The following is a 72,089-nucleotide window of genomic DNA, read 5'->3' on the forward strand; positions in this document are numbered from 1 at the left end:
CATACAACATCTCATAAGGTGCAACTCCAATGGTAGACTGATAACTGTTGTTGTAGGAAAACTCTATCAATGGTAGATACTTACTCCAAGATCCACCAAAGTCCAGCACACATGCTTGCAGCATGTCTTCCAATATCTGGATCGTCCTTTCAGATTGCCCATCTGTCTGAGGATGATAAACAGTACTGAACTTCAATTGTGTTCCCATGGCCTTCTGTAAAATCCCCCAGAACTTGGAAGTAAAAGTAGGGTCTCGATCTATCACGATCGACCTCAGTGCTCCATGAAGGCGCACGATCTCTCTCACATAGAGCATACTGGTCAACCGTATATGTGGTCCTCACTGGAAAGAAGTGAGCTGACTTGGTGTAGCGATCCAATATAATCCAAATAGAATCATGCTGACCAACAATCCTAGGTAATCCCACCACGAAATCTATTGTGATGTCCTCCCATTTCAACTCTGGGATATCCAGAGGCTGCAATAACCCTGCCGGCCTCTGATGCTCAACCTTGACCTTTTGACATGTCAAGCACTTAGCCATATACTCTACTACATCCCTCTTCATCCCCGGCCACCAATACAATGACCTCGCATCCTGATACATCTTCGTGGTGCCTGGATGCAAAGAGTAGGGTGTAGTATGAGATTCATCCAGAATCTCTCGCCTCAAAGCAGTGTCTAATGGAACATATATCCGCCCCTTGTATCTCAACAAGCCCATCTCAGACACTGAATAATCTCTGGATGCTCCAGCCAAAACATCCTCTCTGATCTTGATCAGTTGTAGATCACCCAACTGACCCTCCTTGATTCTCTCCAACAATGTAGACTGTAGCGTAATATTGGCCAACTGGCCCACCAGCAACTCTATACCAGCTCTGGTCATATCATCTGCTAACTCTCTAGCTATCAGCCTTGCACCATAAATCTGCCCCGGACCCTTCCGACTTAAAGCATCAGCTACCACGTTGGCTTTTCCTGGATACTACAAAATCTCACAATCATAATCTTTTACTAACTCCAGCTAACGTCTTTGTCTCATATTCAAATATTTTTGTGTGAAGAAGTATTTCAAGCTCTTGTGGTCTATATAGATCTCACAATTCTCCTCATAAAGATAATGCCTCCATACATTTAAAGCAAAGACCACAGCCGCCAACTCCAAATCATGAGTGGGATATCTCTTTTCATACTCCTTCAGCTGACCTGAGGCATAAGCAATTACTTTTCCTGACTGCATCAAAACACAGCCCAAACCTTGATGAGAAGCATCACAATAAATCACAAACTTCTCCTGATCTGTTGGAAGACTCAGAACTGGAGCTGTAATCAATCTCTGCTTCAGTTCCTGGAAGCTGTTCTCACACTTATCTGACCACACAAATTTCTGATTCTTGCGTGTCAGCTCAGTCAATGAAGTAGCAATCTTTGAGAACCCTTCCACGAAACACCTATAATAACCTACCAACCCAAGGAAACTTCTAACCTCAGAAGCATTCTTTGGCCTTGCCCAATCTCTGACTGCCTCGATCTTTGCTGGATCTACCTTAATCCCCTCCTTACTAACAATGTGCCCAAGAAAGGATACCTGAGATAACCAAAACTCACATTTCTTGAACTTTGCAAATATTTTGTGTTCCCTTAGTCTCTGTAGAACCAATCTCAGATGTTGTTCATGCTCTGACTCTAACTGAGAATAAACCAGAATATTATCGATGAAGACAATCACAAACCGGTCCAGATAATCCTTGAACACTCTTTTCATCAGATCAATAAAAGAAGCTGAGGCATTAGTCAATCCAAAAGACATGACTAAGAACTCATAATGCCCATACCTGGTGCAAAAAGCAGTCTTCGGTATGTCTCCCTCCTTGACCCTCAACTGATGATAACCAGAACGAAGGTCGATCTTTGAGAATACCTTCTTATTTTGCAACTGATTAAACAGATCATCTATTCTTGGCAAAGGATACTTGTTCTTGATTGTTAGCTTATTCAGTTCTCTGTAATCAATACACATCCTCAGAGAACCATCCTTCTTCTTCAAAAACAGAACCGGCGCTCCCCAAGGTGAGAAACTAGGCTTGATAAAACCCAAATCCAACAGCTCTTACAACTGTACCTTTAATTCTTTCAACTCAGCTGGGGCCATTCTGTAAGGTGCTCTAGACACTGGCTCCGTCCCTAGTGCCAGTTCTATCACAAACTCAATTTCTCTGTGCGGTGGCAACCCTGGTAAATCTTCTAGAAAGACATCCAAGAATTCACAGACTAATCTGGTCTCACTAGCACGACCTGAGTGGTGTCAACCACACTGGCTAAGAATCCAACGCAATCTTCTTGCAATAAATCTCTAGCCCTCAAAACAAAAATCATAGGTATGCGAGGTCCATGTACAGTACCAACAAACACAAAAGGATCCTCACCTTCAGGCTCAAAGGTGACCATCTTCCTTCTACAATCAATGGTTTCCCCATACTTTACTAACCAATCCATACCCAGTATCATGTCGAAGTCAGTCATAACCAACTCTATCAAATCCACTGACAACTCTCTACCCTCCACTGTCACTGGCAAAGATCTGACCCATCTCTTGGATACCACTAATTCCCCAGTGGGTAATAAAGTTCCAAACCCCACAACATAAAAATCACAGGGTCTACACAATCTATCAATAATTCTACTAGCAATAAAAGAATGTGTTGCACCAGAATCAATCAAAACATTATAAGGGGTTCCAGCACTAAGAAGCTGACCTGTAACTACTGAGTGAGAAGCCTCGGCTTCTGCTTGTGTCAATGCGAACACTCGAGCTGGGGCCGAGCTGGGGTCGAGCTGTCCGCTTTCTTAGATTCTTCTTTTCTTGCCTTAGGGCAATCCTTCCTGAGATGACCCACTGCTCCACATGAAAAGCATGCCCTTGCCCTACACTCTCCCAAATGGCGCCTCTTGCATCTGGGGCATTCAGGATAAGACTTCCAGGCCTCACTACCATCTTGATGACCCATTGAAATACCACGAGGTCGCCTATCAGAACCTGGAACTGGGAAGGTGTCAGGAGCCTTCCTCTTCTGATCACTGGGGCCTCCACCCCTACCAAAACCCATAAATGGAGGACCTGTCCTCCTGAACTCCTTTCTGGCTGCATTATCTCGCCAGATGTTGTTCTCTGCACTCTCAGATGTAAGTGCCTTCTCAACCACCTGTGCATAGGTAGTAACACTACTACAAAATACCCTTTACAAGACACTTTTTTAGGACACGCACCTAAATGCAAGTCCTTAAAGATGTTTATGGAGTTTTTAGGACACACATTGAGAGTCCTGAAAAAACACAATTTAGGACTCGCAATAAGTGTCCTAAAAAAATATGCGAGTCCTAAAAAAATCTTGGCTGAAAAATTAGGAATTGTGACTTTTTAAGACTCTCTTTGCAAGTCCTAAAAGAGTATTAAGGACTCCCAAAGAAATTCCTTAAAATTGTTAGTAAAAGGAACACATAAAACTTCATTTTTTCGAAAATTGGGGGTCAAAATTTTTCAGCACAAAATAACACAAAGAGAAGAAAACTCAGTCACATTTGGGGATTTAGGTTTGGTCACATTTAGGGATTTCGGTAGGGCTTGCTGGATGGAGGAGCGTGGGTGAACGGTGGCTACTGGGTGGTGAACGATGACGAAGGAGGCGAGCAGTAAGCGTCGACTCTCGGGACCTAGGGAAATCTTCTCCGGCGTCGCGGGTTCTCGGTTCCAGCATCTCAGTTTGCAGCGGCGGCGCTGGTTCTCGACGACGCTGGTTCTCGGCGGCGCTGGTTCTCGGCGGAGGGTTCCCGTTCATGTATGGTTCACACCCAGCAGGTTTTCTTTTTATTTTTTTTAAAATATTACATTATAAATATTTATATATATATATAATAAATATATATTTATATATAGCAGCAGGTTTTTTCTTTGGTTTTCTCTGTATATCTAAGCACAATAAGCACATGAAAAATCAAGAGGTTTTGAAGGAAATTGATTCCGTGAAGATTTCACTGATCGATCAACAATATATGCAATGTACAAGAGAGCAATCAAGGCTACAAATCAGCCATGATATATACAATAAAATCAGCCATTTGCTAAAACTAAGGTAACTGAATATATATACTTACTAAATAAAGATATATACAATAAAAATGGAATATATGCAAGATATATTCTAGCACACCCCCTCAGTCGAAGCGGGAGGTTCCCGTATGCTTAGACTGTCCCTGAAATCATTAAATAAAACGCGCGGAAGCCCTTTTGTAAAAATATCTGCAATTTGATAACGGGATGGTACATGAAGCACACGCACTTCGCCACGAGCTACTTTCTCACGGACAAAGTGAATATCCATCTCAATGTGTTTAGTGCATTGATGCTGAACAGGATTGTCGGATAAGTATATAGCACTCACATTGTCACAATAAACTAGAGTATCCTTTTGAATAGGACAATGCAACTCTAGAAGCAAATTTCTGAGCCATATATTCCATTTTTATTGTATATATCTTTATTTATTAAGTATATATATTCAGTTACGTTAGTTTTAGCAAATGGCTGATTTTATTGTATATATCATGGCTGATTTGTAGCCTGATTGCTCTCTTGTACATTGTATATATTGTTGATCGAATCAATTTCCTTCAATAAAAATGGAATATATGCAAGATATATTCTAGCAGGTTTGACTACATATCTTTGCTACTGAGATAATTTTGCTTTGGAAAAGAAAATTCAAAATTCTAGAACTTGTAATATTTGTCCATCATCATTATTCTTGACTGCATTCAATTTTTTGCTGTAAACGAGTAGGATCTTGATAACACTCTCAGAAAATGTAAAGAAGAATTTAAGCAGTTTGAAAGGGAGGACATTAAATATCGAGAAGATTTAAAGCACATGAAGCAAAATATCAAGAAACTAACTGATAAGCTTGAAAAAGGTAGGTAATATGCATTATAATATTATGTGAACATGTACATACGTCTAAAATCTATCTTCCAACTCATGATTCATCAAAGATCGAAGACTTTCAAAAAGAGAGTGAGAACTCAGCAAATTTGATTCCAAAACTTGAGGAAAATATTCCAAAACTGCAAAAGCTCTTAGTGGAAGAGGAAAAAGTACTAGAGGAGATTAAGGAGAATTCAAAAGGTGGAGCTTGATTCTTCTCAACCTTTAGGAGTTTAGTTTATGCTATTGTTTTGTATATGATTTTGCGTTTATACCTCAGCTATTAGTGTAAAAGAGCATATATTCACTCTATGCAGCAGTCTTAGAGCTGATGTGGTTGGGCAACTCATTGTCTAACATATTTTTTAATTTGATTGATTGACAAGCAGTTGAAACAGAGAGACACCGCTCTGAGCTTGCAAAAGTTCGTGCTGAATTGGAACCTTGGGAAAAATAACTTATTGAGCACAAGGGAAAACTTGAAGTTGCATCTACCGAGAATAAGCTTTTAAGTGAAAAGGTGGGTTAATAATTTATATTAGGACTTTCAACATCAGTATATTGACACTCTAATAGATAAACATTTGTCTTATAATTTATACTAGCATGAAGCTGCTCGTGCAGCTTTTGAAGATGCGCAAAAGCAGATGGAAGACATATCGGGAGCTATTGAAACAAAAACTGAGAGTATCACAAAAATTCAAAGTGATCTTGAAAGGAGCAAATTCGAAGCATTGGAAGCTCATAAAGTGGAACAAGTTCGTGTTTTATTGATGTACATTTAAGCTTAAATTTCTTCATTGCTATTACAGGATATGGCGATGACAATTGGTATGTTGTAGGAATGCATCAAAGAGCAAGAAGAACTTATTCCTCTTGAACAAGCAGCAAGACAGAAGGTTACAGAACTCAAGGCTGTTATGGATTCTTAAAAGAGTCAAGGATCAGTTTTGAAAGCCATTTTGCAGGCTAAGGATTCTAACCGGATACAGGGAATATATGGTCGAATGGGTGACTTGGGAGCTATTGACGGTTAGTTGCCTTGCCTTGCATTCAGTGAAGTAAATGTATATACGTATATACATCCAAGTTTATCTGGAGTTGCATTATTGCATGATCAATTATCCAGACTAGTATATATATATATATATATAATAAATATTACATTATAGATTACATTAATGTGCTAATTATTTTAATACTCCAATAATATGTCAAATTCTAAACTTAATCTTAGACATTCAATAATTTATGAAAGTATTCTAATTAAAAATTAGACAAAATATTCTCTAGAGAGAATTTTGTATTTATTTATTCCATATCCCATTACACTAACTTGCATGTATGTCATTTTTCTTTATTGACTTTTTTTTTCTTATAGAATTATTAAAATTTGACCTTTTTTTAAATAAATACTTTATCTTATATTAATATATATGTATGATATTTATATAATTTGTAATTGGTAATATTATAATTTCATATTTTAATTTATAGATAATATAGGGTAATAATATAATTTCTAGTTTTAATATACAAATAATATATACTTTTGATTTAAAAACTTAAAATATGATTAAAAAAACAAATACCAATACCATGTGAAATTTTCTAACTAGAATTGAAATAAATGAGTGTTTCCTAATATTTCTTCATTTAAAATTTATAGATTATCTTTTTTAAAAAAAAAAAAACTATAGGTTTGGAGTTTTAGATTTTTGTCAAACAATTTTTTTAATTCGTTTGCTTTTTGACAAAATTAGAATGACACATTTTAGACAAATAATAAAGGTCATTACAAATAAAAAATAAATAATAATTGTTTGGAATTGATTTTCATTTTTCAATTCTAGGTAATATGACTTGCAAAGAATTTTCTCATTTTGATGGACAATTAATATTGTTGAATGGTTACTATTGGAGGACAAAAAAATGAACATATGAAAACCCCACATAAAACGTAAGATAAAGAATCATGTATATATAGGATCAACTTCATGACTTCATGAATTTTTATAATATGAAAATAAATAATTAATTAACATTAGGATGTTGATTAAAAAGAAAAAGTTATGAGATTAGGGTAATTTTGGCATTGCAATACTTATGTGAACTTTTTAAAATTAAATGTCAACATTTGACCCTTTTTTTTTTATAATGTTGATTAAAATGAATAGGTTAATATTTTGATTGGTCATAAAGCATTGGATTGGTAGCTAATTGCAAGAGGTCTGTTGTATTTGATTTAGTTTTAAAAAAATTTAATATTTTACAATTTTGAATGATAACTGTATTACTTTAATGGAGTTTGAATATCTTAGATATTCATCCGTAGTGAAGTAGGTTCTGGGAATTCTGTGTGTCGCGGTGATAACAGAAGATTGAGAACTTGCATGTCTTAGTGAAGTAGGTTCTGAGAATTTTGTGTGCTGCGGTGATATATGAATGAAAACATGTGTATTGTTTGATTTGTTTGGCATATTGGTGTTGATTGTGACAGATGGCTAGACAAGTAAATTAGGGGATATGCTGTCCGATTTTTTATAATTTTTTTTTGTACTTAGTTTTGTGTGGAAATATGAAAAAGTTGACTGCCGGAATGAAAAAAATTATGTTTAGTTGAAACCCACTATACATCCAAGATAGGATTCAAATTAGCGATGTTTCTTTCTTAATTAATCAAGTAATTAAGTAGTACTAATGTCTTATTAAGTGATAACTCTACAAAATAGAGTTATTTTACCATTTTTTATGTGCTAATTGTTGCTTAATTCTTGAGTTTTTAATTGATTTATTAAGTTTCAAAGTAATTTTGAATTTATTGGGTTTATTTTGATTTTTTATGTTTTTGTATGTTTTTATAGTTATTTTGTTGTAAAATGATGTAGTTAATTATTTGAATTATTGTAGTTGAATTTGAGGTAAAAAAATGTTGTATTATTGAATTTAAATGTTAAATATAAATTAAGTTATAATTAATGTTTTCAAAGAATTAAATTGATTTATTTTATAGTTGAAAATATTTTATTATGATTTAGTTTATATTTATTTTGTAGGGAAGTTGTTGCAATTTCGGGCTTTGAAAAGTAAGGAAAAAAAGGAAGAAATGTGGCATTTTTGAGAAAAAAGAAATGAAAAGTTAGTATTTTTGAAGACCATTCAGCCAAGGCCGAAGTAGCAAGCCCAAGGCCCATTGCCAATCATTCCTTCAGCATCCAGCCACTTTCCTCCCAGCGTGACTCCCCCTGCCCTTCCCACACGCCTGATGCAGCCAACTCCAAGTAGCCTCCAGGCCGTACACCACATGATGCACCCACCGAAGCTCTTCACGCCTCTAGCAGCCAGCCACACTCAGCCACCAAAGCCCATAATGCCTCCAATTGTCTTAGCCCAACAATATCACTTTGTCCCTATGTCCAAAAATGCCACATTTTAACCCCACTTTCTACACATTTTACCCCAAAATATCATTATTACACCCTATAATTTATCCATATTTGCCATATTATAATTAATTAATTTAATTTAATCAATTTAAATTGATTATTTTAATACCACTTTTTTGGCTATAAATAAGGGAATTTGGGGTCCATGTTTAGGAGAGGTTAATATACCATAATTTCTACACATTCAAAACCTCTCAATTCTCTTCATCTTCTTCTTCTTTTTGGTTACTTTCTATGTATTTTTAGAAGAAAAATTTGGGGGTTTCTCCTCCAAATTTTCCTATTTATGTTTGTAATTTTTAGTGTGTATTTGCTATTCTAGTTATGAGTTTCTAATCTTTTAAGATTATTAAGGTGATGATGAAACAATATGTAACTAGATAGTATTTATTTTGTATGTTGATTTCCTATTTTGTACAACAAAGTTTATGGAATTTTCTTCTTCAAATATCTTCTTTCATCTTAAATATCATGTATTTTAGATTGTTAGCATATATTTACACTTTGTTCTTCATTAGTGCAAAAACATAATATTCTTTGTGTAAGATGTGTCATTAAATTGTACACATCCATGCTTAGAACAAAAATATTATGTTTTGCTTTATAAATAATGTTCATTGATTTATTTGTTATTTCATTAGATTGATTTACATTAAATGCTTTGAAATTATAATTTTGAAAAGTGAAGAAAAATCCTATCTTTTTAGAAGTAATTTGTGCTTAAAATTATAAATCTATTTAGAAAATGGTAGTTTGAATTATTTTAACTATCACTAAAACTTGGAAATCAATATACTTATAAATATTATTGAACTTATATTTTGTGGATTCTAATCCTTGATAATCTTATTTTACTATCTTGATTTCTATTATTAATTTATATTTATATATTGTCTTTAATATCTTTATTATTATCTTTTAATTTATTTTCTTGTCAAAAATTCTCATCAATCTTTGGAACTAGGTTAAAATTTATTAATTTTGGTTTAAAATAGTTTTCTTTTCGATTTTAGACAACTCCTTTGTGTTCGACATCCTTGCTTACACGATCACTATTCTATATGAACGATTCGTGCGCTTGCGATTTATAAATATTTAAAACATACCTGTTTTAGGTCCATCATTAAGCTCCTTCCCACTTGAACCATAACATCATCATAAATAATAAGCCGACATTAAAGTTTTAACGAACTTAGAGATTAAGAGGTGGATTATGATTAAAAGGGTCTCTTAAAAGATGCTAATTAGATGCTTAATTTAGTCAAAACTATCTGATTTGAATGCAATTTGCATAGCTTAATTATGCATTTTCACTTTGATTTGATTGTTAAAAGCCAAATGATGATGATGATGATGTGTGCATTGTTTTTTTTTTACTTATTATTTTATTTTATTTTTATTTTCGGCTAGGTGTATTATTGACATCCATAAAGTTGGATCTATAGAATGTAAAAATTGTATCATCATATTGTCAAAAGAGAAAAAGATAGATGAGATTTGTGGCTTTAAGTCAAATATATGAGAAAAAAGAGAAATACATTATAATACAACTCTATCATATCTTAATAATAATAATAATAATAATAATAATAATAATAAAATCAATGTTATCATGAAGTTTTGGCAAATTAACAAATTATTTTTCAATTCTTGTTTCAGAAGATATACATACTAATTAATAATAAAGTTTTTCTTAAGGGACTAATTGCATTTAAAAAAAATGGGACTTCTTTTAAACAATTTTTCATAAAATTTTATGTTAATATCTATTTTGTTTACAAATTTAAAATACAAAGAAAAAATTAGGGGAAGCTAAGCCCCCAAACTTAATAAGTGCTGAATTATATTACAAAGTTATAACAAAATTAAATAGTAAAATTATTAAAATTTTGATAAAAATTTAACAATACAACTATTATTAGACGAGGAAAAGAGAGGATCGTTGTTGTTTATGAATCCGAATAAGGTTTCTACTTCCGTGACTCGTGCAGATAGTCGTGCTCAAGCTTTATGTGATAGGGTGTTATATTACATGTCCGAAAAGCATGATTGGATAGTTATGCCTTATAACCATGGGTAAGTTTAGTTAATATGCTTTTCATTGATACAAAAAAATAGAATCTAAAGTTAAAAACTTTGTAATACTTGTTCTTTCAACAGGGAACATTGGATGTTATTTTTATTATATCCTAATTGGCATTATTGTTGTTTTCTCGATCCTCTCAATGCACCATTAGATAACAGGACAACCATCAAGGAGACCATTCATGATGCATTTGAGATGTATTTCACGAAAAGAATGAAAGCACGTCAAAAGATCAACAAACGTCCATCGAGAGTAATATATTTCCAACATGGTATGTTTCTATTTGTATATGAGTTTATGTATATGTAAAGATGTTTAAGATATTTAATACTAAGAATTGTACATGTATTACCAATCTTTATATAGTGTCGTAAACAACCAAACAATATCAACTGCGGATATTACGTTATGAGGATGATGAAGAATGTACTTATTAATGCCCATCATATCAAACCTTTCTTGTCGAAACAGGTAACAAACAACATACAACTACATAATATTAATCTGGTATAATTTTTGTATATGCTTTGAATTTATTACCACTAATATAATTCTAATTAAAGTTTTGTTTCTTTGTTTTTTCAGTTCACCTCTGACAAACCATATACTACTCAAAAAATTGACGAAGTTCGAGAAGAATGGGCGATGTTATTTTTACAATTGGTTAGAGAAAAAGGAATGATGTTATAGCTAGCTTATTACAATACATGTTGAGAAATTTAAATTTCTTTCGCAAATTTTTTTTTTCCATTTTTTTAGTATTTTCTTTTCAAATTTCTTTCAATACATTTTTTACACTCAAAGGGATATATTTTTTTTAAATCAAAATGAAAATTGTAGCTGCATTTTTTTTTTAAAAAAAATTTACTTTTAAGGGCATGCAAAGTGAGTCCTAAAATCTTAATTTAAAGACACTCAACGAGATCTTTTAGGACATGCATTGCGATTCCTAAAAACTTACTTAAAGGCACTCAACCCGATTTTTTAGGATTCGCGTTGCAAGTCCTAAAAACATTGCGAGTCCTAAAAACTTACTTAAAGGCACTCAATGAGATTTGTTAGGACTCACGCAAAACCTCAGTTTTTAAGGCTCTCAAATAGAGGACTCGCAATTCTAGACCTAAAAAGCCTTTTTTATAGTAGTGTAACCCCTGCCACAGTGGTAATGCGAACATCTCGGGCTAATCTAGGTTGTAGCCCCTGGATAAATCTCTCCCTCCTGGTCCCATCAGTGGGTACCAGCTCCATGAAAAACTTTGCCAATCGATCAAACTTCAGGGCATACTCAGTCACTGATAAACTCCCCTGAAGTAACCTAATAAACTCCTCAGCTTTTGCCGCCCTAATGGCATCGTTGTAATACTTCTCGTTGAACAGAGTTTGAAACTTTTCCAAACTCAGGGCATTGATGTTTCTGGTCTGGGATATAACCTCCCACCAAATTTGGGCATCCTCCTGAAACATATATGTGGCACAAGCCACCCTCTCATTATCAGTCACCCTCATGAAGTCCAGGATGGTGGTAATCATGCTCATCCATTGCTCAGCTTTAGCAGGATCTGCACTGCCTTCAAAAACTGGAGGTTACTGCTTTCTGAACCTTTCATAGAGAGGCTACCATTTGTTGCCAACCTCAGGCAGCTGCTCAGCCACTGGAACCGATACAGGAGGTGCCTCAGATACACTGATTACTATAGGAACCTGCTGTTGTCTCAGGAGGCGGAGTTCTTCTCCCTGCCTTAACATTGTAGCCTGCAGATCATTAAATAACTAGTGCCAGTTCTCAGGAGCTCGCTGTGGAATCTGACTTTGGTCATTCTCCTAACTCTGATTATTATTCTGGCCTTGATCACCCTGGCTAGCTAATGTATATGTCTGTCCTAGAATCATTCTTATCAACTTATATTGTGCAGCAATAGTCAATACGGCCAGTCAGGCAGTGATAACTAAACCTCTTGTCGCCTCACGGTCTAAGAACAAGCAGATAACTCTCATATTACATAGTCATACAAACATACAGATAGGATTATAGCATTTAACATGTATCAAATAATAGTTCACAATAAATAATACTATTAAGCATGCTTTGGCAATATCAGTACTAGTAAGTACGTTCTTGCTAATAGTGCAGTATTCAAGGCATAGTCTTAACATGGTGTCTCATGTAAACAGGTAAAGAATTTATATTATATTTAAGCAGTTATATATATAACTACATACATAGTTACCAAACCATGAGTCGAGCTTGCCTTCAGTGGTGAGTGTACATGCCCAGCCAGTCTACAAGAACCCTAAACCTTGGCATGCTCTGATACCAAGTTGTAATGCTCTGGTTACCCCAAGACAGTTACGATGAACTTTGAACCGTGCTTAACTCGCTAACCGAGTTGTTTGGTTAAAAACGTGTTTTTAGGGTTTATTAATAGGTTAAGATGGAAAACCAATCAAAAGGAAAGGATATATTTTATTTAAAACATAAAACTGTTCATGGGCCCATAAAAAGTATACAAGTTATTTACAATTCAAAATGGTTATTACAAAGTAAAATTTACAACCCACCAATCTAAGCAGCAAAAATAGGGTAAACCCCCTAGTTCCCCTAAGAACTCCTTAGCTGTGGTGGTCAAGCGGTCGCATTTGTACACATCACCACCTAAGCTCTCCACTTAAGGCTGGGTGAGCTTTTCTTTCCATTTACCTGCACCACATAGCACCCATGAGCCAAAGCCCAACAAGAAAACTCAATACTGCAAGAATATAATATCAAACGATGATCATAATAACCATCCAGGACTTTTAGTCCAAAATAGAGGAGTGAAAGTTGTAAAAGTCACTAAGGTGGGTTCCATTCCCTTTACAAATAAGTGATCATTTCACTAGCTTAAACGAGATAGGTATCTGATGAGATAGTCACCAACATAAACCTACCGAGTGACCATAGAGTCACTAACGTGGGATTCTGTTCCCTTAGCCATGTGACAAAACAGTCACCTAGGCCTTTGGCCCTAGCTCTGAGTAACTAGTCATAGACTAGACAAGCGCTTATAATTTTCATCGAACTTAAGGTCGGTCCAGCATTAATGCTCCATATAAGTCATTCAATGTAGATGCCGATTAGATCTAATCTTTTATCGGCTCTGCATTCATGACGCTTATGCCGTTTCTGACTCTTGGTCAGTAACACGCGACTAGTGCCAATTCTGACTAGTCAGTGCCATACACAAGTAAGCAAGATTTGCTAAGCATTTAATATGCAATCAATGTCCACATTCAAACAATTAACATGCCTCTATAATAACCACGCATGTCATATACATAGGGTGCAGTTTTCTTACCTCTAGTTCGAGCAAGAATTAATAAAAGAACGACCCTTTAGAATGATCAACTTTTTAGTTCCTTAACAGTCACTTGGTCATAAACAAATGTGGAATTCCATCAATAAAATTAATAAAAAAGGTTCCCGAACCAAAACCTAGCCTCCAAGACATCGAATCCTACTAAACCGGGTAGTAGGATTGATCCCGAGGCCTAAGGCTTGAATCCCCAAGCCAAAAACCTACTTTTGGCCAAAATGCCACTAAGGACCGCGGCCCTCCCTCACCATGTCGCAGCCCGCCCCTCAACCAGAAGCGGCCCCCTTTCAGTTCCCCAACACGAGCCGCGGCCCTCCATCTCCATGCCGCAGCCCAACGACCCTGTAGCTTCTCCATTCCTCTTCCTCAAGCTTGGGTCGCGACGCTCTAGAACATAGTCGCAGCCCCACCTGAAACTCAACTAAAAACCCTTGTTTTTCCCCTTCGAACTCATTTCAAAACCTCACAAAATCTCTCCCAATACCACCAAGCAACACCACCAACTATTACCACAACTTGTCCACCATACAAGCATCAAAACCTCAGCCTTACACCAATCAAAACATCATCAAATTCCCCATTCAATGATCAAAACTCCAAACCTTAAACCATCACAAAAACAGGGCAAGGCACTATAAAATGGAACTAGAACCTTACCTTAAGCTTGATTCGAATCCTCTTCAATGGCTGAACACTAGTCTAAGACCTCAAGCTTCAAACTTCAAGTTTGAATCCCCAAACTTGCTTCAAAATTCAAAGGAGAAAGGAAGAGAAAAGATGAACGGGCGGAAAGAAACCAAATGCTCTGTTTTAGGTTCTTTTTCTACAGCCTTTACCTTATATAGCCTAGGTCAAAAGACCATAATACCCTCCAAGCTTAATTCTTCTCTTAACACGCCCCAAGGGCAAAACCGTCCTTTTACACCTATCTTGTTAATCATAATTAACACTCTCTAATTCCCGCTTTTCTCAAATACCAATAAAATTATGTCCCATTACCCTTTTATTCCTGGTAATGCTCTAATCATCAAACCACCCCAAGACTCACCCCGAGCCCCGAGCTTAAACCTGTTATGACCAAACCGATAATTTGAGCTCAAAGATTGTCTCATGCCGAATAGCTTGAAAAAATCCACATTTAAATGTGGTCTCAACAATAATTCACCGACATGCATACAAATATACAATTATGCCCTTAACGGGCCAAATTACCAAAATACCCCTGAGATAAAATGTGGACCCACATGCATGCATTTAACATCATATTATAATATAATTCACATAAACATGCACGTAATAGTTTAATGGCATAATAAAACAATTATGGCCCTCCCAGCCTACTAATCCATCCATTAAACTACATTAGAGATTTCGGGGATTACACCAAGATTCCCTAAGTAACAACCTAGCTAAACTTGTTAGAGCAAATAACATAAAATAGTTAGGGAAAAATAACTAACTTAAAATCTAATATAATTTTAGAGTTACAAATAAGTGGGACAAATGTATGTGTCCAAATTTGTAACATAATTTTGGAAGTTACACATCTTACTAAATCAGTAACTATTTTTAACCTCCAAAAATCACATATTAATGAGGAAAAATAAAGAGTTACACATTTTCAAATTGAATTTCATGAGTTGTTATGTTGAATAGTTATTGGAGAAGTGATTTTGACTATCATTATGTGTATGGAAGTTACAAAATCGAAAGGGCAAGAGTTTAGACGTTTTTAGGGGAAAAGTGCGAAAATTGGGAGGTTACAAGCTCTAGGTCGCGGCCTAGGTGTAGAATCCTATAATATTTACTTAACTAGCTAGATAGTAGTAGTAGTAGTAGTAGTAGTAGTAGTAGTTATAGTATGATAGTTACCGTGGATTTTGGTTCAAGCCGGGACTTAGTTGAACACTCGTAGGAACACTTATAGATTTTATAAGTTTAACCTATAGTTTAAGAATATTAATTATAACATAAGGTTTGATTAATATAGCTGATTATATAGATGTTATTTATTATACTATAAGGTTTAGATAGAATTATTAAGATCATGACACTTGTCGTGTGCATGTTTATTTAAGGATTTAATTATAGTTTAAATAAAAGAAAGTTCAAGAAAGCTCTAGAATCTTCCAAGACCATTAGGAGCATGACATTTGTCACAATCTTGTTTATTTGTGGATTAGATTGTTATTTAGATAATTAAATAGATTTTCTGTAACTTTAAGGTACTGTAACTTCTGACCTATTTTTGACCCAGTTATGTTATGAATTTCGAAAAATAGTATTTCTAGAAAGTTGTAGATAATTGAATTATCTTTCTAACAGTATAAAGATGATCTAAATCAGAGTTCTACAGATCCAGTTATATTGATTTTACTACAAGTGAGTTTACAATTACGGGATTTAAGAAGTTAGAAATTAGGATTCTATTTTATTTAAATTTAAATTTGGATTATAGTTCGAATGAAATTAAGTATTTTTTTTAATAAAAGAAAGATCTAGAAACTCTAGAACCTTCCAAAACCACTAAGAGCATGACACTTGTCATAATCATGTTTATTTGAGGATTTAAGTATTTTTTTAATAGGATAATTTCACTTCTCAAACTCTATAAATAGGACCTAGTACCCAGCCATTTCACTTACTCTTCAGCTGTGATCATACTCCAAGGTGCTAGTGAGAACATAAGAGTGATACACTTGGATTGGGAAAGAAAAAGCTTTGCCATTCTTAAGCTTTATAAAATACTTGGGAAGTGAGGTTTAGTGTATTTCGGTATTGGAGTTAGACCAATCCATAAGGTCAACTAAGGTACTCTTATTCTTTAAGTTCAATCCTTTAAATTCTTTAGTTTTTTTTAGTCCTTTTATTCAGATCCTAACTTTTGATATTGGTTTTCATTAGGCTCTTGAAACTTAAAGATCTTTCTTGGTAAGTTTCATCTTGAAGGTTTAATTTCCATATTTATTATTTACTCTTTAGAAATACTCACTATTCTATTGCTGGTTTTAGGAGTGTTCTACGTCCCGCATTTGTTCTCATATCCCGGTTTTGGTAAGGAAAATATGATAGAATTTTGTATGCTTATATGATATGTTATGCTTATGTTATATGTTATGTTATCTTATGTTGTGTTATGATATGTTAACATTATGTATAGTATGATATTAGACCTTGGGCATATGACTTGTTTAGCTAGCAAGCCCCAATAATTTATGGGCATATGACTTGTTTGGCTAGCAAGCCCCACAAATTTATTGGGCATATGACTTGCTTAGTTAAACAAGCCCCAAGTAGTATGATGGTCATTGTAGTAGTATATGACATATGTTTATGGTATGCTTATAGTATATGTTTATGATATATTTTTTTCATATGTTATGATATGATTTTATGTGTATGTTATGGTGTTAGTAGTTTTTCCTTGCTGGGCATTAGGCTCATTCCTTTATTTTTAGTGTGATACAGGAAAATGAATATGGAAGGCGGAAGGATTCTTGGTAGCTTGGCTTGTGTGTTGAGGATGGATAGAATGTGTGGACTGCGTGTCGATCGAGGATGAAGTTATTTATTTTTAGTCTTTTAGATCATGTTTTTCCGCATTTAGTTTTTTTAAACAATTGAATTAAAGTTTATGTTTTCTTTTAAACAATGGGTACCCATGCCATATTTTCTATTATTATGTATTTGATACAATATTTTGAGATTTAATAAAGTTATATTATTTCTTATGTATCTTTCCCAAAATAGTAGCTATGTTTAGTAGTTCTAATGGTCCAAGGTCTTAGAAATAGTTGGGTCATTACACTAGGAGTCAGAGACTCACTGCCGTGACCGCAGGCCAAACTCTATTTTTTGCATTTTCATCACTTTTAACGTTTGGAACACTTCAAGTAACTCCCAAATCTTCACTTTAATTCTATAAACACTCAATTGAACATTGGCAATAGCCAAAGAGGTTAGTGGGATTTGAAATTCAAAGGGTGTGAAAACTCTATAAATAGAGACAATTTGGTCACTTGTGAATAGGATTTTTTCATTCATTTTAGCACTTCGTTGAAAAATAAAAGGCTTGATAATTCTAGAGAGTTATTTCTAAACTTGAGAAGCCCTTAGTGCTAAGAAAGTATGGGGAAATAAGCTTTTGGACAAAGGTTTTGAACCTTGTTCAAGTTTAGTGATCCTCACTACTCTTCACTTGAGGTGATGTAAGTGTTAGAGTGTTCATCATATTTTTCCATTGTTCTTATTTCATTCCCTTGTCATTCTTTGTTCTTATTTTATTTGTATTGTTATTATCTTGATTTTGTAATCTCCTTCTCTTCTACTTATTTATTTATCTATTTTACTTGTATTTTGTGCATTAGAGTTGTAACTTTATTCTAATCAAACTTATTGTCCATTTGTATTTCTTGGTTAGAGTTTAATTTTGGTTTCTATATATTCCATTGAAATAATTAATCTCTAGAAGGAGAAACCATAGAGAACTTGTGAGGATCTAACTTTAAAGGAAAGTGCTTCAAGCCACTCATGAGTAAGAATAGTGGTTTATATAATAGTGATGAGATCTTATTAGCATGTTTTTCATATGTTGATATATGAATAATTGTGTGTAGATTTTAAACATGTTAACACAATATGAGATACATGATATATGTGAGAAATTAATACATATATTGATATGAAAATTATGTTTTGAGAATTTATAAGCATGATAATTAGGTAGTATTAAATTTTACATGCCTATATATTGATTTTGTGAATCAATAGAATATATCAATATGTGAATTATTGTATGAGAATGACTTTTGTGATATATACTTACAATAAATTATGTGATTCAAAATGTATGTTAATATTTAAAAGTATATTGATAGGTGAATATACATGTGAATTATCAAGATTATTATGATGTGTCATATAATGTGATAATTAATGTGAAAATAATAGAAATAGATTTTATCCTATATTATTTTGGTATGTGATGAGTTACCATTTATTTGTTAAATAGAAAGAAATTATTTGAGAATGTAAATTTTCGCATTTAAGTATTGAGCATCTCAATTATGAGATAAGAAAAGTTGAACCTACGGGGTTGCATATCTTGATAATTGTATTTTTCTATTGCAAGAAAAATGGATGAAGGTAGATCCAAAAATATGGGATGACATATTGATCTATGAGGCTTAGAGTCTAAAGTAGTGACAATAATTCTTAAATATTCAATGTCTCACTGATGAGACATTACAAAATTGGAGAAATAATTTTGAATCTTTACACCAATGGTGAATAGCTTGAAGAGAATTTTATTCATTTTGATTAAAGATGATGATATGTTTAAATTAATCCCAATGAGGACATAATTTCAAACTAAAGCATGAGAAATCAAAGTGTTTAGATAAATCAATGAGGTTTTATTTTCTTTGATTTAAAGTGTTTAAAAATTGACATCTTCAAATTGATTTTGATAAGAAAATCAATAGATGTCAAAGTGTTATTTTCAAAAGAATCTCAGAGAGACTATTAAAATATGCACAAAAGTTGTTTTAAGTGATTTTGAGATTATTTAGACAACTAAAAGTGAAAATTAGTGATTATTGGCTTGAGAAATTTTCACATGGTATTTGTGTTTACTTGTTTCATCTTGTGAAATATATAAAATAAAGCAACCCAAGTGAATGTTACTTTCAAATGGATGTGTCTTCTTTTTGCAAGTAAATGAGTCAAAATAAACTAACATTGAGGTTTTGTTTATTTTGATCTGTTGTGAGTTTATCACGTGGTTTGAGGACTCATGATGAATTTTGAAAATTACAAGTCTAAGTATTATCATGGAGGATAATGTAAAGGACTTAATAAGAGTAAAGATATTTCTATTTTAAAGTGATATTTTATTATCATTTTACGTGAGAAGTGTGGGGGTGATGAACCAAAGTTAATCAATTTATTTTGTTGAAAATGAATGATTAATTTGACAATCTTATTAAAATATATACATACAAGTCATGTGATTTGGAAATCCACATTCTAAACTATTTTAGCTATATGTGTATAAAATGAATAATCTAGACATGTTTGTTGTCTAAAGTTCTTGTTTGTGAGATATTTGGTTCAAGAAGAAATCAATTTAAAACATTAAAGGAGTTATAGAAACAAAGAGGTTTCTAGAATTAATATTCAAGAAAATGTGTTTATCTTGAGTATTAAAGTGTGAAAATAGTGGGGGAGTTGGCTATGGTCAAACTCACTATTTTGATAAAGGTATAACTATTTTATTCAAACTATAACTAGCACAAAGTTTGAATAAAATAGTGAGAGATGCATGCATAATAAAAGAAAATATGATTCAAAATGGAATTATTTCAACATCTCAAGGGATGGAACTTAAACTCCCTAAAGAGATTTACGGTTGATGGTGTTGATCAGCGTTTTGGTCAACGACACTGAATCAAATTGAATGATAGTAAATAATTTAAAGAGCTAAATTAAGTAAAACGACACAAGAGATTTATAGTGGTTCGAGCCCAAGAGTTGGTAATGACCTACATCCACTTGCATTTTTATTAATCAAGAAGGTCTCAGACTCAAGATAAAGAAATATAAGGTTAAACTGAGTTTCTTAAGTCTGAGAGATAATACAAATCGATAGAGATTTTGGATGTAAAGTGTGCATATATCCCTAATGACTATGAGAGATCTCTATTTATAGAGTCTCTTAATGGGCTAGAGGTCGTACAAGCGTGATCTAGGTCCTACACGTGTAGTGTGAGATTGTTACAACTGATTACATATTTAAAAATAATACAAAAGGTAAACAAAAGATACATTCAACTATCAGTTACATAAATATCTCGTGAAATCCTGATCATTCTGGTTGAATGGTTTATACTTCGGTCAGGTCTCCTTTGAGTAACTTTATGTTGTTGTGCCTTCGAGCAAGCGACTATGTTCGACCAACATTCTTTGGTAGTTTCAATCTTTGTAAGGCAAATAGCTTTCTTCATGCTAATGGAGCACACTCGAGCAGCCGATTCATCTCGACCAACACTTTGGAGTTTAGATTTATTTTACTGCCACATGTCATCTTCATATGTCACGTCATCATGTCCAATTTTGGATTAAACAGATGGTAACCTATCTTAAAACTAGTTACTCAAACTAGTGTTGGTTCAATAAGTAATAACAAGTCAACTAAGTGAATGTGTATAATACTTAAAATTGTCACATCTGAAATATAAGTACTAAGTGTTACTTATTGGAGGGTTAAAACCAAAGGTTTTTTAATAGAACTTAGTTTTGATATGACAAGTATCTTAAGAATAACAAGATATTATAAAAGTTCCACCTATGTTGACTTATGGGTGGTGTCGCCTCTCATGAAAATTGGGAGTTCATTCTCAAGAAAGTTCATGAATGGAATGTGCACATGGTCATTAACAATGCAAAGCGAGACAAGTGGTTCTCAAGTGAGCATAGCAAAGATGTGTGTATTATCACCGGTTTGTTATCAATGAATAGTGGTTCAATGCTTCGGCAACCAAAATTTCAATATTTTTTGTGATAATTACACTAAGGTAAAATTCAAGTCAAAAGACATTTTACTTTATGCACTAATGCAATGGTTTTTAAAGAAAGTAATTATTTAATCAAGTGGGAGAATATTATATTCTTAATATAATGTTTGAATGATTAAATAAGTGTTACAAAAGAAGAATTATTTAATCTAGTGGGGAATGTTATATTATTTATTAACAGTATAATGTTAGATTAAATAAGTGAGAAAAATGTGTGTCTCCAAATTCGTAACATACTTTTGGAAGTTACAAATCTTACAAAATCAGTAACCATTTGTAACCTCTGAAAAATTACCTATTAATGTGTAAAATAAAGAGTAGCACATTTTCAAATTGAATTTCACGAGCTATTATGTTGAATAACTATTGGAGAAGTGATTTTGACTCCCATTAGTTGTATGGAAGTTACAAAATCAAAAGGAGAAAAGTTTGGACGTTATTGTGGAAAAGTACAAAAATTAGAAGGTTACAAGCTCTAGGCCGCGGGCTGGGAGTGAGAGACTCACCGACGCGGCCTAGAAAGGCTTAGGCTGTGACCTAGGGCGCTAATAGCGAAATTTCATTTTTGCATTTTCATCAATTTGAATGCTTGGAACACTTTAAGTAACTCCCAAATTTTCATAAACACCCAATTTAACATTGGTAATAGCCAAGGGAGTTGGTGAAATTTGAAATTCAAAGAGTGTCTCAAAACTCTATAAATAGAGATCATTTGGTAACTTGTGAATAAGAGTTTTTCATTCATTTTAGCACTTCGCTGAAAAGTAAAAAGCTTGATAATTCCAGAGATCTATTTCTAAACTTGAAAGTCCTTTAGTGCTAAGAGAATAGGGGGAAATAAGATTTTAAACAAATGTTTTGAACATTGTTCAAGTTTAGTGATCCTTACTACTCTTCACTTGAGGTGGTGTGAGTGTTAGAGTGTTCATCATATTTTTTCATTGTTCTTATTTCATTTTCTTGTCCTTCTTTGTTCTTATTTTATTTGTATTGTTATTGCCTTGAGTTTGTAATATCTTTCTCTTATATTTCTTCATATATCTATTTTACTTGTATTTTGTGCATTAGCGTTGTAACTTTATTATAATCAAACCTATTGTCCAATTGTATTTCTTGCTTAGAGTTATACTTTGGTTTCTATATCTTCAATTGAAATATATATTCTCTAACAAAAATATCATTCTTATAAGAGATTTTTTCATAAATATGGTTTTTCTTAGGTTGATTTACAACAATATAGGCATTTAACTTTTTTATGGCTTTTTCTATTTGGAAGTTAATAATTATGGGATTTTATTTCCCATAAATTTTGAAAAAATATATGAATATGTCATATTTCTAATTATAATTATGTTTTCTTTGATTTTGAGGGTACTTTTATTTTTTTCTTCAATTTTTTTTTATATTTTCCTTCATTTTTTAATTATTTTCCCAGCTTTTTTTTCTACCATTTTTTTTTCTTTTCATTTTTTCTTTCCTTTTCATTTATTTTTCCTTCATCATTTTTGTTTCATTCATCATTTGTTTTTTTTTATTTATTTAGTTTTTTTTCCTCCTTTCTTTTCATTCATCTTTTTTTTAATATATATTTTTTCAGTTTTCTTTCCTTCTTTTTTCTTCTTACTCTTTTATCCTTCCATTTTTTTCTTCTTTTTTCACATATATTTTAATATTACATAATTATTTTATTATTTATTATCATTTACTATTGTACTTTTTTTTATTATTTTTTCTACTATATGTAAAAAAAACTTAAAACAATAATTCTAGCATTTTCTTTTTAAAGTAACTCTGATATGAACATCCAAATTTAGAAAGAAAAAAAATTAGATATAAAAATGGCAATGGTTAACCAGTTACTTTGATGAGAACATTCAAATCTAGAAAAAAATAATAGTATGAAAACGTAAATAGGTAACCGGTTATTGTAGTGGGAAAATCCAAATCTAGAATAAAATAGATACGAAAACTTGAATGAGTAAGCAATAACACTGATAGGAGCATCTAAATTTGGAAAGGAAAAAAATAGATATGATAATGTGAATGAGTAATTAGTTACCTTGATGTGAACATTCAATTCTGAAAAAAAAAAAAATAACAGATATGAAAACGTGAATTGGTAACTAGTTACCTCGATGGGAACATCCAAATATGAAGAAAAAAAAACACATATGTAAATGTGAAAGCAATGAGTTACTTAACCAGACAAAGAAAAAAATAGTCACAATCTATAAAAAAAAACATAGAAGAAATAGCTAGAACAAAAAATTGATTCAATTTTTTTTAAATGTAGTAAAAAAATTACGTACAATAATAAAAAAAATGATAATAAATAATGAAATAATTTGAGTTGAAGGAGAGGCGACTAAATAGGAGACTCTTTCAAAAAATGTTCGACGAAAGAGGGAGGAGAAAGAAGACGCCACAGAGAAAAGAAGTTGAAGAGATGAAAACTGAAAATGGTAAAGTGAAATTCTATTTGTGATTTTGAATTGTAACATTAAATTACAAAAAATAAATATTAAACAATATAAAAATAATAAAATAGATTAAATTCCCTTTTTAAAATACTAAAATAATATTGTACGATAAAATTAATATAAAAATGATTAAATAAAAAAAAGTATTATATTTTTACCCAAAATTTGATTTAGACAACCCTTTTTATTAAAAATTAATATAATATATATATATTCAGATCACATTCTTCTAATTTTTTTCTTTTTGGTATTCTTAAAAATACATATAAATAATATATATTTTAAATATTTTAATAAAAAAATTAAAACAAAAAATATATTAAAACTTATTAAAATAAGATTTTAATTTCTAAAAAATTATACATTATTTAAAAAAAATTATGAAAACAAGTTTAATAAAATTATTGAAATTAACAAAATTAAGAAATTAAAGAATGTCAAAAAAATATATTAAAAACCATGTTAAAAATATTTTAAAAATTAATTTTATTTAATTAATGGGGTGCCTATATATATGTTTGGGGTGCAAATAAAATTACCCAATAAAAAATATTGAAATGACTAAAATAACTTCATAAATTAAATAAACTTAATCAATAGTAAAACTATGGCATAAACCAATTTTATACAAAAATATGGGAACCTAAATCCATAATATTGAAAACTCTTAAAAATAAAGACATAAAATACGTTTTTTGTTTTTAAAAAAAACCCACATTTTTGTAAATTTGTTAAAAAAATAAAGCCATAAAATATGTAATTTCCTCTTGTTATCATAAAGCTATCTGTATAGGGTTTATTAATATAAGTCATTAGTTTGCAAAAAATATCTATAAAGTATTTGATATTAAAAGAAAAATGAATATTGGCGGCGATAATATCCAAAAAAAATTCAAAATTTATACTTTAATACACATTTTTTGTGTGGTAATAATACCTAAATCTACAATTTTTGTGCAATCATTAATACTCACTGTTAACTACCTGTTAAGTATCCACGTAACAAATTTTTATTAGTCTAATTAGTGGTAATAATACCCATTTTTTTTAGGTAATACATAAATCTATAATTTTGGTGCAACCGTTAGTACTCACCGTTAACTGACCGTTAAGTATTCACGTGGCACATATAGATTTTGGAATGATTTTAGACTAAATTATTTAAATATTATAAAAATCATTTTAAATTTTAAAATATCTAAAATATTATTTAAAACTAATAAATAATATGAATTTTGGGATGATTTTGAGTTTCAATTTTAATTTGGGTTGTTTCGAATTTGCAAATTTTAGTTTTATTAATTAGTTTTTAATAATATTTTAGATTTTTTAAAATTTAAAAATATTTTTATAGTATTTACAAAATTTAGGGATAATCGCGGCGATAATATCAAATCGCTTCAAAATTTACACTCCAATACTTAAATTAACGAGTATAAAAATGTGTCACGTGGATACTTAACGTACCTTTAACGGTGAGTACTAACGGTTGCACAAAAAATATAGATTTAAGTATTATTACCTAAAAAAAAAGATTTGGGTATTAAAGTGTAACTTTTGAAAAAAAATTCAATATTATCGCCGCTAATATCAAAAAGAAAAAATTCTCAAATATATATTTTTTGTGTAATGAAAGCTATATTACTAAAAGTTACTTTCACAACGGTTAAAAACTACCGTAAAAAATAAAAATATTTTTTAGAAAAAAAAATCAGTTTGACTCATGTGTTTTATCTGAATACTCGATTGGTCTCTAGTTTTTTTAAATAACAATTCATACCATTTGCTTTGCAAAAAAATCAAAATAGTAACCTCGATCTATTTTTGGTCAAATAATTTTTCAATATAATTAAAATACCTTCAATTTTATTAAATATTGAATTTTAATTTTTTAAATATAAAAATAATTAAAAAGAAAAATTCATTTAAAAATTATAAAAATAAGATTAATCAAAACAAAAGTCTAATATAATCAGATTAAAACTATCATAAAACAAACAAAAATTAAAAAACAAAACTAAAACAATCATAAACCAAAAATTGGTCTGTTTGGCATTGCTTTTTGTTTTTTGTTTTCAAAATTGTGTTCTCAGAAATGAGAACAAAAAACTGTTTTGGTAGTTTTCAAAAAACAAGAAATGTTTGGTTAATGTTTTCTAAAAACTATTTTTTAGTTTTATTTATTTTTAAATCTTAAATAAAAAATTAACAAATATATTTACAAAGAGAAAAATATTTTAAAAGTTTGTAATAAATAATGAGATAAAATAATTTGAAAGAAAAAATGATGAAAAATAAGAAGTGAGAAAGTAAGGAAAGAAAATTTGAGAACAACGGAAAACAACTTTTTGTTGTTCTCAAATTTTTTTGTTTTTTGTAACTTTGTTTTTAAAAATTGTTTTTTGAAAACAATACCAAACACCTCCACTTGTTTTCAAAAAACAATTTTTAGCTTTTAAAAACAAAAAACAGTTTTTTAGTTAAGTTGCGAAACAATTCTTTCTTTCTTTTCTTTCCCTCCACGTTTTCCTCCCTATCTTCTTATTTTTCATATCAGTCATCAATCCCCTTTTTCAAAGATGTGCAAAGCTTTTTTCCATAACCGCACATGTTTTTCTCACAACAATTTTGCAAACCTTTCTTTCATCATTTCAAGCTTTGTTTATTTTATTTTTTTTTATGAAAGAAGAAATATATTGAACCACAAAACAAGCTCAAAAGAGCCCCTCCAGCCGAGGATTACAAGAGATTGATTCTCTCAAGAAAAATTACATCCTTACTAGTTAGCTTAGATCTAGGCAGATTTTTAATTCTAGCAAATAAGCTCTTTTGCAACAAAGAAACAACCGAGTTCACAGATAGAGAACAAAGATTATACAAGCAATGATTCCTATTCCACCAGATCAAATAAACCGCAGCTGCTAAACCAGCAGCTAGAATCTTTTGCTGAATTCCTTTCGGTTTCCCCTTCATCCACTCAATCCATCCCTGGTACTGGACAGGCCAAACATCACAGTTCAGCCAAGCAGCAACTCTATGTCTCACCATTTGGGAGAATTGACATTGAAAGAAAAGATGCTCATGGCATTCTTGCTGCAATTCACACGTAGGGCACAAGTCAGAAGGCAGCTGTAAGTGACACTTTAGCAAGTTGTCTCTAGTTAGTAAATGCCTCAAAGTACCTTGCCAAAGGATAAACCTATGCTTGGGCAAAGTCAAATTACACCAAACAACATGATCATAATGAACTCTGTCCTTGTGAACCAACAGACCATACAATTTACTGGTATTCAATTTGTTCCTCACTGTTGCCTTGATCAATATCTCAGACTTGATGACAGTTGTTAGCTTAATGAGTTTACGCCAATACCAGCTCACATCCGCTTGAAGCTTATAATCCCAAATAGACTGTCCTTTAAGATAAATGGCATCAATCCACTTAACCCAAAGAACATCCTGTTTAGAAGAAACAGCCCATATATATTTAGCAAGTAAAACCATATTCCATTTGACACCTTCCTTAAAGCCAACACCCCCCAATTGTTTAGGAAGACACACTTGATCCCAAGCTGTGAGATGCAACTTACTCCTGTGATCATTCCTCCTATTAGTACCCCACAGAAACTTCCTACAGAGATGATCAATTTTAGCAATAACTTTCTTAGGGAGAAGGAAGATACTCATCCAAAAGGCTCTAATCCCCAAAAGCACAAAATGTATCAACTGAGCTTTTCCAGCAAAGGATAAAGTGTCTGTTAGACCAGTGATAAAGCTTCAATTTTATCTTCTTTATTATGTTATCATAGTCCCCAGCTTTCCACTTTGTAGGTCTTAAAGGAATACCAAGATACTTGAGAGGGAACTCACCTTCAGCATACTGAAGCTCCTTCAAAATATCTCTAGTTTCTTTCTCAGATAGACCACCAAAATAAACTCTCGATTTCTCCAAATTTGCTGTTAAACCAGAAACAGCACTAAAAGACTTAAAACAAGCTTGAATAACCTGAACTGAAGTGTTGTTACCCTTGCAAAACAGCACTAAATCGTCCGCAAAGCATAAGCTCACCAAACTCAGCTTTTTGCATCTCGGATGAAACTTAAAATCTTTATTCTGAGTAGCTTGGATGAGAAATCTAGTAAAGTATTCCATGATACACAAACAACAAAGGGGAAATCGGGTCCCTTTGTCTAAGCCCCTTCCTCCCAGTAAAACAACCCTGAACTCTGCCATTCAACAATATAGAATAAGATGAATCTTTTAAGCAAGTCATAATCCACTTAATAAATAGGCCCGGGAAACAAAAAGCAGTAAGAATGTCCTCTAAACAGTGCCAATCAATTGAGTCATAAGCTTTGCTTAGATCAACTTTCATCACACATCTAGGAGAGATATGTTTCCTCCTATAACCTTTAAGAATATCCTGAAAAATAAGGATATTATGAGCTAAAAGTCTATCTCTAAAAAAAGCTCCCTGATTTTGGTTTATTAACACTGGAAGGATCAAATTCAGTCTACCACAAATCATCTTCGAAATGCATTTATATAACGCATTGCAGCAAGCTATAGGTCTATACTCCACTGCCTTAGTGGGATTCGGAACTTTAGGAATCAATGTCAACAAAGCATTATTTAGACCTTTAGGAAGTGAACCTTGCTGGAAGAAACCTAAAATAGCATCTGAAATGTCATCACCAATCTCATTCCACATTGCTTTAAAGAAACCCGAACCATACCCATCCGGTCCCGGACTCTTGATAGAACCAATGCTAAACATAGCACTTTTAACATCCTTCCTAGAAAATGGTTTTATTAAGGCCAACTGATGCTCAAGAGAAAGAATATTACCATGTATAAAACAATCATTTTGGATAGACCCCAAAGTTTTACTGTGACTGCCCAAAGCATTCCGAAAATGCAGTATAAAATGATCCACCACCTCTTCATAATTCTCAACTAATTGCCCGGTTTCAGTGACAAAGGAGGTTATACGATTTATTTCCTTCCATTGCTTCAAACAAGCGTGAAAATAAGTCGTATTATCATCTCCAAATCTAAGCCAATTCACTTTACTTCTTTGTCTAAGGTAACTGTCATAGACTCTATACTGTTGAACCAGCATATTAAATGTTGTCTGTTCTTCAATTTGAAACACATCAATATGAGGAGCTTGCTGACATTGAGTTTGAGCCCGATTATACCTCTCCTTAGCAGCCTGAAAATTACATTCAACATCTCCTATTTCATGCTTATTAAACTGTCTCAGTACCCGGGACAACCTCTTAAGTTGTACCATCACTTTATCAAGCCCAAGAGCATTAACAAGTTTGTTCCAACAATCCATAACAGTATTCTTGAATTTAGCATGTTCAATCCACATGTTAAAAAATCTAAAAGGCTTAAACCCAGAAACCACCTCCTGTAAAGTCTTAATAAGATAGTAACAATGATCTGAAAAAATGTCCCACCTTATAACAGCAACGGACTCAGGGAACAAATCAATCCACTCTTCATTCTTAAAAATACGGTATATTTTAGAGTAAATCCTAGCCCTACCAGCTTGGTTATTAGTCCAAGTAAAGTGAGAGCCAATAGACCTAAGTTCATCAGCCATACCTAAAGCTTTCCAACTTTGAGCATCATTCATTTCAACTGTCGTCACAGAACGACCCCCAAGCCTATCATCACCATCAAAAACTGAGTTGAAATCCCCTGTCAGTAACCAAGCAGCAGCAGGAAACTAAATACACGATAAATCACTCCATTATTGACTTCTTTCTTGAATAGTATTTCTGCCATAAACAAAAGTAACACAGTACTTCCTATCAGACCTAACCTCTTTAATAAGAGTATGAATGAATTGGTCACTTTCTTGAATTATATCCACAACCAGCATATTACTTTTCCACACCAGTAAAATTCTACCTTCATTAACACTCCCTTTATAAAAGCTCCAACCATTAAAATAGTTCCTCATCATATCCTCCACTTTTTCTCCCCTTAATTTGGTCTCAAGAAAAGAACCTAAACCAACCTTATTCAGCCTACAAAAATCACTGAGGGATCATTGTTTTTCCCTCTTATTCAGACCTCGAACATTCCAGCTAAGTATGTGGAACTCCCCCATTTAATTTTTTTTACTGAATTATCATCCATTTTCAAACCCTCTAATCTCTTATCCTGTAACACATCATAAGTGTTTTTCAATTTGTTCTGACCTTTATGAGCCAGCTTCTTCACCCCACCCACTCTCTTAGGTGTTACCCAAACATCCTCATGATCGACATTGATGTTCGATGAGCTCTGGTTCTCCTTTTCCTGATCTGTCTTGGATATATGAGTAGTTACACCCTCAACATTAGTTGATTGCAAATGAGCTTTAGGACTCTCCAAGATGCCATCAGCCTGTTTAGTTCCCAAACCAGTATCAGACTCTGGTGTAACTGAAGTAATTTCCTTCTGTATCTCAGACGAACTGCCCTATTTTACTCCCCCAGCTTTCTGATCTTTTGGTTTCCATATCTCCTCTTTTTTCCTGTTACAGAGAGACACAATATGGCCATAAACTTTGCAATTCTTACATTGAGTTAGAAGCCATTCAAACTCAGCCAATTGTTCCATTAATTGGCCTCTTTCATTCATGAATTGGATAGATTTCGGAACCTCATCAGTTATATCAATCTCCACTAAAACCCTGGCAAATTTCATCATAGATCTATCCTTTGTGACCTTATCAACTAGAATTGGTCTCCTAAGAGTACTCACCAAAGCGCTTAGACATTTGGTTCCCCAATATTGCAAACCTAACCCAGGTAATCTCACCCATACAGGAACTGATTTGACTAACCTCAGATGATCTAATTCAGTAGTCCAAGGTCTCACAATAACTGGCTTCCTATCAAAATGCAAAACCCCATTCTCTAACACCAAGTCTTTAGTAACTTCATCTCTGAATTTAACAAGAGTATGGCCGACATTTAACCTTGCAATCTTCTCAATACCCAAATTTCCCCACATTTTCTTTATGAACCCTTCAAAGATTGCAAAAGGGGGATTGGCCCCTAAAACCATACAAACCACAGCTGAGTTCCAAATAGATGCCTCAACAGCAATTTCCTCCAAATCTACTTGAGCAATTCGATGGCCATCTTGAACCAAAGGTTCTGCAAATTTCAGTCGAGCACCACCTTGGTTCGGTAACAGATTTTTAAACGAAGACCACTTATCTTTGGCTCGAGTCATAAAATCGTTGTCACCATCATCTTGTTCGCTCCATTTCAACCCAGAATCTTGAATCTCATCCCCATCCATATTTCGATCTCTCCTAATCGAGCCTCCAAACTCAGGGAATTCAGCCATAGAATCTTTAAAGATTTCCTCCAATTCAGTCGAAGGAACTTCATCATCCACTGCTATCGAACCTTCACCCTCTTTCTCACTTCCTGGTTTAATCTTTCCCTTGTCAATTGTAGTAGGCTTCGGGTGAACTTTCTTGCGCCTCACCATGGAGAAGCTAGAGAGAACCCTCACGCCTAACTGTGATGTTTGTTTTTTATCAAATGATTGGAGCTCTTTTTTCTTCATCTAGCTTTGTTTAATTTTTCACAAATTCAAAATTTGACAGTTGGGTGAATACTGCCAAAATCTAGAAGTATATAAGACAAATTTAAGAAAACTAGTTAAATAGATTTTGACTTGAAGCTAGTCTTCCCTCCCTCTAATCTAATTTGTCAAGGTTTTGTAATGGTTTCTGGGACTGGGCGTGAGGCTAGTCGGAGGTGCAAAGCTCAGATCTGCAAGGTATGGGTGTCGTTGGAGATGCGAGGCTAGCTGGAGGCAGAGCTTCAGATCTGTGGCTAAGCAGGGATCGATAGAAAAGCTCCTCGACGTTGGCATTCACAAACCCAGATCTCAGCTGTTGATAGGGACGAAGCTCTTTGATGGAGAAGATTGATCTCAGTCGTTCACGACTCAAATCTCCACGGAAAAGCACCGCTCACAAAACTCAGATCTTTCCATTCACATACTCAGATCTTGACCACGATCGAGATTTGCTGCTATGGAAGCCGTCGAGAGCTACTGCCATGGAAGCTTGCTGCCGTGGGAGCTGGCTGCAAGAGCAATGATGCATGAAGAAGAAGAAGAAGAAGAAGAAGAAGAAGAAGAAGAAGAAGAAGAAGAGGAAAGGAAAAAAAATAAGAAGCACAATTAAGATTTTAGGTTTAGGTGTAAATTATATTTTGAATTAAGAATATTTATGTTTAAATTAAAGAATAGTTTTATTATATATTTTTATTTTAAAATTAATTTAATTTATTTTTATTTTAAAATGTATTTTTAATTATATAAATCAATTTATTAATTAAAAAAATCAAGGACATTTAAGTTATATTAAAAAATTATTTGACTAAAACTAGATCTAGAAAACTATTTTGATTTGTTCCGTAAAATTTAGGATTTAAATTGTCATTTAACAAAATAAATGAGTCAATTAACTATTCAATCAAAACATATGGGTCAAAGTGATATTATTCATAAAAATAACTATTTTAATTTGATTATGATCTCTCTAAAAATGATTTTTTTTAATTATGTTATTAGTTGTTAAAAAAATATAATTTTAGTTATTAAAATACATTTATATGTAAACTCTACTTCCACATTTATTGCACATATACTATACATATACTATTATACTAAAACTTTAAAAATGTAAAAGATATATATGTATTGACACAATTTTTCGTCCACTTAAAAACATTAGAACATCTATTCAATAATAAAGATATAAGAAAATAAATAACTCTATGTTTATAGTGATTCGACCTAAAAAAGACAATCTACGTCTGCTTAGTTACTTTTATTGATATTTAAGCTTAAAGAACCATAGTTTCAAACGAACTTGCATCGCCGCTTTTCTATAGTCCACCTTCGCTTTCATTACATAAGGACTATTTTGTACAAGAATGAAGTTTCTCTATGTATAGGTACTGTTATCCCCGTTTCCTGCCATGGGCCCGAGACCGCGATCCAGGCCCACTTGCCGGCCAATTGAGGTTGGGCCCAGTCCAGGCCCGTTTGGCAAAGGAGTAAGGGATATCGACAACTCAATTCTAGGCGAGGCCCGGAAGGCGTCCAGGGAGTATTTTCCGGGACGGTCATCCGGGAGACAGTATGACTTGCTGGGGGTAAACGATCCGGGCTCCTGGTGGATGATCCAGGCTTATGGTAAACGGAGAGGGACATTGGTAAACCAACCCGGGTCAAGTCCCCAAGATTGGCAGGATAAAGCATTTGTGACCCTGACTTCGCCCCGTGAAGTGTGGGAGTTGTCCCCACGTTTCACCTGCGGAAAAGGCCACCCCGGGATTGTATGCCGTTGGTTCAGACCTGTGCCGCCACTGCTCTAACCGATCTTGTCCCTTGACTCTGCCTCGTAACTCAAGACGCCCAGACCAAAAGCTCCAATTTGTCGGATGATAGATATGGTTTGGGCTGGCCCAATGGGCTCAAGTTAATGTTTTTCTTTTATGTTTAATTCTTCTGTATTGGGCTTCTGATAGAGAAGCCAGCAGTATTTACACCTTCATTGGGCCCGGGTCAGCCCGGCCCACGCCCAGTGCACCTGTGAACCTATAAATACATGTAACAGAGCACTGGAGAATGGATCTCTTTGGGGCGTGTATACAGTTACTCTGCGAAAACTGAGAGAAAACTTTATTGTTATAAATTCTCTAAGCTCTAATACAATTGTCTCATGGACTAAGGTTCATTAACGCCCCAACCACGTAAAAAAGCTTGCTTATAACTTCTAAACCCTTTCTCTTTAATCTCTCTTATCTATTATTATTATAGTTTCCGAAAAACTCGGTAAACAAGTACTATTAGTTGCCTCCCCTATTTGGATATGATCTCCTCTTATTTATAGTGGGGAGTTTAGGGTTACACTTGAATTTATGGGTCTAAGCTATTGGGCTTGGCTCGTAGAAAATACTTACAAAGTTATCACCAAGTTGATTGGTTGTATTTTGGGTAAATAGCCACCCTGCCTTCCGCTTCCAATCCTGTTAGCGTTTGGTAGCCTGTCATGAACGACAAAGAATATGCTATCAAAGGTTCATGACTAGACATCTCCTGTTTCTACAGGCAATGACGAATGAACATGAATAAGATAATGTTACTGGGCTAACAAAATCATCCCATTAGTGTGTGATAGGTTGCCTTGAGCGAACAGAGATAAAAGAACATGAGTAGATGATCATACTTCTCTGTTAGCACATGATAGTCTGATATAAGTGAACATGCACACTAGACTTTCCTGGTAGTGCATTACAACCTTTTATGAGTGACTAGGAATAGAAGAGTGTCATTAAGCGACCAAACTCCTTGTGTTAGTGCTTGGTAGCTTACTTAGTGAGAACTTGAGTGTTATAAGTTATGTTTATCTTTTCTCTTGAGGAAATAGCTAGTAGGTCCAAAATTCTTAATATTGCTATTTTTTGAAGTACCATCATAGCCAAAAGTAGGTATAACAATATATAAAAAATGAAAAAAAAAGTCACAAAAATTGTAAAAAAAAAGCCACTTTGAGATAAAAAAAATTCTAAAAACAATTATAGTTTTGGCCCTTTTGAGCCTTACGTGGCACCATTATTAGTTAATGGTCTTTCACGGTATGAGATAAGTCGATAGCGCTATCACAACGATTGAAAATCATGACAACATTTTTACACATAACAATTGTTTGAAATGTTGTGATATATGTGCCTTACCTAGCCCAATTTCTATGTGAATTACAAGGATCAACATCAGAAGTATAGTTGATGACCAAGATTACGACAATATTTAGAGGGTGTTTGGTATGAGGGTTTAGTTTGGTGAGAATGAGAATATCAAATTTAATTCATATTTAGTAAATTTATTTAATGACTTAGGGGTTTGTGTTTCCAAGTGTATCCCATTTTTTAGCTTGATTTGAGGGTATTTTTAACTATTTTAAAGACTTGAGTTTCATATTCCCTTAATCTAAACCTCCTCCAACTCTACTCCTACAAACATAAACCTCGTACCAAACACCACATTATTCTTTTGAGCTTATATTGTACTACTTCTTATTAATGCACCTAATTCCAAACACTACAAATTTAAGTTAACATCTCTAACTTATAAGACACTATCAACACCCATATTTATGACCATTTCTTTAATATATATATATATATATCTATAATATATATAAAAGTAGTGATATTGAATAAGTGAAGGAATATTCCTTAGTGAAAGAATATAGCCTATAATATCATCATTATTATTAAAATATTAGTATCTTAGTGATAAAGCAAATAAAAATGTTTGCTGAAAAAAAAAAAGCTAAATCAAGACATGTCAAACATGCACAATACACTTATCATTATTTTCACTACAACAAATTTTGATACGATTTAATTTCTATAAAGTATTTATTTTATATATCTTTTTTTGCTTTCCTCTTTATCTTTATTTACTCATTTTTCTCTGCATTTCAAAACTTTTTCTCAGCATTCAAAAACTAAGTTGAAGATAAAATGTCATTTTAGGCTCTGTGAATTTTATTTCACATTTTCTATGAATTACTTCTCTTCTATTTCAATAAACAAAGTGAAAAAAATAATGGCTTTGTTCTTTACCTCTTTATTTTATTTTGCTTCTTTATTCTCTTTGATAGGTATTATAATTCTTCTATATATTTTTGTAGGATTCTGTGCATTTCAGCAACTGGGGGCTTCCGATGAAGATATGTGAGAAGTAAGATTCTATTCAATCTTGTAATTAATATCCTAATTTACTTATATTTATTTTATTCTATAAAAAACGATATGTATAGAATATTTTTTTTGTTGAAAAATAACTTTATAGTTTGGGTTTTGATAGCAAATACCCCTGATTTTTTCCTTTTATCAACTATCTTTCATAGTTTGATTATTGTTGTTGACCATGGCTTAGGCTTGTATGCCATTAAAAAACTAATCTTGTTGGCTATTGATGCCATTGTTAGTGCTCGTCTTGTAGAGATAGATTTGTCATTTGAGCTTATTAGGAGCTATTGTAAAAGATCTTTGATCTTTGTTCTTAATGAATGAATGAAAACCATGAGTTTTTACTATCAAAAAAATAAAATTAGTTAAATTGAAAAGGGAAGGCCCAATTGTTCAGTTCCTTATATCTTTGAAAATTCTTACCCTTTACAATTCATTTGTATATTGATTATAAAACATGCCCTTGGTGCATTCTGTATTAGTTGTTTTAAACAAAGTAAAAAATTATTACTAATTCAGTTGCAGAAGTTTTTTTTTAATATTATTCTCTTACCATTTTCCTCATATTTTGTTTTCATTAGAATTCTCATCCCTATGGTGTTCATAGTATTTTCGTAGAGTATTTACATAATTGTACAATAGTTTCAATTATTCTTAAACTATGATTTAGATATTTTACTTAAATTTTAAAATTTTAATTACATTATTAGTTTCATTTTTAGTGATATCTAAAATGCCCCCAACATATATACTATGTGTTGATTTTGCCATTTACATTTAAAACCACTCATCCACTTCTCCTTCATATTTATCAACATTATATAATTACATCTTTATATGTATATATATCATTAAGTTATATATATTATACTGACTATACTTTATTAGTTTCATATATTAAAATTTACAAATTATGCTTATTATTTTGTAACTATTTCTGATATGAAGTTGTCTCCAAACAATCATTAAACATTTTAATTTCACAACCTCTTGCATCTGTTAAAATATATTTTTCTTTTGTTAGTTTTATTACTCCAGTTGTATGATTGAATTCTCATCTCTTATGCAATGTAATTTTGCTTTCTTCTCTGTCTTTTTTTGTTCACATTACTAAATACATAAATTGATTGGGCTCTTGCATATCTTTAAATCTTTGAATGATATTATTATAATAAACATATCAACCACCACTCTTAGGTTTCAATGGCAATACAAGAGAAATTCATCAAAGATATTTTACCAACCGACACAAAATGGAAAGCTAAAGTGATTGTTATAGAGAAAGGAATGCAGAAAACTGCTCGGTATACTACCAAAAAATACATGATTTAACTTTCTGCGATTCACAGGTAAGTTAAACAATTTAATTATAAGAAAAATTTTGTTTCCTCTTTCTTTAATTTTCTGCTTTCTCATTCTCAAATATTTTAATTCATTATTTTCTTTATTTCTTTAGGGTATAAGAGTACAGGTAATGATCTATGATAGGGAGATTGATACATTTGAGAACAAACTAATCACCTTCAACAAATATTACATATCAAGAAAGAAAGCAAGGCACAATACCGAGTCGTAGACAATCAATATGAATGGGTGATTATTGAAGTTGAAGACAATACAATGCACACAATGGCATATTACAATTTCACTCCTTTTCGTGATTTGCCTTGCCATATGGATCAAACGACCTCAATTGGTAAATTGAATTATTTTTCTATTTTCTCTTTATTTATATTATATTTTCCTAATATAAACAACAATTAATTATTTTGATTTCTTTTGCTCTAGATCTTCTGGCAGATGTAATAATTCTCAATCCCAAAAAACAAGTATGCATCAGGAACAATTTATAGGAAATACAAAAAATAATACTTGTTAATCAAGAGTAAGAGAATTATAATTATATTACTCATATACATATTTCCTTCATTTTTATTTTTTATTTTTGAATGGAAAATATTTCCTTCATTTAATTCTATAAATAACTAATAATTATTTACCAACAGGGAGAAGCCAATATTACTGACTTGCTGGGATCAATTTGCCACAGTTGAGTGTGCTGCAATTGAAGATATAATCAGCACCAAACCTATCATTCTTGCAATGCGTTTGAAAGTTACATCCTTCAATGGTCAGTGATTTTCATACTAATTTATTGTCATATATAATAGCATATTTCTGTTTACTTTAATAGCACAATATCTATTTACTTTAAAAATTGCATATATAATACCACAATATCTATTTACTTTATTAGCATAATATCTGACACATATATAATAGCAGAATATCTGTTTACTTTAAAAATTGCGTCTTAACTTAATAGAAATTAAAATTTGCATCTTAGCTTAGTAGACATTGAATTAATATATTTGAAAATAGAAAAGAAATATTTTTTCTCAGGCGTTATGTTTAATGAAGATATATTTTTTCTATTCTCATAGTTATTCCTACATAATTGTTGCATTACAAACTAAAATTCTAATTTTTCAAGTTTTATTGATGAAATAGGTATAACATATTATTTTTATTTATTGCTCTTATATCACTAAAATGTATTTATTAAATTTATTACATTATTGAACATAATAAATATTAATCTTATGGAATATTTATTATAATATCAGAAATATCATTATCAACAAAAATAGGTACTTCCCTCATGATCAACCCTAATGTACCTGAGGTACGGATTTTGCGTGATTGGTAAAATATATACTACTAAATTTATAATTTCAATATTAATGTATTTATTATTTTATTTGTCAATATATTTAATAAAACTAATTATTTTTACATTTATTTTAGGTGCAATAAAAATGAGGCCTATGTTCAGGGCCTGGTCAATCAAAAATCACATGTATAATCATCTTCTATTATCACTGAGCCTCCACTAAATCTTATGACAACAATAGATATTGTTATACCAACAGAGGTAATTTTTCTATCATATTTATTACTTTTGATATACATAAATACAAAATATTATACTAATAAATATAAAAAAACATTTCAGGAAAGAGCATATTGGGTTACAACATCAGTTACAATCATAAAGCCAAATCAAACACTATGGTACATGATTTGTAATAAATGTAAAAAATTCACAGGTGTTGATGCAAATCAACATTTCACTTGTAATATTTGCTTGAAAAAAGAATGCCTGGCTGAACCAAGGTTCATTATCTTTACTTTTTTACTTCTTCAATCAATTACATAATCTAATTTCTAATACTATAAATATTAGTCCTACATGTTATTATAAATGATTTTTATATTTCTAGGGCTCGAATTATGGTTGAACTTCGTGATCAAACAGGAACTTTAGAAGTCATTATGTTTGGTAAAAATGCTAAAATCTTCTTGTCTTGTTCTGCAAACACTTTAATAAATTACACCTCACATAGTGACCATTGCCTTCAATTATATTCTTTTATTAATATAAATGCATTTTACACCATGTAATTCTTAACATGCAGGAAACAACAAACCTCTTACACAAAATAAATCATGTAGCAACCAACACAAAGTATTGCATATATCTGAGAACAATGAAATCTGTAGTTAGTAATAAACCAGATGTGCAGTATATTGTGACTACATTCCTACCAATATCAACAGAGGAAACAAAATCAGTTACTCAAGCAGAAATCAAAACAATTGAAAAAGAATAAGCAAAATCAATCAGTGAATGTTCAACTGCTAAAGAAAGTTCTTCTGAAGAACATAATAAGTTTTTTGATGCATCAGCTACATCTCTAGATAGTATTTCAGGAACTTCATGCAGTGAAGTTAATAGTTCTCTACTTTGGCACTTGTATATATTTCTTTTTTGACTCTATATACCACTTCAATGTAAAATAGTTTTTGCATTGTATATAACTCATACCTTTAATAGTAGTTTGAAACTAGGTTGCTAGATATGTCTATTTTTGTCTCAAATAATCTTTGAGAATATATATAATAGTAAAATTACTATTATTTTTTACAATTATATCAACTGTTCTACATGTTTTTTATCTACATATTTAATGTTATTTCTTTACTTTTGTATATAAAGTTGTTATATATTTTAATATTTTCTTTACTAGTTAAAGTACTATTAACTAGTATATATAAATATATATATATATATATATGCGAATAAAAAGCTTCAATATCGATTCCCTATACACGATTCATGCACGAACAATCTTTGGAATATTTATTAACATTTAACAGTAATGAAGATATGACAATGACTACCATTTCCGATATTTGATGACAAAATTGTAGGTAAGAGATTTTTACAAATTTATTGCCATTTCTCTTTTTTTTTTTGGTTTGAAAAATAATCATTTTTTTCATTTTTTTTTTGGTCTAAAACTAATTTTACCATGACTTAACATATTAAACATTACTGCTGCAAATTACACTTACTGAATCTTTTCAAACAGTATGTTAGCCCAGGAAAAGCACCTATGAAAGCAGGGTTGACCTGAGTTGTGAGAGGTCTTATACAAAATATGATATTTTAAAAAAATTATATATAAAGTAATAGTTTTCAAAAATTTTGGAGTCTTTGTATATGTAAAAAAAAATGATATTTTTCAAATTTTGGAATCTCATTTTGTGGGGACCCAGGCACAAACCTGACCGTCTGTGCTCACGACTGGGCATATATGAAAGCCATAGTGCACATTGTTTTTGGTTTTAGACAACACTTTTTTACAATTTTATTGTTATTTTTCATCTCTAGTTGAAAAGTAATAATTTTATTTTACCAAAAGTATGTTTTCTAACTTAAAATAATTTTTTTTTTCTAAAAATAAATTCTAACACTAAAGTATGGCGTCACCATCGAGCTGAGAAGATGGACCAATATATGGGGAGAAGAAAGGGAGAGAGTGAGAAATGACAAGTCATTGTGAGAGGTATAACTTTTTTGTTATTTAGTTTATGATAGTCAATTTATTATATTGTATGGAATTGTTATATTTAATTTTTTTTTCAAAACTTATCATATTTTGTAACTAGTCCATAAATATAAAAGCTAACTTAATTTTTACCATATTTATGTAAGGAAACTTCTCTATAGTAAATTAGTGGTAGTAATTTTTGTAAAAAAAATTGTAGTTATAATTTGGGAACCAAATTGTGGTATATAAATGGTCAAAATGACACAACTTAAAGGTTTTTAGATAAATAAAAATAAAAAATAACAACAACAAATAAAAAATTTGGTTACATTTTCGTTCAATGGTAACAAAAATAAAAATAAATACAAGATAGGACAAGAAAAGCTATAGTTAGGGAGGTTCGTTGGTTAGGTTGGGGGATATATTACCCGTCCAATTAACCAAAACATAGGGCTGAACCCGTCCAATATATTTGATCATGATTTATCTGATTCTTGAGCATTTGTGTTAAAAAATCAATAAAATTGTCTTGTGAACGTTGGTTGATTCTTACAACTCAAACCATGTAAAAAATCTTTTCGTGTTTTCTTGAGTTTCGTATTCTTATTATCGTGGGTAATCAACATTTATAATTAAAAGATTAGTAATTAGTTTTATAATTAAAAACTGATGCTATAAAAAGCTAACGATAACAAGCTAAATCGCACCTAGGCAAGAACTTAAAATAACCACAAAGAAAGATCTCTGAGCCCACTTTCAATAAAAGTCAAAATCAAGAAATATCTCAATTAAAAATAAAATAAAAACTCTGACATCAGAAATTTAGCAACTAACTTCACAAAAATTGATACCTTGGGCTTGCTAGGTGGTTAGGTGTGTGAGTTCGTGGGGAGGGGCAGGGGTTCAATTCCCTACTGTATAAAAAAAACTTCACAAATTTTTTTTAATTGATTCCACAATCATGAACTTAGTAACTGATATTATAAGTAGAATTATAAAATCACAACAAAAAAAAAAAACTGGGGCCCGTTTGGTAAAATTTTTGTTTTGGAATTTTTTAAACACAAAAATAGAAATATTATTTTATTTCTGTTTTTTTATTTTTAAAAAATAAAAATATGTTTGGTAACTATTTTTGTTTTTTGTTTTTAAAAACAAAAAATAATAAATGCGTTTGATAAATTTTATTTTTATTTTTTGTTTAACAATATGATATGTTGATTTTAAGAAGAGAAGGAAAAAAAAAAAAAAATTAAAAACTGTTTAAAAAAAATTCTATTTTCAAAATTTTAATTAAAATTTAAAAAAATAATAAATAAAAATAGAATTACTAAGCACATTTTATGTTTAATTGTTAAATTTTTAATTAATTAAATAAAAAATTATTTTTTTAATTGTTACCAAACAACACCCTAGTAATTAGTTTTACCTTTTGGTTATCCGTGTAATAGTTTTTAAATACCACATAAAGTAAGTATTTTATATAAAATATATATATATATATATATATTACAATATTCAAGGATAATTTGAAAATTACTATTTTATGTCATATAACATTTCAAAAACACTTTTATTATTCTTTGCACAAATACCACAATATTTGTTCATATATTCAAAAATATCATTTCATGTTCTTGTTTTTCTGTTTTCTATAATATTATAAATGATCTCAATTTTTTCCTCATAAAAAACGAAATAAATGAGATTTCATACTTTTTAAAAGTGGGGAGTGGTTTTTCTACAAGGATGAATGGCCCCAACACTAGGAGGAAGGAAAACACCATCTAGTCAAAAATCTACACAAGATGTTCAGAGTATAAATATATATTCCTGATTCCAACCACCTTCTATAACAGCGGGATCACAGTAGGATAGGAAGCACAATCATTCTTTAATTGACAGAGAATTACCAGGGCATTTAATAATTAAATTGCGACATTTTAACATATCCTTCCTAAGTATTTTCGTGTTAGAGACAAAACAAAAAATTAATTATATCAGCAATAACCAAATACTACAACTACACCCTGATAAAATTTTAGACAATTCTAACCAACCAATGTTCACGAAATCACACAGCCATCATTATTGCATAAACATGGTATTACAAATTTAAAAACATAATTGACAAGCTTTTTTGAAGATAAAATTCAACTATAACACAAAACACAGAAAATTACCCAAATAAAAGCCAACATAAATTAATTACAAAAAAAAGCTCAAAGTCAACATACAAGTTCATTTGCAACCTAAAATTTAATTAAGCGAAGAAAAAAATCCTAATTAAAATTTTCTTCCAGATTATTTCTTCTCCTCAATGCCAAAAATCCAATACTTTCACCATTTTTTTTTAAAATGCACATTACAAGAAACTCGTCTTTCATCAATGATAGTTGTTGTAATAGGCATTTCAAAACCACGAATAGTAAAGAATATTTTATTTTTTTATATAAGTAAATAGGCATCGCTATAAAAGTTATGTTGGTCGCCAAAATTAGTGGGAACGTTCTTGCACTTTGTGAGCATCTTGCCCTATAGCAACGACATTGTCATCGTTATAGGTTGTTACAAAAATAAAATAAAAAACCCTACAACGATGACAATATTATTGCTAGAAAAAATGTAATTTGCGCTGGATTTAGTGAAAGTGGAAAACTGACGCAAATGAAAAATTTGTGTTAGTGGAAATCTAACGCAAATGGGTCTTGTTTTAGCATTGCACACTGACTCAAAAGACCATTTGAGTAAGTGGTGCATTGACGCTAATATTAATTAAAAAAATTCAAATACAAAATATTAATTAAAAATCAAAACTCAGATTTTAAACCAATGTCAAAAAAAAAACATAATCAAATTTACATTGACACCAAGATTTTACACTGTTTACCCTAAAAACAGCTGCTGATGACGTGGCAATGATTTCTCACACGTGGCAGAAGTGTTGTTCGGCTACCGACCAGAAGCACATTACTTCGTCAGGCTTAATTATAAGATACGACCAGTCAGGTCGTATAGTTTGTTTTTATTTACTTATAAAATTGTAATCTTATAATAATTACATTGAATATTTCCTCATTATGACATTGATACGCGGTTATTAAGGAAAGATATGGCCTGTTGGCCCTTGTAACCCTCCTTGAGCCTATAAATATACATGAAATAGCTCAAGGAAATGACTTTTGATCCCTTAATTTCTTTGCTAAGATAGAGAGAGAAAGAGAGCTATAGTGCAATTATCCATCGATTCATTGTATTTCTTCAAAGGTTTGTGAAACTCAAGAACCCTAGTTCTTTTATCACAACTTTGAGATTCAATATCAATAATAGCACTAAGTGGACGTAGGTCATTACCATTCTTTGGGGCCGAACCACTATAAATCCTTGGTGCTTTCTTCTTTTCCATTGGATTATATTCTTAATTTTCGTATTATCTTCTGTCGTACATTTGACTCCGTGTCGTTGGCCAAATCGCGGGTCAACATTCTGGTGCTTTCATTGAGAGCTTGACAAAAAACTGTGAAAAGATCTAATGGCGAAAACATCCAAGAAGACTGGACAGGCTGCTGTCGCTGCACCATCCCAACCTCCTCCTAGCTGAGAATGAACCACATTTGGAGTTCAATGAGGAGGAGTTAGATTCTGAAACATTGAGGGCAACACTAGGAGTGTTGCAAGATGAGTTGGCTAATCTGAGGGCCAATCAGGAGAATGTTGCGGAGACAATGGCGTTGCAGCAAAGAGAAATAGAACGCCAGCGCTTGGAGCTGATTGAGCGGCAGGCGGAAATGGATCGTCGGCAGAGGGATGCCATGGTGATTAGTGGTGAAAAATACACATTTATTGATTTTAATAGTCAAAATAAATTAAGTTTTAATTAATATTTTCATAGAATTAATATGATTTATTTTATAAATGAAAATATTTGATTAGGATTTAATTTATTGTTATTTTGTAGGAATTAAAGTTGTATTTTGGCACTTTGAAATGAAGAAGAAAGAAACAATTAAATCTGAAAAAGAAAAGAGAAAAATGGCATTTCTCTTGACACATGAAGGCCCAACTCCAGCTGCCCAAAGAGACCCTCCAGGCCTGTTTCCCTCCCAGCCCCAGCCGAGCCACACGCACCGCCGAGCCGAGCCGCACTTGATGCCTGCCGACACCTGTCCTCCTGCCAGCCCTCTTCCTTCAACCATCTGAAGCATCCACCTCTGTTCTCTTCACCCAGCGGCCCACAGCTGAAGCCCAACGTAAAGATGCACGACCCAGCTCTCCTAAGGCCTCCAGCAGCCTCTCAAGGCCAGGCCCATCTGCCTTCAGTCTTCCTTCAGCCAACCCCCTCAGCATCACAGCGACCCAAACAAAGGCCAACCACTTTCCTTCAGCTCCACCAGCTGACGCGGCGTGCCCTCATTGGCTGCGCTTGGTCAATGGACCAGCTGCCACCAGCCACCTTTGGCCCAACTTTTTGTGCACTTTGGGCCTTGCAAAATTGCCATTTTGAGCTTTAAAGCTCATCTTTTTTGGTGCTTTTGAAAAAGGGTATTTGACCATACACCAAAATAACTAGGTTAATATTTATAATAAGATTGATTTTTCAAAATCATATTTTATTATTAATATTTCAGATTTATTTTGTAAACCCCAAATTGTTGTTTAATTTCTTTTTAGTCATTTTCTCCATCTATAAATAGGGACACTTTCTTCACATTTTCTATGTAATTTTTAGGTAGCAAAACTCTACCAAATTTTAGTCTCATTTCTCATATTTTCTCTCTAGAATTTCATGAGAATGTCTAGCATAATAGGCAAAACTTCTTAGAAGGTTAGGATGATCCTATATGCACTATGACTTTGTTTGGTATTTTTGATTCACCATGTACTTAAAGCTTATATATTTGAGTGATTTATTTTCTTTCATCCCTATCTCTTCATCTTATTATCTTTATTTATGTTTACTAATAGTATATAGATTTTGTCAAGCACTTTCTATGTATTATCAAATTAGTAAAATAATATAGATAATATCTTTATCATTTTCTCCATCTCATTCATATATATTTACTTTTGCTAAATCTATATAGAATTAGTTATGATCTTTCTATGTATTTTATAAATGGTAAAAGTAATATTTGTGTTAGGTTTTATGTCCAATCTTTTATTGCATTATTGCCAATGGTATAATGTCATTTTTAGATTTATCATAAGATTTATCTCATCCTTCCATGGTAAAGAATAATAATCACTTGAATACATTTTTGTAAAATATATTTGTGCCTCAATGTTAAATCTTCCAAATGAATAGTTGGGATTTGAACTTCTCATTTGTGTAACTTTTGTGAATCAAATATCCAAATAAATAAGTATGCATATTGGTGACTCTTGATCCTTCCTACTTGTTACCTATTGTTACATCACACTTTATTCTAGTTTCATTTCTAATCTTTAAATTTCAAAAACAACAAAAATATCACTTGTTTTATTTTCTTCATATTATTTATCTCTAACATTTATTTATTGATTAACTTTATTCATTTGCCTCCTTGTGGAATCGATTGCCCGATCTATACTACAACCACCGCTAAGTGGAAGTCACGTTTGGGCGTTAAACACATGGCCGCCCTTGAAGTAGCCATTCAATTGGCTAGGAGTCAAGTTGTGCCAACCTCCCAGCCAGATCAGCCACCAAATGCGCCACCTCAAAGAGGTCCCAATCCAAGCCCTTCACTCCAGCCAACAAGCCCTCAAAGGCCGGAGCAACCGCCTATGGCTCAGGATGATGTCCCACCTAGGGATCCTGAGCATCAGCCTCCACCTCAGGCTGGTCGAGGCAATCCCCAGCGCCCGAGGCAGAATAGGGTCGGGCAACCGCCCTGCAGCCCTAGACGCCCCGGGGATGAAGAGCCAAATCTACTGAGCAGGGGGCAACACCCTTTTGCCAACAGGAGGAACACCGAGTTAGGCTTTGCGGTCAGCCCCCCCCCCCCCCCCCCCCCCCCCACGACACGACATAACAATGCACGGAGACCCAACGACCAGCGCAGGCCTCCCCCTGACGCTCGGGAAATGCCAACCCGAGGAGAAAATAGCGTGAACAACCAGTCACGCCGTAGTCAGCCACAATTCAGAGATGGCCATGACTATAATGAAGCTGATTCCGGCAGAAGAAATGCTGGCCGGAGAAATGAAGAAAGAGGTGGAGGCAGAAGCTGCCTCCACCTAGAGAAAATAAGCTAGCTAGCCAAAAAGCTGGGGGGAAACCCAGGCAGCAGAATGTCTTTAGTCGGCTAGGAGCTAGCGAGCAGAGATGTAGAGACGATGATCTAAGGGATGTACTTAACGACTGCCGTGAGAGGCACAATGAGTACGCTCCCCTGGCACCGGTGGCCCCAGCAGTCCCAGAAGCTGTTCAGGCTCAGATTGATGCCCTGAACTAGGCAGTACAACAACTGGTCGGGGGACGAACGTCCCATATTGAGTACGATAGGAGGAGGGGAACCCCCTTTGTACAGAGGATTGCTGCGGCCGAAACCCCCAGTAAGTTCAAGATGCCTACATTGCCGAACTTTGACGGGTACGGAGACCCAATATCTCACATTAATAAGTTTGAGAAACAAATGGATATACAGAAAGTGTCGGAAGATGCCCGCTGCCGGATCTTCCCTGCGACATTGTCTGACACCGCCCAAGAGTGGTTTTTTAAATTCCCTCCTACTAGTATAGTATCTTGGGAAATGTTCGTAAAGGAATTTTACGGACAGTTCTATGCGGGTCGCGTATACCCCACAGAGGCTAACTAGCTGGTCGAGATACGCCAAAAAGAGGGAGAGCCCTTGAAAGAATATGTCCAACGCTTCATGTGAGCAGCAGCTGGAGCCAAGACAGTGGGCGATGAGGGTAAGATGATGGCTCTAACTACTAGGGTTAGGCGCCATTCACCCCTCTGGAGTAGCCTCAGAAAGAATGGGGTAAGAAGTACCCAAGAGTTTTTGGATCGGGCTGATCGATACATCAAGCTCAAAGACGCGATTGCCAACGAAGGGAAATCACCAACAAAAGACAAGGGGCCCAAGGAAGAACCCGCCAAAGCCACCAACGGGTTGGAAAATCCCAATGGCAACGACAAGGGAAACAAGAATGGCAATGGTAGGAACAGTGGAAAATGGGTGAACAATGAACCCTCAGCTTCTGAGATTAAACGCCCCAAAGGCAATAGATACGAGCCGAGATTCACCAACTACATGACCCTTATTGAAAGCCGAGCTGAAGTCTACCAGGTGACTAGCTCAAGCGTGCCTTACAAACGACCTGCTACTATAAGGAAAGATATCTCCAAGAGAGATACGACAAAGTTTTGTCGTTTTCACAATGACTACGGGCACGACACCAATGAATGTAACCAGTTGAAAGATGAGATTGAGTTCCTGATCAGGCAGGGATATTTAAGAAGATATGTGCGAGCCGCAGGAGGGGCTCAGCGAGAGGCTCAAGGTGGCAACGAGCAAGCGCCTGCACGCCAACGCTCGCCACCTCTACAGCTAGCTCCTGTGGCAGACACTTTACTCACCATCTGCGGAGGCCCACATCTTGCAAGAGACAGTGGGAAGGCAAGGGAATGATACGCTCGAACCCTACGCCACGACCAGGACATCAAGATGATGAGTGTGGAGGATCGAGCACCGAAAAAGGCTCGAATAGAGGAGGAATTGATAACCTTCTCTGAAGACGATGCCCAGCACGTGTGATTCCCACACTCCGATCCGTTGGTCGTAGACGTACAAATTGCCAACATGATGGTAAAGAGGGTGTTGGTCGACACAGGAAGTTCGGTCAATATCCTGTACAAGTCTTCGCTGGAAAGAAGGAAGCTGTCCGTCAAAGACTTGGAGCCATGCCACCAAACCATTTATGGTTTTTCCGGTGAAGGGCTCACCCCAACAGGGTCGATTAGGCTTCCAGTTACAGCAGGTACTGCACCTGCTCATAGGACATTGCTCACTATTTTCATAGTAGTTGATTGTCCTTCAGCATACAATGATGTAATTGGGAGACCAATTCTGGTCGACCTACGGGCCGTCACTTCAATATGGCACCTTGCCATGAAATTCCCGACAGACACAGGGGTAGTGTAACGCCCTGGATGGCCAGGACCGCTACACTGTGTGTTTATAAAGTGCCAGACTCGCTAATCAAGTCATTAAAGTAAAAACGTGTTATTGAAATAGTAGAGGAACTAGGGTTAAAAACGTTTTGGTCTCAAAAGATACATTTTCATTGCTAAACATTGTTTATGTACATGGGATCCCAAAGATGACAGTTTAAAAGCCATACTACAAAAGTTACAAAGTTTATATACATTAACAGCCATACTAAGGCAAAATGAGCAGTTAGGTGATCTCCGTCCTGACACACTCCTCGATCGTGGTGATCGAACGGCTGGCTATGTACATTTCACTTCGGAGCTCTCCACCTCAGGACTGGTCCAGCTTGCTCTTGTCTTTACCTGCACCACGTAGCACCCGTGAGCCAAGGCCCAGCAAGAACACATATCAACAATAGAACATGCACATTTAGCTGTCAAGTCAATCTCACATATGGCATCTCATAAACTTCAAGCATATCAATAGTCAAGTATTTCATATACAAAGCATATCAGCTCATATAACACAATGCACAAATGATAACCAGGGCTAGCGCTCACAAGCCGCTCCCTCTGTTATCCTTTCGTTTCTGGCTCCCAGTGGCCAATTCGCGTCCCATGCGCTAAATTCATGAACGGTACTCTTAGACCGCTTACACGTGTCCCTTGGCGTAATACCAACGATGACACAAAACAAACCTCGGGAGCACTTAGTCCCACCACATTCATACATTCGGGTGCAGCGTTCTTACCTTTCAATTTACTGATTTCCGATGCCACGTAGCCACAAGCACGGTCCTCTACCCCGAGCCTCTCCAAATTCCTAATCAAAACACAAATATAATATTCTTTGTCATTAACCAATCCAAGACTACCTCCCCGGTACCTAATCCACACTCTCGGAACCCCCAAAACCTTAGAATAACACCCCGGAGGCATCCCCCGAACCCCCAGAGCAAAGACCAAAAATTGCAAAATTTAACTCCTTGAAATTTGCCTTGTGCCGCGGCACCACATTCCTTGTGCCGCGGCACCCACCTCCAGAGACCCCTAGGCCGCGGCAAGCAAAAGCCATGCCGCGGCACACCATCGCAGACCCAGATTTCTGGGTTTCCCTTCGCATTTTCCCGAGCTCCAACCTCTCCAAATCACCCCAAACTCTATCCTAAGCCCCAAAACCAACTCTAAACCCCTAACAAACCTCACAACAACTCAAAGACATCATGCCCAAGCTCACTCACACCTTCAATCCTAAAATTCACTCTTGAATTTCCCACTTGACAACTCAAACCAGAGAAATTATGAACTGCTTGAACTCAAGCACAACCCACACTTCAAACTCCCTATACCTTAACAAAACAAACCTAATAAACATACAGAGACCTTACCTTAAGTGATAGGTTCAACCTCCAGCTCTTGACCTCCTTCCCCCTTGGTTCCCAATTCTGAAATTACATAAAACCAGCCACCAACTCATCTCAATTCACCTTCCTTAACTAAAATTCAGACTTTAAACTTGGATATAACATAATCAAAATCTTACCTCTGAGTTTTCTTGGCCTAAGCTTGGTTGATAACTTCAAACATCCCTTGATTCTCCTTCCAAGAGTTTAGATTTCTGCTTCTCCTTTCTATCTCCTTTTTGCTCTTATTCTAGGTCTCCTCAATTCAGCATAACCAACTCCCAAAGTGTTATACGTATATGATATTCCCTCTTCAGCTGAAACTCATCTACTAACTGCCAAAATACCATTTTAACCCTCCATTAATATCACTTACTAACTAGACCTCAAGGGCTTATTTGTCCTTTCCCTAACTTTGCAATTCTACCACTTTCCCAATAAGACCTGTTACTCTCTATAGTTACTAACGGTTACGCAGGTTACCAAATCACCAGTTACCATTATCTAGTTTCCCAGGACCGTCCTGGCACGTGCATCACATTTGTTTCACAGCACCCACACAATACAATTCACATATCATTATTATCACATAATATAATTCACATAGTCATTTAACATGCTTAAAATCATAATCATACATCTTAATCATAATAATCACACATAATTCCCATCATGCCCTCCTGGCACACTAATCAAGGCCCTTAAGCCTTATTAGTAAATTTGGGTCGTTACAGGTAGGATGCGTCTTGGGGAATCAGCGGGAAGCAAAGGAGTGCTACAATACCTCGATCACCAAGGCGAAGACGGGTGTATCAAGAGATGTTCCCGGAAAAGAGTTGTAAGTGACTCAGGTGATAATGTCACCAAATAGGGTGTTGCCCAAAGTGAGGATAGAGACCTGGATTCTCGCTTTGGGGATTTTGAAGAAGAAATTGGACCCATCGAGGACCTTGAGGAGGTCCAACTTGATGAAGAAAATCCGACCAGGGTTGTGAAAGTCGGTAAAAACTTAGAGACAACAACAAAACAAGCACTGGTGGAGTTTTTAAGGAGGAACCAGGAAGTCTTTGCCTGGTCGCACAAAGACATGGTTGGAATAGACCTTGCCGTCATCAGCCATGTCCTGAACATCGACAAGAGTTTTCCACCAGTGCAACAAAAAAGAAGGTTGCTTAACAAAAATAGATCAAAGGCCTTAAAAGAAGAAGTCGAAAAGCTGAAGGAGAATGGATTCATCAGGGTGGCATTTTATCCATTGTGGGTCTCTAATCCCGTGCTAGTTCCCAAGCCAAATGGCAAGTGGCGCACGTGCGTGGATTTCACAGACCTTAATAAAGTCTGCCCCAAAGATTGTTTCCCACTCCCAAGAATCGACCAATTGGTCGATGCCACTGCAGGGCATGAGGTTCTCTCATTCTGGATGCATACTCCGGGTATAATCAAATTAGTATGCATCCCCCTGATGAGGATCACACTAGCTTTTGGACTGATACAGGGCTTTACTGTTACAAAGTAATGCCTTTCGGTTTGAAAAACACTGGTGCGACTTACCAGCGGTTAGTCAACCACATGATTAAAGAACTGATCGACACAAACATGGAGGTCTATGTAGACGACATGCTAGTCAAGTCGAAGAAGGCAGAAGGGCATATAAAGGATTTGTAGGAGTGCTTCAACATCTTGAACAAATATCAGATGAAGTTGAATCCCCTTAAATGCTCATTCGGAGTAGGATCAGGGAAGTTCTTGGGATTTATAGTTAACTCGAGAGGAATTGAAGCCAATCCCGAGAAAATTAAAGCCCTGATCTATATGAAATCGCCAGCAAATATTAAGGATGTTCAAAGTTTAACTGGAAGAATTGCCGCTCTCAGTAGATTCATTTCGAAGTCAACAGATAAGTGCGTTCCATTTTTTAATCTACTTAGAGGCAACAAAAAGTTTGAATGGACGGAGGAGTGCGAGTAGGCTTTTCAAGCATTGAAAACTCATATGGCGCAACCACCGGTCCTATCGAAACTGGTTGATAAGGAAACTTTGTTCATCTACCTGGCGATCACGGAATATGCTGCTAGTGCCATTTTGGTAAAGGAGGAAGAAGGCGTGCAGAAGGATGTTTATTATGTAAGCAAGAGGCTAATTGGAGCGGAGTTACGGCACCCACCCATTGAAAAATTAGCATATTGCTTAATTTTGGCCTCCAAAAAGCTGCTGCTTGACTTTCAGGCTCACCCAATCGTGGTTTTGACCGACCAGCCTCTACAGCAAGTCCTGCAAAAACTAGAGGCTGCGGGTAGATTGTTAAAATGGGCAGTCAAACTTGGGCAGTTCGATATATCTTACTTTCCGTGAGCAGCGATAAAAGGACAAGCCCTGGTTGACTTCATTGCAGAGTTCATTGAACTTACAGATAGCAAGCAGACTGAAAAGCCTAATGAGCCTGAGTCTCAAAACCAAACTCCCTCGTGGAAATTATTTAGAGATGGTTCTTCTAACGAGTGCCACGCCAGAGCAGGAGTGATATTGATAACGCTGGAAGGGCATCGATTTCACTACGCAATCAGGTTTGACTTCACTGCTTCTAACATTGAGGCCGAGTATGAAGCATTACTCGCTGGGTTGCGTTTAGCCAGGGACATGAATATAAAGTGCTTGACATCTACAGTGATTCTCAGCTGGTGGTGAATTAATTCATGGGAGAATACCAGGCGCGAGGTTTAAAGATGATTGTTGTAACGCCCTGGTTACCCCATAACAGTTACGGTGAACCGGAAATTTAACTCGCTACCCGAGTCCTTTGGTTAACAACGTGCATCTAAGTGTTATTAACAGGCTAAGGTGGAAAACCAATCAAAAGGAAAGGATATATTTTATTTAATACATAAAACTGTACATGGTCCCATCAAAAACATTTATAAGTTATTTACAACTCAAAATGGTCATTACTGTTTCAAATTTACAAACCCACCGACCTAAGCGGAAAAAATAGGGTAAACCCCCTAGTTCCTCTGAGAACTCCTTGGCCGTGGTGGTCAAGTGGCCGCATATGTACACAGCACCACCTAAGCTCTCCACTCAAGGCTGGGTGAGCTTTTCTTTCCCTTTACATGCACCACATAGCACCCATGAGCCAAAGCCCAGCAAGAAAACATAGTATTGCATATAAATATTATAAAATGACTATTATTGTAATCACACAGAGCTTAAAGCTCTAAACAGATGAGTGAATATCACTTGAGGTTCTGGTAAACAATAATGAGTGACTGACAAGCAAGTCACTAACTCAAACAAATGAGAGACTAATGGGTAAGTCTCTAACTCAACAGATGAGTGACTGATGGGTAAGTCACTAGCTTAATAGATGAGAGACTGATGGGTAAGTCTCTAAATTAACAGATGAGTGACTGATGGGTAAGTCACTAGCTTAACAGATGAGAGACTGATGGGTAAGTCTCTAAATTAACAGATGAGTGACTGATGGGTAAGTCACTAGCTTAACAGATGAGAGACTGATGGGTAAGTCTCACGGGCTCAACGCCCTCAGCCATGTGACTAAATAGTCACTGTGGCTCTAAGTAACTAGCCTTTGGCTAGACAAGCGCTTATAGTATTCATTGAACTTGAGGTCTGTCCGACATTAATGCTCTTTTGAGTCATTCAATGCAGATGTCAATTAGATCTAATCTTTATTGGCTTATGTTGAACACGCTAAGGCCGTTCCTGACTTCTGAGTCAGCACTGTGTGACCAGTGCCCAGTACCACTGCCGAACTTGACTAATGAGTCAGAGCTTCACAGTTGATACTGACACCTTTGCCAATTCTGACTAATTAGTCAGTACCATGCACAAATGAGCAAGATTTGCTAAGCATTCAATAATCAATCCATGTCCACATTCAACATGCCTCATGAACAACCATGCATGTCACATATGGGGTGCAGTTCTCTTACCTCTGGTTCGAGCGAGAATGAATATAAGAACGACTCCTGAGAACGATCAAACTTTTTATTCCTTAGCGGTTACCTAATCATAACCAATTATAACCTCCATTAATGAAAATCAACAATGAAAGGGTCTTGACCTAAACCCCACTCTCTGAACCTTGAAACATGCCCACACTGTGATTAGATTCGATCCCGAGCCAAAAACCCTTAAAAACACTCAAAACAGGATTCTGGAGGAATAGAGTAGTGCTACAGCGATGCTCCCTAGTGCCTCAGTGCTATACTCAGAACCCCCAAACTGCCCAACAAAATCCTGTGTAGCGCTATAGCGCCCTCTGATGGGCGCTGTAGCGCTACCCTCAGCTAGGAACTCCCCTGAAATCTCTTCCTTCGACTCCTTCAATTCCAACTCGATTCCAGTGCTTCCAAACCCCATTTTTGGTGCCAAATGAACCCAAAAACCATCCTCACATAACCCAAGCATCACAACCACAAGAACCCTAGCCAAAACTCCCAACAAAACCCATCATCCAACCTAGAAATCTCAACTGAAAACCAAAACTAAAATAGAGCAAACCAGGGATTTTAATGGCTAGAAACTTACCTCAAGCTCAGATTATGATGCTCTTCAATGGTGGAACACACTCCCAAACTCTGAAGACTTACTTCCCAAGCTTGAATCCTCAAGAATGGCTCAAAAATCCAAAGAAAACAGGAAGGAAAATAGGTACGGGAGAAGCTTTGAAATTACTATGTTTTCCTCTTCTTTCTACAACCTTCAATGGCTTATATCTATCCTAGGGGTGAAAAGACCAAAATACCCCTAGGTCAATTAAGGGTTTCTAAAGGCTCCCAAGGGAAAAATTGACATTTCCCACCTATTTCGTTAATCATAATTAACGCTCTCCAATTCCCACCATTCTCGATATTCTCAAACACCAATAATTCATATCCCGTTACCCTTTAATTCTCAACAACACTCTAATCATTAAAATCACCCTGAGACTCACCCCGAGCCCCGAACTTAAACCTGTTATAACTAGACCGGTAATTAATATTCAAAGATCGTCTCATGCCGAATAGCTCGAACAAACCCACATTATAATGTGGTCTCAACAATAGGTCACCGACATGCATACAAATATACAATTACGCCCTCAACGGGCCAAATTACCAAAACACCCCTGTAATTGAAATGTGGACCCACATGCATGCATTTAACATCATATTATAATATAATTCACATATACATGCATATTATCAATTAATGACATAATTAAACAATTATAGCCCTCCCGGCCTTCTAATCCAGCCATTAAACCGCATTTGGGATTTCGGGCATTACAGTTGCCTACTTAAACAAAACAAGAGATCTATTGACTCAGTTCGACAAATACACCCTCTAGCAAGTACCTTGCGACTAGAATTCCAATGCTGATGCTTTGGCCAAGTTAGCAAGTGCGAAGGATGCTGATACTATGAATATAGTATTGGTTGAGCGGTTGTCTATGCTGAGCATCCAAGCAGAGGAGACCACTATGGTAATCCAGATGGCGGATACATGGATGGCACCATATATAGAGTATCTGACGCAAGGCATGTTACCAACAGACAGAAACAAAGCTAGGACCCTTCAGCGGCAAGCTGCTAGGTATATCCTGATCGATGGAATCTTGTACCGAAGGGGATACTCAATGCCACTCCTCAGATGTATTTTAAAAGAAAAGGCCAAAGAATTAATGAAAGAGGTACACGAAGGCTTTTGTGGAGACCACACTAGGGGGCAAAGCTTGTCAAAAAAGATCCTGAGGCAAGGGTACTTCTGGCCCATGATGAATGAAGACTCGATGGAGTTTGTGCAGAGGTGCGACAAGTGCCAGAGGTTCTCCAAAATCCCACGAGAAGCCCCTAATGAGCTTAAACAGATGCAAAGTCCGTGGCCGTTTGCAGTTTGGGGCATAGATCTAATCGGATCTTTGCCCACAGGAAAGGGCGGCGTCAAGTATCCTGTGGTTGCCATCGACTACTTCACTAAATGGGCCGAAGCCGAGCCGCTCGCAACCATAACAACCAAGAAGGTGCTGCATTTCATGATAAAAAACATCGTTTGTCGTTATGGATTGCCAAGGAAAATCGTCTCGGATAATGGCACCCAGTTTGATAGTGATTTATTCACGGATTTTTGCGAATGGAATGGCATTATCAAGAGCTTTTCTTCAGTCGCTCATCCCCAAGAAAATGGACAAGTCGAAGCAGTCAACAAAACACTAAAGGATACACTGAAGAAAAGACTAGAAGAAGCTAAGGGGGCGTGGCCAGAACAATTGCCTGAAGTCCTTTGGTCGTACAGAACTTCCCATCGAACAACAACATGCCATACTCCATTATCTTTAGCTTATGGATATGAGGCTATGTTTCCTGTTGAGTTAGATCCGCCTTCGCATCGCAGAATAATGTACGATCAGGGCTCGAACAGCCAACTACTGATGGAATCCCTAGACTTGGTCGATGAGAAGCGTGAGCAAGCCCAACTCCGAGTAGCTGCGTACCAGCAAAAAGTCGCCCGATATTTCAATTCTAAAATGCGAGAAAGGAAATTCAATGTCGGAGATCTGGTACTTTGAAGAGTTTTCCTAAACACCCGCGACCAAGCTGCTGGAGTACTCAGACCTAATTGGGAAAGGCCTTACCAGATTGAAGAAGTCCTCCATCTAGGCACCTACAAACTTGCATGGAGATCTCATTCCTCGCTATTGGAATGGAGAACACCTGCGCAAGTACTATCAATGACCAATCCTTCTTAAAGGATTGGCTTGTATTAATTTTACTTTTTACAAGTTATGAAAAAGGGTTGGTCATTTTATGTGACTAATCGCTTATAAGTGTAAGATCTTTTTTATCACTCGTACAGACACGTTTTACCCATTTATTACGAGAAATATAAGGGATTGAGTGCAGCCAGTCATTCTTGCCAATTATTGTATTTTATACAAGTATTTGCTCATTACGTGTGTTGTTTTGCTGTATTACAATTTTAATTATTTTGCTCTAAGCAATATTGTTTGAACAGGTTTTGGTCAAGGCTAGGGCTGATCATTGGGCAGGTTGGTTGGGTTACAAGGCATTTTTACCCGTCCAATGTCATAATCGGGTTAGCAAAAGTGACCCGTAACTTGCCCAATTAAGAAATTTTTTTTTAACCCATCCAATAATTTGGGTGGGTTGGTCGGGTTAACCCGCCCAAACCGAAATTATATTTCTTTTGGGTGGGTTGGTCGGGTCAACTCGCCCAAACAAAAGTGGTATTTTTTTTTTTTTTACATTTTTGTAATTTTTTTCTTTTAAATACTAGTATTAATAGTGTGAAGTTTATCTTTTTAAACTTAAAACAGTATTTTAAATTTATAGTAAAAAAATTAAAACAAAACTTAATTAATTTATATATTTATTTGAATATATTAAAAATAATAAATTCTTAATTGGGCGGGTTGATAATTATTTTCAACCCGCCCAATGTAACAATTGGGCGGTTTAAATTTTGATCAGTTTATTCAGGTTGCATTTTTTGGCGGTTTTTTCGGGTTGGTTTGGGCAGATTATTCGGGTTGGGCAGGTTGTAAAAATTTCTGCACAGCCCTAGTCAAGGCAAGTGACCAAGGACCTAAAGCTCCTCGATCACTTGGGGGGCACATAAGGTATCTAGTAAGCAAAGCTTATCGAAAGGTATGTAAACACATGAGCAAAATAAGTGAAAGCATGCTAGGGTACTTAGAGTATTTTTCAAAATTTTGTATTTTGTTAAATCAAACCAAAGTACTATGCTAAGTTCGGTCATGCGAACAGATGTTATAATAAGATGCAAATATATTGTAATATCAAAATGTATCCTTTTACACCACGAGCAGTCGCTGCTCGGATGTAATTGTTCAATTAAAAGTAAAAGTTGTCCGTGCAACAACAAATATTGAACTGGAAAATAAGTGTCTTTACATCACGACCCGTAGGTCGTGTACTTGAAAAATTAAAGAGAAAGAAAAATAGCAGACTACGAGGCTGGAGGATCTTGAGGGGTGCCCTGGTCGACGAAAGTTGTAGCTTCATTTTCCGCCCCGTCCACGCTAGTGGCCAAGGAGATTTCGGGCGAGGCAGGTACCCTTGCCCTATCTTCTTCTGCCAATCGAGCAATGCAACGAGCTATCTCAGCATGATTTTCACGCTCGGGAAGGTAGCTGAAATCAACCTCTTGGTTGTGTTTCCAGAAGACATAGAAACACTTAACCGTGGCATTCTTGTACCTGTGCAAATTACTGGCGTTGGCTTTTTCAAGGTTCTCGATCCGGCCCTCCAAGGTTGTAGTCTCTTGTCTGCTCACAATCAAGTCCTGCTCGAGCTTTTTAGCCTCACGATAGTTGACGCGATTAGACTCCTTGAAATTGTCTCTTTGCTTGACGACCTTGTCTAGAGCAGTCTGCTTCTCCCTTAACTCCTCAGCCAGTTTGTTCTTCTCCTCGAGCACTGCCTCAAGCTATTCAGCATATTTCACTTCGGTAGCTTTGAGTTCTTCAGCGTGCCGTTGCTCTAAAGTCCTGGACTGCTCGATGACAGCACCTAAGCGAAGCCGGCCGGCAGTAAGGGTCAACATTGCCTGCGACCAGAGCGAAAGTTAGACTGACTGTAAAGTACAAATGGCTTTCCCCACAAAAAATAATAGTAACTTACACTGGAAAACTCATTCAATGCGCGGGTTAAGATCTGATCGACGTCCATCGTCTCCGTTGAAACCATTGCCTCTCGGCAACGTTCGTGCTTCAAAATTTTGGCCACCGTGTCTTTAACCGATCTTAAGGTGCGACTCGATATGTCTCCCCCCGTGGAAGCAGGAGCAGCCTGCTGAGTTTGGTCGGTTGGGGTCGGTGGAGAAGGTGTTGACCTGATAGGAGTAGGGGGAGTTTGCTGCTCGAGAGGAGAAATAGGGTGTGTTACATTTGCTGAGGGTCCGTCTGCCGAAGGGCCTGTAGTACAGGTTTTCTTGGCCTGAGGCGCTTTACTGCTTTCCCCAAGATGCCTCTTGCTCGTTTTCTTATTGCTCAAGGGAGCTTCGGGAGCCTCGGGGGCACAGTATATGTCAAACACATTCTCGGAGTCCATGTCTGTAAGAAAAGAAAATGCACGAACAGTGAGATAGTATAAACGATTGAGTATGTTATGTCAGGAAAAGAAACAAAGAAAATTGTAAGTGAAATACCCGAGCTATCATTACTGGTCGCTACATTATATACTATACTAGTGTTACACTCACTCTCTGGCATGAAGAAGTCTGAATCTAAATTGGGAGCGTACTTAAAATTGTCGTCCCCGTCAAATAAGTGACAGTGAATTGGCAAACTATCTAAGAGCGAGAGATCAGTATTGTTCTCATCCGAGGATTCATCGAGGGCTCGAGAGGTTTGGTGGCTTTCTTTTTTCCCTTTCCCGTTGGGGCGGGGGGAGCAGTAGCCTGCGGGGCGCTAGAGGGTTCCCTGATTGTCACTCCAGTTGCCCTCCTCGGAGGGGGTTGTGACACGCTGGTTGATGCTCGGGAACCTCTCCACCAGTGGCACTCCCTGTTGTTGACTCCCTCACATCCTGATGAGGGGCCAAAAGGCTGACCAGTCTCAGATTGGCCTTTGTGATCAGTTGTTTGACACTTTTCTCTATGTCGGTCATGCTGGCCAGGAGGGCTGATCGCATCTTCATGTCTTGAGTAGGGTCTGGTCGCAACCATGGGCTTGAAATGCACTAAATTTCTAAGGGAAATGCAGCAAAAAATTGAAGAAAGATAAACGACAAGTGGTATAAAGACTTTACCTCCTTGTGTGAAGGCCAAGTTGTTTGCCACCATGTCAGTCGTCAGGAAATACTTCAGATGGTACTTCCCCACGTTCGAGATATAAGTGGTGTCAGTCAGGAAAGTGTGACTTGTTTCCTGGTAACAAAAGTGGAAAAACCCCGTGTTTTCTTGGTTGGGGTTAGATTTTAGGTCGAACAGATAGTTGACCTCATGTGGTGTGGGGACGTGTAATGTCTCGAATTCTCTGATGTGGTTTAGTGGCGGTTTAGTAGGCCGGGAGGACCGTAATTGCTTAATTACGCCATTAAATGAATATATGCATGTTTATGTGAATTATATTATAATATGATTATATATGCATGCATGTGGGTCCACATTTGAAATATTATGCTGTTTTGATAATTTGGCCCATTGAGGGTAAATTTGTGTATGTGGGTGCATGATGTGATTTGTGAATGAGATTCCATCATTATGGAGATATATTCAAGCTATTCGGCATGAGACGGTCATATTTAGTGGATTAGCGGTTTTGTCATAATGGGGTCAATTTTGGGGTAATAGAAATGTTTATTTGATGATAAATTGGGAATTATTGAGATCAGGGTGAAATTCTGGAAGTTTTGACTATAATGTCGCCGGGGGTATTTTCGAGACCCCGAGCATTAGGTTTTATTTGAGGTTACTTAAGCTTGAAGTAGCTGTCAGATAGAACGTACGATTAGAAAACCTCTCGTTCTCTTTCGTTAGTTCATTTTTGCCACTTGAAGCATATTCGAAGAAATCGTGAGTTCTAGGAGTCAGAATCGAGCAAGGATCGATGCATAGCGATCCTAGGAAAGATTATAAGCTTCTTGACCGAAGTATTTGACAGAAAACAATCTAATCGAAGGTAATCTAAGTTTAAAGTTTTGAGTTTTTAGAGTTTCTAAGTTTTGAATTGGACTTTGTGAATTGTTGGGTTTTTGATTCGTTTGAACCTTGGGTTTTGAGGGTTTTGGTGCATTGAGAAGCTTGGGAACCTTGTTTTGATGATTGGGGAATGTTTAGGTATGAATTTGGAGGTTTTGAGAAGTTGAAAACACGTCTGGGAATGGCCCAGGGTTAGGGGCCGCGACCATGTTCTTGGACGCCGCGGCCCTAGCTCGATGAGGAAGGAGGGGTTTCTGTTTGCGCTGGGCGCTGCGGCCCTTGGTGTTGGGCGCCGCGGTACTTTCCTCTGGATTTTCTGGGGGCCGCGACTCTTGAGCAGGGTTGAGTCCATTTGCATGTTTTGACCCTGGGATCATGGTTTTAGGCCTCGGGATCACTCCTACTACCTAGATTAGTGAGGATTGATGTCTCGGAGGCTAAATCTTGGTTTTAGAACCCTTGATTATCATGTTATTGATGGTATCCTATAATGTGTTATGATTAGGTAACCGCTAAAGGATTAAAAGCTAAACTGTTCTCAAGGGTCGGTCTTTTGTTCATTCTAGCTCGAATCAGAGGTAAGAAAACTGCACCCCATATGTGACATGCATGGTTATTCATGAGGCATGTTGTTTGTATAAATGTGGACATGAATTGATTGTGGAATACTTAGCAAATCTTGCTCACTTGTGCATGGTACTGACTCATTAGTCAGATTTGGCAAAGGAGCTAGTATCAACTGTGAAGCTGTGACTCATTAGTCAGGTTCGGCAGTGGTACTGGGCACTGGTCACATAGTGCTGACTCATTAGTCAGGACGGATTTGGCGTGTTCAACGCAAGCCAATAAAGATTAGATCTAATCGACTTTCTGCATTGGATGACTCAAAGAGCATTAATGCCGAACCGACCTCAAGTTCGATGAATATTATAAGCGCTTGTGTGGCTTACCCATTAGTTACCCATTTGTTAAAGTAGAGACTTACCCATCAGTCTCTCATTTGTTGAAGGCTAGTGGCTTACCCATCAGCCACTCTTCTGTTTGAATTAGTGACTTACTTGTCAGTCACTCAGTATGGTTTACCAGAACCTCAAGTGATATTCACTCATCTGTTTGAGAGCTATGAGCTCTGTGTGATTATAATGATAATCATTTGATGATATTTACATACAATACTGTGTTTTCTTGCTGGGCTTTGGCTCATGGGTGCTATGTGGTCCAGGTAAAGGGAAAGAAAAGCTCACCTAGCCTTGAGTGGAGAGCTTAGGTGGTGATGTGTACATATGCGGCCGCTTGACCACCACGGCCAAGGAGTTCTCAGAGGAACTAGGGGGTTTACCCTATTTTTGCCGCTTAGGTCGGCGGGGTTTGAAATTTTGGAACAGTAATGACCTTTTTGAGTTGTAAATAACTTGTAAATGTTCTTGTGGGCCCATGAATAGTTTTATGTATCAAATAAAACATATCCTTTCCTTTTTATTGGTTTTCACCTTAACCTGTTAATAACATTTAGAACACGTTTTTAACCAAAGGACTCAGGCAATGAGTCAAATTTCCAGTTCACCATAACTGTTCTGGGGTAACCAGGGCGTTACAGGATGGGCCATTTCTCATGGCTATAGAGGATATAGAGTGCAGCAAGCACTCTATATCCATTGGGAGTTATTTGAAAAGGGGCGACCCCGAAGTAATTGGCCACCCCCTGGAAAAAAGGATGAAGAGGCAAGGTCGCTCCTGCCTCGATGTGGTACCTCGACCAGGCGCTAAAAGTGCCTCTAGGCAAGTTCGCCCATTGGTCCTGAGTGGGTTGGACTAGTGTCACCCCAAGAAGTCCATATTTTTTAATATAATTAGCGATCATCCTGATCGTTACCCGGCTGACAGGGGCGATGTACCATTCAACATCTGGTTGAACGGCGTTTCGAGGTTGAGCACGAGTTTGAATGTTAGGGTCAGGGATATTTCTTTCCCGACCATTGGTCGAGGGAACTTCAGCCTGAGGAGTAGGCTGATTTGAAGAGTTTGAAGGTTTCTTTTTCTGGGCCATGGATTTTACTCTACCCATGGCTAGAAGGTTTGACTGAGGTCTATTGGGTGGGGTTCGAGAAAAAGGAATTTCTGGTATCAGCAACGAAGGATGCTCCTCGTCTTCAAGTAATTGGGCAAGCAAGTCGTCGTCGATAGGCCTTTCACCTCCCCACGGATCTTGCATGAAAAGCTGCGAACAAAGAAAGGGGGAGGTGAGAACGTAAAGCCTAAAAATCTGTGTTGAGAGTTAGAATAACGTTGCTCGCGTATAAAAGTTAAGCTTTTATACTGCTAGCAGCATTCTAGCAAAAATACTAAGTTCTATACGAGCAGTTTGAAAAACAGATTGAAAAGCGGAAGTAAAAAGTTTTTCAGGAAAAAAGCTTTTCTGACTTCGAAGGGGCGGGAAAAACCCAATTTTTCAGCTAGCCTAAAAATCGAATTTTTACTTCGATTTTACGCCCTAAATCTACTATCTCAACTACCAAACTGGCTCCTAACTCCTACGAAATGTTACTTCACTACCCTATCAAACATCTATTGGTATACACTCAATCCCCATAATAGTTTCAGCCAAGAACATGCAAAAGTTCAGAGATAAAAATAAGTATGAAACAGTTTTGCATGGCAACTCAAACGTCTAAGAAGTTCATGAAACTTACTTAGATGAAGAACGAAGTCTGAACACGAAAGCTTCCGAGCGTCTGGATGAGAGTTCCTGAGAATTTCTGGGCTTTGAAGATGAATTTCTTTGAAGTTCTTGGAGAGGAGATGGCAATTGAAAAGTAAAAAGTAACAATGTGGATTTGGGGTATTACTTATAGCGGATGCAACCCAGTAGAAGAAGTAATCATGAATTCTGATAACTCTACAAAATAGAGTTATTTTACCATATTTTATATGATAATTGTTGCTTAGTTCTTGAGTTTTTAATTAACTTATTAAGTTTTTATGTAATTTTTAATTTATTAGTCTTATTGTAGTTTTCTAGATTTTTATATGTTTTTATAGATATTTTATTATAATATGTTGTAATTTAATTATATGAAATTTGTATTGTTAAGATAGAAGTTAAAAATGTAATACTTTTGAACTTAAATGCTATATTAAATTAAGTTATAATCAATATTTTCAAATAATTAATATGATTTATTTATAATTGAAAATATTTGATTGTTATTTAATTTATTTTTATCTTGTAGGAATTATATTGTATTTTTGGAAAAAAAGTAAAGAAATCAAAAGTGGTATTTGTGAAGAAAAGAAAAAATGGCATTGGCATTTTCCCCATTGGGCCTGCCACCTTAGGCCCACGTGCATCTCCAAGCAACTGCCTTCATCACATATCACATGAAGCTCAATTATTCCTTGCCTTCTCCACGCCAGCTGTCAACCACTTCTCAACATCACCACCTGAAGCCACCAAGTCCCAAGCATCTCCTCATATGCTGCCTCCAACACACAGCCACGCCAAATCACTCCCCAGCTTCGGCCACAGACGCATGAAGCCAAGTCCAAGGCCCAGTTCCTCCCAGGCCCACGCAGCAAAGTGCCAGCCAGCTCAAGGCTTGCCTTCAGCCCAGCCCAAACGTGGGCTCTCTTCTGCCTCTGCACCAGGCCCAGCCCGCCTGGCCTTCTCCTCTGCCAAATTGCAGCTGCTAGCCACTTTGGCCTGCCTGGCACCACACGCCCACAGCCGCCCAACAGCCAAAGCCTCCAATTCTTGAGCCCATAATGTACTTTTTGTCCCTTTTGTCTAAAAATGCCACACTTTTCACCCATTTTCTACACAATTTTTACCCCAAAATCATCATCACTCCTACAATTTACCCCTATTTACCATATTATTATTAATTTAATCAATTTACTTAATTTAAATTGATTATCTTAATAATCTCATTTTGGCTATAAATAAGGGTTTTGAAGACCATTTTTGGGGTGCTTAATGTTTTGGTTACCATCTTTTTCTCTCATTTTCTCTCTACCATTTGGGTTTTTCAAGAGCATTTTGCAAGTATGTATGTCTTTTATTTTGTAATTTCTACTCTAGTTATGTGCTTCTAATCTTTTTCATAAGATTATTAAGATCATGATGAAGCAACTTGTAACTAGGTAATATTTATGTTGTATGTTGATTTCCCTTGTAATACAACAAAGTTTATGGATTTTTCTTCTACATATATTTCTTTCATCTTAAATATCTTGTATTTTAGATTGTTAGAACATATTTACACTTTGTTCTTCATTAGTGCATAAACATAATATTCTTTGTGTAAGATGTGTCATTAAATTGTACACATCCATGCTTAGAACAAAAATATTATGTTTTGCCTTATAAATAATGTTCATTGATTTATTTGTTATTTCATTAGATTGATTTACACTAAATGCTTTGAAATTATAATTTTGAAAAGTGAAGAAAAATCCTAACTTTTTATAAGAAATTTGTGTTTAAAATTATAAATCTTTTGGAAAAGGATAGTTTAAATTATTTTAACTATCACTAAAACTTGGGAATCAATATACTAATAAATATTATTAAACTTACATTTTGTGGATTCTAGTATCTTAATAATCTTTTCTTTTAACACTTATTTTCAACTCATTATTGGTTTATTTTCATTATCTTAAATAACTTTATTTTTCAATCTTTTATTTTATGTTCATAATATTAAAACTTATCAATCTTTGGAACTAGGTTAGAATTTATTACTTTTGATTTAAAATAGTTTCATTTTCGATTTTAGACAACTCCTTTGGGTTCGACATCCTTGTTTACGATCACTATTCTATATGGACGATTCGTGCGCTTGCGATATATAAATTTTTAAACATACCCGTTTTGGGTCCATCAAATTCCCTTTTTCAAAGTATGGGGAAGTGTAATGACTGTCAAACAAGTTATTGGGAAACTGAAAAGACTTGTTTGGACATGATTGATCACCTTTTTTCGATAAAGCATGGGCGGCTCTGACAGATTTCGTGGGGTATTCGAAGGGTCAGTTTCCTAAGTTTACTTATTGCTGGTCGCAATAAATAAACTTGGGGGGCAAATGTTTACCCTAAAAACGGCTGCTGATGACCTGGCTGGAAATTTTTAACAGGTGGTTGACACGTGGCAGAAGTGCTGTTCGACTATTGACCAGAAGCACATCACTTCGTCAGGCTTAATTATAAGATACGATAAGTCAGGTCGTATAGTTTGTTTTATTTACTTATAAAATTGTAATCTTATAGTAATTACATTGAATATTTCCTCATTATGACCTTGATACGAGGTTATTAAGGAAAGATATGGCCCGTTGGCCCTTGTAGCCCTCCTTGAGCCTATAAATATACATGAAATAGCTCAACGAAAGGACTTTTGATCCCTGAATTTATTTGCTAAGATAGAGAGCGAAAGAGAGCTATTGTGTAATTATCCATCTTTTCATTGTATTTCTTGAAGGTTTGTGAAACTCAAGAACCCTAGTTCTTTGATCACATCTTTGAGGTTCAATATCAATAATAGCACTAAGTGGACGAAGGTCATTACCATTCTTTGGGGCCGAACCACTATAAAATCCTTGGTATTTTCTTCTTTTCCATTGGATTATATTCTTAATTGTCGTTTTATCTTCTGTCGTACATTTAACTCTGTGTTGTTGGCCAAATCGTGGGTCAACATACACATAATCACATTTGCTCTTATTACCAACAAAGCCACCAATTATTTAATACAAACAAATCTAAACTTTCAATACAAACCTAGAATTTATACAGAATAATACATTACAAACACGAATAGTCACATCTAAACTATACAATGATATGCGTTTGTGCTCATAAAAATACATCTTCTGAATGCTCCAAACATATTTGAATCTGTATCACAACCCTGACCTCGAGCGCTTCGTCGACACTACCACCTTCGCAGCGGCAAAACCCTGACCCTTTGCTGCCTACAAAACCCACTACCCCAGCCCCCCGACCCTACATAAAGACACCCATAGCCCATATCCTCATTAGGCCTTAACCCATAAGGAAAAAAAATACAAAAAAAGTCCATGTTGAGCCCCAAATCAAAAGAGATTAGAACAAAAAGGAAAAATAACCTTACCGAAGCTCCCACCATTCGCTTGCATCTCGAAGCCACCACCTGCGAAAACAACCCTAGCCATGCCCCTCCCGTTTGTCCCCAGCCCCGGCCCCGAGCAGTCCAAGCCCCAGCGTTCATCTCTGAGCAAGAGAGAGTGAGAGGCAGAGAGAAGAGGGTGTGTGAGGCAGAGAGAAAGAAGACGTGAGAATGAAAGATAAGTTTTGTTATTATTATTAGGGTATTGGATAAAAGGGTTTCAACCATATACAAAATTTTTCTTAATTGTCTTTTTTTTTAAATGGATAAAAGGGCTAAAGGAACACCTTTTTTTTGTAAAATTAAATAATTAAGACTTTTAGTGTCAGTTTAGAACTGATGCAAATGAGCAGAATAAATGGTGTCAGTCTTGTTGGTGACGTCGTTTATCATTTTTCCGTGTCAGTTCTCAACTGATGCAAATGCCAAGATATGGTCAACGACGTTAGTTAATTCCATTGACTAACAAGTTTGACTGACGCAAATGTGCCTTTTTTAGTAGTGTGTCGTCTCTGTAGAGAACAAAAAAAATGATGGGAAACTAGTTTTTGTTAAATTTTTATATATTGATATTACTTTTATTCCACTTTTTTATTAATTTTTATTACCCTATAGCAACGAAAATGTCGTCTCTATAGAGAGCAAAAAAGTGGTAGGAAATTGTCCACCAAAGAATTTATCCATGATATTTAATTTTTGTTAAACTTTTATATATTTGATAATTACCTATAACTACAACAAATTTTAGAAATGAAACACCATGAATAATGAAGCATACTTTTTTCTTAGAAATGAAACCTACCAAATTGTGTTGCTCTTGTTAAGATTGGTTAAATATAATAGTTAAGTTGTTTATACAAAGTGGTGTAAAATACTTAACGGTATTCACTTAAGTTGAAGTGAAAATATTAATTTTTGTTGTAGGCATCAATAATTGATCTTTTTGAGTCTAAAGTGACACAATGAAGTATCTAAGTATCCTCAAAAAATCTGAGAACATTTGGCATGAAAACAACGAGGTTGACCATCCTGAGTAGCTTGTCCGGAGGTGACACATCGCCTAACTCCCAAAGGTGGCTAAGTAGCTAACAGGTGATATGTCGCTACCCACTAGGCAGCTAAGTGCGTTCTATAGCTCCTAATGACGTGTTAAATAGGTCTTATCCTATTGGTTAAGCCTAATGACGGTGGCTACACTATAAAATGGTTTTTTTTTTTTTAGAATTGTGAAGTCTCTTAATCACATTTTTCAGCTCTCTCTAACTCTCCAATAGCAGTCATTTTCTACAAGAAACTCATCTGGAATTACTTGACTTGTATGAGTTTCAAGGTCTGCCACATCACACTTCTCATTCCATCATTATAGAAACTTCAAGCAAATGTGGGAAGACTTGAAATAGAGATTTTAGATAGTGATTCTTGTTGTGGTAAGCTTTGGTGTAATAATTTTAGTTTGTGACATAGGCGCATTTATTTTTTTCATTCTTGAGTTTCCCATCATTTTATGTCAATTCTCTTGTGATAGTTCTATTGTATCTTCTATGTAGATTCAAATTATGGAGGTGTATAATCTTACTCTCCAAATAATTTATTTAATAGTTTATGCCACTTAATATTCTATGTCTTGAATCTACGATTTTATGTAACTTAATTATGAGTTTATACCTTTTTGGAACCTGTGTTTTGTCTTATTACTTGTTTGGACCCTATGTTTTGACAAATTACTTTTTGGACCCTATGTTTTGTAAAATTGTTAAAATAGAACCCTAAACCTCATTTTAGTCAATGTTTTCTCAACTAAAATCATAAATAATTTACCAAACTAACAATTTAGAACAAAAATAACATCATTCTGCTTAAAAAATGTGTTGTTATATTCAATTTTTTCTTCATCAAAATTGAGTTTAGGGTTCTATTTGAACTATTTTATAAAACATATGGTCCAAAAAATAATTTGTCAAAACACAGGGTCCAAACAAATAATGGGACAAAACACATGATCAAAAAATGTATAAACCCATTAAATGTGTTTTGCAATCTCCATTATTTATTGTCCATTATATTCCCAAAAGCTCATTCTCCCAAGAATATAACGCCCTTGCACTTCACTATCACGACCTTTCTCCTCCAAAGTATCAATATCAACAACCCTTCCTACGATCTTCACTGAGGAAGAAAAAAGGATATAGAAAAGAAAAAATGGAGGTTTTTAAAGAGAAAGATAAGCTGGTGGGTTTACTTCAAAATGGAGGATTTTAAAGAGTAAAATGACAATTGGCTATCTCTCTTATTCAATAAGCTTATATCACTTTTCTTCTACCCTTTGATACACCAATCCAGCTAGCAAGCCCAATTGAAGTGGTCCCGAAGTATAGTTGGGCCACGACCCAGGAGATGGAGGAAGCCCAGCTCACACAGGAAGTTGACAAAGCTGAAGCAGGAGCCGAACAGGGAGAGACCAGCAAGAAACGAGTTCGCGGGAAGCCGAAATGGATGAGAGACTACCTGATGTTGTTGGATCGTTGAAAGGAGAGAGAGAGATGTAGCCATTCGGTTATAGAGAGAGAATTTGTAATAAGAAGTATAAATAGAAAAATGTAAAGGAAGAATGTTTTTCTCATGATGATTAATGAAATAGCATATTGCTGTGGGAGATTTGCTCTGTCTCGAAGATAGCCTTGTATCACTGGTGCTTTCATTGCGTTCTCTCACCATGAAGAATGAAGAAATTGCAGCTCTTCTGCAGGCATTGGATCTCAAATGGGAGCAACGTGCAGAATCTCAACTGGAGAATTTCAAGCTCATGCTCGAACAGCACACTGCAAAAACTGAAGAAAAATTCAGTCATCTGTCTCAGTCTTCATCGCTAGCTACTGGCCGCGAGGGTAGTACGGAGCGGGGTGGTGGATTCCGTTCAGAGTCGGAATCAGATGTTCACGATGTCAATACGATTCTCAAAACTATGAGGGTCAAAATTCCTCGATTCGATGGTACTGCAGTGGATGATTGGATCTATAAGATCAACAAGCTTTTTGATCTACATCGAGTGGCACCGGAGCTACGACTGGCGATGGTCCCATTTCATTTAGACGGAGCACCGTCTGCTTGGTTTCAGTGGATGGAGAAAGGAGGATCGTTCACCGACTGGGACGCTTTTCTTCGAGCATTACAGCTGCGTTTTGGTACGTCCATTTATGATGATCCGTTAGGCCGTATTTCCAAGTTGACCCAGACCGAACGAGTTGCGGATTACAGAGCTGAATTTGAATCTCTCATGCCACAGATTACTGGAGTGCAGGACTCGATGTTCTTGAATTTTTTCATTTGGGGGCTCAAATTGGAGATTCGACGGGAACTATTGATGGCTAAACCCATTGACCTGGCGGATGCGATGGCGAAAGCTCAGTTGTTCGAAGATCGCCATGATGATCTCACGGGTAAGGTACGCTCGGCTTATACCCGTTCTTCTTGGACACCACAGACTGGATTTATTCCTCGGGAATCAGGGGCTGTTGCCGCGTCCACTATGAACACTAACCCGATTCCACCTGGGGGAGTTTCCTCCAAGACCAGCGGTCCATCGACCCCTCAATTACCCATTAAGCGTCTATCCCCAGCCGAGATTAAGGACCGTCGAGACCGCGGTCTTTGTTTTACTTGCGATGAGAAGTTCAAATTTGGGCATAAATGTAAGAACATGATGCTGATATTGTGCGGGCAAGAGGATGATGACTGTGAAACTGATTTGGAGGCGGAATTACAGGATATGGAGGATGTAACAGAAGAAGAAGTGAGTCTCAATTCGCTGTCGAATTCGCTTAACCCACGAATTTTTTGAATAATGGCTCATCATGGGTCCGAAACATTGGAGGTTCTCATCGACATAGGCAGCAACAACAACTTCATTCAGGAGGCATTGGTAGCTAAGTTGCGTTTGCAGTGCGAAGACACAAAACGCTTTCGGGTTTATATGGGTAATGGAAATTTTTTGATGTGCTCTAAAGTTTGTAAGGGAGCTGAGTTGAGTCTCCAGGGCCATTGTTTTGCTGTTGACCTGTTCGTGTTGCCGATTTGTGGATTAGATGTGGTTTTGGGGATGCAGTGGTTACAAAAACTCGGACCGTGTATACACGACCACAAGGCTTTGACTATGGAATTCTCTTGGCAGGGGAAGACGGTGAAGTTGGCTGGGTTGACAGACACGTATCCACAGCGACTTTCCTATACCCAATTTCATGCATTGTTACGAGATGGCGAAGTTCAGGATGTCTACAAGGTGGCCCCGCTTTCTAACCCAGTGCTCGACAACACAGAGGAGCTGGAAGCATTAGAAACTCATTTTCCTACGCAAGGTAAAGGCTTACTTCGCGATTTTGCTGCAGTCTTCGCTGCACCCAAGCAATTTCCGCCATACCGCGGGGTGAATCATCGTATTTTTTTACAGCCTGGGTCCAAACCAGTAAATGTTCGTCCATACAGGTACCCTTATTTTTAGAAAGACATTATTGAGAAACTTGTCCAAGAGATGAGTGAGCTGGGATTTATCAGATCCAGTACCAGTCCGTATTCCTCTCCCGTATTATTGGTTAAAAAGAAAGATGGCTCTTGGAGGTTTTGCATTGACTACCGTGCACTTAATGAAATCACTGTCAAAGATCGATTCCCCATTCCGACCATCGACGAACTACTTGACGAACTAGGTGCGACGGTCATTTTTTCGAAATTGGACCTTAGAGCGGGCTACCATCAGATTCGTATGAACCGCAGTGACATCCACAAAACCGCTTTCCGCACCCACGAAGGCCACTACGAATTCATTGTCATGCCCTTTGGTCTCACTAATGCTCCCTCAACATTTCAGGCGGCGATGAACTAGTTATTTCGTCCACACTTACGGCACTTTGTCATCGTTTTTTTTGACGACATTCTCATTTACAGTAATTCTGTTAAGGAGCATGTTGACCATCTCCGAGTGGTTCTGTCCCTACTGCAAGAGCACCAGTTTTTCGTCAAAGGTAGTAAGTGCAAATTCTTTCAGACGACCATTGATTATTTGGGACACTTAGTATCCGCTCAAGGGGTGTGCGCCGACCCAGCCAAGATCTCAGC

General features: G+C 35.6%; 1 protein-coding gene and 1 long non-coding RNA gene across 2 annotated transcripts; one reads left to right on the forward strand and one right to left on the reverse strand.

Moving 5' to 3' along the window:
- The first annotated feature begins 3,773 nt into the window (after positions 1–3,773).
- Positions 3,774–6,122, forward strand: LOC133777622 (uncharacterized). The gene is made up of 5 exons (XR_009868738.1): positions 3,774–3,860; positions 4,842–5,183; positions 5,372–5,502; positions 5,588–5,740; positions 5,825–6,122. It is a non-coding gene; the product is annotated as an uncharacterized LOC133777622 (long non-coding RNA).
- A 20,538-nt stretch (positions 6,123–26,660) lies between these two features.
- LOC133778209 (uncharacterized) lies at positions 26,661–31,503 on the reverse strand. The gene is made up of 6 exons (XM_062218082.1): positions 30,409–31,503; positions 30,061–30,324; positions 29,756–29,953; positions 28,330–29,659; positions 27,789–28,145; positions 26,661–27,673 (listed from the first exon to the last, which is right to left on the reverse strand). Exons 1-6 carry the CDS (start codon positions 31,501–31,503, stop codon positions 26,661–26,663), a joined length of 4,257 nt encoding a protein of 1,418 aa, XP_062074066.1.
- Positions 31,504–72,089: the final 40,586 nt, after the last annotated feature.

Source organism: Humulus lupulus, chromosome 1 (assembly GCF_963169125.1).
Source record: "Humulus lupulus chromosome 1, drHumLupu1.1, whole genome shotgun sequence".
Classification (NCBI taxonomy): Eukaryota; Viridiplantae; Streptophyta; class Magnoliopsida; order Rosales; family Cannabaceae; genus Humulus; species Humulus lupulus.

What these genes read in the sequence shown, in the direction of transcription:
- LOC133778209 (XM_062218082.1), bottom strand. Translation starts at nt 31,503, where the DNA reads ATGAAGAAAAAAGAGCTCCAATCATTTGATAAAAAACAAACATCACAG. An exon ending in TTTTCAGGATATTCTTAAAG is followed by an intron (nt 28,146 to 28,329) that starts GTTATAGGAGGA and finishes GTTGAATGGCAG; the next exon opens with AGTTCAGGGTTGTTTTACTG. An exon ending in GGAGCTTCAGTATGCTGAAG is followed by an intron (nt 27,674 to 27,788) that starts GTGAGTTCCCTC and finishes CTGGTCTAACAG; the next exon opens with ACACTTTATCCTTTGCTGGA.